The sequence below is a fragment of the Lynx canadensis genome, chromosome A1, assembly GCF_007474595.2.
Source record: "Lynx canadensis isolate LIC74 chromosome A1, mLynCan4.pri.v2, whole genome shotgun sequence".
NCBI classification, from domain to species: domain Eukaryota; kingdom Metazoa; phylum Chordata; class Mammalia; order Carnivora; family Felidae; genus Lynx; species Lynx canadensis.
Genome location: NC_044303.2, coordinates 10,363,852 through 10,435,940, shown reverse-complemented (window position 1 = coordinate 10,435,940; position 72,089 = coordinate 10,363,852). Strand labels below are relative to the sequence as shown.

The following is a 72,089-nucleotide window of genomic DNA, read 5'->3' as shown; positions in this document are numbered from 1 at the left end:
CTCTACACTTATTTTTTTATTTTACTTTTTTTTTTTCTTTTAGCAACTACCAAATGAAGTATGAGAGTTGTGCGTTCATCTTTGGTGACGGAGGAGAAAATCCAACACAGTAATACAATATGGAAATAAAATGTGAAATTTATTGTTTTATTGTATCTGAAATGTTTCTGAAGTAGAAAAAAGTTTCCAAAAGTGATTTTAAAAATAGTTGCAATGTAAGTTCAAGTATGCCATCAGTTTAAGGACTTTTTTTAAAAAAGGGAAATTTTAAACAGAAATAGGAAAATAAAAAGAAGGAAATATGAGAAGAAAGAAATGAAAACAGAATGATGGTAAACATGGTCGACTTATGGGTAATTTTAAATAAATATTCTAAAAATAATCATAATATTGATGAACAGGCATTACAAACAAGATGGAATTAAATCAGAGCATCAGTCATGTGAGAAAATATCTAAGCTAAAACAGTCAAGAGTGTTGCATTGTTTAGGGGAAGGGCAGAGGTGTTGAGCATTTCATAGAATCCCAGATGCAGAGGAAATAGAAACACCAATCATCTCTGAGAATGGGCGTCCAGAGGGAGCTAAGAGTGGAGATGATGATAAATCTGTATCTGGAGCAGTTAACTCCTCATATTTCCTTCTTTCTCTCCCACAGCTAGGTAACTACCCTTTTCTAGTCTGACAGAAGACTGGAGATTATTCTCTGAAGAGACTGAACCAGAGGTACACTAACCTTGGGGACATTAGACCCATTAAGTGCAGAAGTACTATGTGGCAGTAAGAAGAAAAGCAAAGTTTACATACTGACCAGAAAAGCCCTCAGTTCCCTCACCTTAAGCCCACTCTTGGGCAAGAAATTCAAGATCTACTTTCAGGGCAAACTGACCAAGAAAATAGACCTACCAATAACTGATACTTCAGATACTTGACCCAATGGTCCCCTAAGGAAAACCTTTAGTTCACCACTCTCAACGTCCCTGCCCATAAACAAGAAACAGGAAGCCACTTGGTGAGCAGTTTAACAGTTACTTAAAATGTTAAACATAAACTTTTCATATGATCCAGGAATTTCACTCCTAAATACCTACCTAAGACAAAAGAAAACCTGTGTCAAAGACTCAAATGCAAGTGTTCATACGGCATTAATATTCATAAGAGCCATGAACTGAAGACAATCCAAATGTCTATCAACTGATGAATGAAAAAACAAAATGCAGTGTATATCCATTCACTTAATGGAATACCATTAAGGAATAAAAAGGAATCAACTACTAGCTAAAACATGAATTAACCTCAAAAACACGCTGGTGAAAGAAACTTAATGCAAAAGACTACATATTAGATGATTCCATTATGTGAAATGCCTAGAAAATGCAAATCTTTAAGGACAGAAAGTAGATTAATCGGGAATGAGGATGAGAGCAGAGGTTGACTAAAAATGGGCACAAGAGACCTTTCTGAGGTGATGGTAATGTTCTAAAACTGGATTGCGGTGATTATACAACCCGATAAATTTGCTAAAAATCATTGAGTTGTACACTTAAATTGTACAGATTTTACAGTATGTGCATTTTGCCTTGATAAAGATGTTTAGAGAAAGAACATATGCCATTCATTAAATAAGAACAGGGCACTATGAGGTAGAAACAATAAAAAAGAACTCTTAGAAAGTAAACATGATTTTGAAAATAACTTTTTTAATGTAATAGATGTTTGAAATTGAAGTCCAGGTAATCTCCTAGAATACGGAACTTAAAGCCTGAGATATGAAAAGTGAAGAACCTAATCTAGGAATTACAACTTCTGACCAACAGGTGTTCTGGATACAGAACGAAAAACATAGGGAAAATTGTAAAATAAAGAAGCATGAAAGTTTTTCCAGGGCTGAAAAGAGGCATGAGTCCTTCACATTTTAAGAGTCTATGGAGACCCAAGAAGAAGGAATGAAAAAACAAACCACTCTCCCTAGACAAATTACCATGACATTTCAAAACATTAAGGAAAGGGTATTAAAATTTCCACAGTGCGAAACACAGAAAATGAGAAACAGATGGGCATTGGTTGTCTCATCAACACTAACTGCCATCAATGAAATAATGGCATATAAGTTCTGGGAGAAAATTATTTGAAACCTGGACTATTAGATCTCCCCAAGTTTCCAACAAGAGGACAAACAAAAGCCTTTTTAGCTATCAAGCGGCTCAGGACATTATCTCCCATACAACCTTTCTTTTTTTTTTTTTTTTTTTTTTTTATTTTTATTTTTTTTTATTTTTGGGACAGAGAGAGACAGAGCATGAATGGGGGAGGGGCAGAGAGAGAGGGAGACACAGAATCGGAAACAGGCTCCAGGCTCTGAGCCATCAGCCCAGAGCCCGACGCGGGGCTCGAACTCACGGACTGTGAGATAGTGACCTGGCTGAAGTCGGACGCTTAACCGACTGCGCCACTCAGGCGCCCCTCATACAACCTTTCTGAAAGGAAGGAAGGTAAAGAGTGAGAAAGTCATGGGATACGAGAAATCATCAACATGATTGAAGAGCTCAATGAACATGTTCCCCAGCATGACAGTTATACAGAATGTCTAATAAGCAAAGGATTCAAAGTAAAGAGGGAAGCCACTGGACTGAAAGAAGAAAATAATTCTTATTAAGAAACGATGAAAATAAACACAGAAATGTTTCTACTCTCAAGAGGTGAGTAAAATAATTAAAACAGCTAAGAAAGCTATAAAATATGTAAGGAAGGGGCGCCTGGGTGGCTCAGTCGGTTAAGCGTCCGACTTCGCTCAGGTCATGATCTCACTGTCCGTGGGTTCGAGCCCCGCGTCCGGCTCTGGGCCAACAGCTCGGAGCCTGGAGCCTGTTTCGGATTCTGTGTCTCCCTCTTTCTCTGACCCTCCCCTGCTCATGCTCTCTCTCTCTCTGTCTCAAAAATAAATAAATGTTAAAAAAAAATTTTTTTTTTTAAATATGTAAGGAAGACGTGTCAAAATACATTTCAAAGTAAGCTATGGCACGATTTTGAACAACAGAAGTGAAGGAAAGAAATTCCACTTAGCTTGGCTGCTTTGAATTGTTTCCTTCAAGTGACATCGCAGTCAGGACATTGTACCCACCGATATATAATATATAATGCTAGCCCTCTATTTTGCATATAGTTATAATTTTGCAAATAGTATTATTTTTTCAACCTTAAGAGAGAATTCATTGAAAAAAACTGCAAGTGTTTGACGTAGTTATGAAACAGTATAAACTTCATTAACCTTGACTATACAAAAAGAAAAGAGGAAAGGAGAAAGGAAGTAGATACTACTATCCTCATCTAACATTGTGGGAAGCTGAGATACTATATTTAAAGTTGGTGGAACAAGAAATGTAAGTTTAAACATGACATGTAAAGTTACAGAGAAAAGCAACAGGACTGAAATACTAAGTATCAAAAATTGCAACAAGGAGATAGAAACTTGGATGAGTAACGGAGGCAAATCCTCATCTTTCACAACGAGGAGTTATGTGTTGAATGTAAAATCATGCAATAGTGATTTATTATTTGGAATATAGGAAGATAACCCCCTTAAAATGTTAAAAGTGTTTCTCTTGATTATGCAATCCCAATTAAAATCCCAGAAAGTTATTTAGGGGATATTGAAAAACTTTGTCTAAGGTTTATACGGAGAGGCAAGAGACTCAGGATAGGCAACACAATATTGAAGCAGAACAAAGTTGCAGGACTGACCCTAGACAACATCAAGATTTACTATAAAGTGACAATAATCAAGACAGTATGGTATTTGCGAAAGAGACACACAGATCAATGAAACACAATAGAGAGCCCAGAAATAAACCCACATTAATATATTCAATTGATCTTTGACAAAAGGAGCAAAGACAATACAATGAAGCAAACATCTTTTAAACAAATGGCTGGACCAACTGACCATCCATTTGCGATAAAAAATAAATCTAGACACATACCTTACATCCTTCACAAAAATTAGCTCAAACTGGATCATAAATCTAAATGCAAAACACAAAAGTATTAGACTCGTAGAAAATAACATAGGAGAAAACCTAGACGATTTTGAGTACAGCAGTGATGTTTTTGACACAACCCCAAAGGTATAATCCATGAAAGTAATAACTGATGAGCTGGGTCCCATTAAAATTTAAAACCTCTGTTCTGTGAAAGACAATGTCAAGAGAACAAGAATAGAAGCCACCACCTGGCAGAAAATATTGCAAAAAGACACATCGACTAGAGCACTGTTTTCCAGAATATACAACGCACTCTTAAAACTCGACAGTAACAAAATAAACAACCCCATTTTAAAATGAGCCAAAGACCTTAACAGACACCTCACCAAAGTAGACATACAGGTGGCCAGTCGGCATAGGAAAAAGGCTTCACATCATATGTCATCAGAGAAATGCAAATTAAAGCAACAAAGAGATACAAATACACACCTCTTAAATGGCCAAATCCAGAAGACTGACAATGCCAGATCTTGGTGAGGATGTGGAACAACACGAACTCTCACCAGTTGCCAGTGGGAATACAAAAATGCGACAGCCACTTTGGAAGACGGTTGGTGGTTTCTCACAGAACTCATGGTCTTGCCATAAAATCCACCAATTGCAGTCCTTGAAATTACCTAAAGGAGTTGAAAACATATCCACATAAAAATCTGCACGTTGATGTTTATAGCAACTTTACTCATTATTGTGAAAACTTGGAAGCAACCATCATATTCTTCAGTAAGTGAACAGACAAACTGTGGGACATCCAGACGATGAAATATTAGCGCTAAAAGAAAATGAGATCGCAAACCATGAAAAGACATGAAGGAATCTGAAATGTATGTTACTAAATGAAAGAAACCAATCTGAAGAGGTCACGTACTTTCTGATTCCAACTACATGAATCAAGACAGTAAAAATAAATTAAATAAATAAAATTGAAATAAAATAAAATAAAATAAAATAAAATAAAATAAAATAAAATAAAATAAAATAAAAATCAGTGGCCACTAGGGATGTGGAGTGAGGAGTGGAAAGGGGAAGGAGAAAATAGTGGTGCACAGAGGATTTTTAAGGCAGTGAAAATATACTATATAATATCATAACGATGGACATATGTCATTCTACTTTATCCAAACCCATAGAATGTGCAACACAGAAAGTGAACTGTAATATAACTTATGAGCTTTGGGTGTTTATGGTATGTCAGTGTATTTTCATTAATTGTAATAAATGTATCATTCTGGTGGTAAGGCTATGCATGGGGGTATTGTGGGAAATCTCGGTGCCTTCTCAATTTTGCTGTGAACCTAAAACTTCTCACTGAAATTACGTCATAAAAAATAGATTTTTTTTTTAAAAAAGTGCATGTCTTTGACAACTAAAATTAGGACTAGGGCTAAGGAAGGGCTTCTAATTCTTTAATACATGGATTCAGGGGCGCCTGGGTGGCGCAGTCGGTTGGGCGTCCGACTTCAGCCAGGTCACGATCTCGCGGTCCGTGAGTTCGAGCCCCGCGTCGGGCTCTGGGCTGATGGCTCAGAGCCTGGAGCCTGTTTCCGATTCTGTGTCTCCCTCTCTCTCTGCCCCTCCCCCGTTCATGCTCTATCTCTCTCTGTCCCAAAAAAAAAAATAAAATTTGAAAAAAAAAAAAAATACATGGATTCATTCAACAGAACCTGATTGAGTACCAACTATGTGCTAAGCCTCATTTATTATTTTAGTTTAACATTGTGAATATATTACCTTAAGAAACATCAAAAATTGGAAAAGCTAAATAACATAAAAAATGAAAACAAGTGGCCAATGTAATTTAGCATTCATAGTATGAAAACCTCTTCTATAACTGGAAATGTTTTGAAGATCCATCTTTATGTCATTTCATAACGTATAACTTTGATTCTAGCTAAATTACTACTTAAATTGCTTTGTCTCTGACCAGAAAGATGCAAACTAGAGCATTCACGTTTAACCATACTTTGCACTCTTCGTCACTTTCTTTGTTCATTTAACACGTACACCTAATCAGGTGTTTCCGAAACCCAGAGCCTAGATCAAGAGCGGGAAGTCTTAAGGTCTAAGATTTGGATGGGGTATTTGTGGATTATTTACACAATCATTTACTTCTAAAAATAAGTGAAGGAATTTTATAACTATAGAATGAGATTGTTGACAGAGAGGAAAGAGGAAGTAGAAATTATCTAGAAGAGGCAGTTTTTAAAATACCCACCGAACAGCCCCCTGCGTGTTTGGCTTGCTGCAGTGCAGGTTCTGATAGGTCACAGGGCAAATCCAGCTTTTTGGACAATGGCTACTTGAAGAAAGGATCGATGCAACGTGCTCTCCGTATACATCCAGGAAGTGCACAGCCAGGAAGACATTTTCGATGGTATGCATTAAGAAAGACATCTGGGGAATTCTTCCACGAGGAACAAGATGGATTGGATCTTACCTCGGGCTTCCTCGTGTCCCACCTTTCCCAATTTCTTCCATGTTTATATCGCAAAATTCCAAGAAGGGCATGAGATACCATGACAATAAACAGTCTGCACAGCAGAATCCCTCCCCCGTAGCAGTGAATAAAATGAAATGTATCTCTATGAGGTCTGTTTATGCAGTTTTCCTCAGACGTTTTGTTGGCAGAACTGAAGTGTAGCTTGCCTTTTCATAACTTAGGCTCTCCTGTAAAAATTATCTTCAATACACTCTCCTTTGTATCTCTACTCCTTTGTATGTCTGTATGCGATACATCCTCCTTTGTATCTGTAAACCATGATTCACTAAAAAACCAAACCTCTCCCCCAAATCCCCACCATGGACTCTCCTCCCCAGTCACCTGAGCACTTCATGTTCACTTTATTCTTCTCTTTGTCTTGTAGCTGGAGAAAAAAAATAGGAAGTTCTATTTGTAGGAAGTTCAAAATGATGTAAAACATCAAAGTCCAAATAAGAAAACTTCGTCTAGGGCCGGAGATCGATGCATTGCATAGATAGTAATAAAGCAGGAGGAGCTCACTTTATGCAATAGAGTTGTATTATACCGTTTATTTCAATGGTTTTAGAGAAAATACGTTGCTCCATATCAGGTGCAGGGAATCTGCAATTACCTTACGGAAATAAAAGTCTAAATTAAGATTAGATGACGAAATGAATATTTGAGCCATTAAGCGAATAGATACAGTTACTAACTGTAGTAGAAAGAGATAGAGTAGAAATAGAAAGAGAAGCAAGTATTTTTTTTAAATCAATGGGTTGATTTTCTTATGTGTAATTGACACACAATATCCTATGACTTTCAGGTGTATATCCTAGTGATGCAATACTTAGATACATTATGATATGATCCTCATAAGTCTGTTGCCATCTGTCACCATACAAACCTATTATGATATTATTCATCTATATTTCTTACGCTGTATGTTACATCCCCATGGCTTCTTTGTTTTATAACTGGAAGTTTGTATCTCTTAATCCTTGTCACCTATTTTATCTGCTGTTGTCTAGTAATCAACATTTTGTTTCCTGTGACCATGAGTTTGTTTCTGTTTTGTTTGTTTTGTTTTAGATTCCACATATAAGTAAAAACATATGGTATTTTTCTTTCTTTGTCTGACCTGTTTCACTTAGCATAATACCCTTGAGGTCCACCTGTATTTCACAAATGGCTGAGTAATATTCCAGCATGTGTGTGGGGGGGGGGTGCGGGGGGTACACATATACCACAACTTCTTTATTCATCCATTCATCCCTCTTTGGATGCTTAAGTTGTTTCCATATCTTAGCTATTGTAAATCATTCTGCAGTGAATGCAGGGGTACATCTATTTCTTCAAACTGGTATTTTCATTTTCACTGGAGACATTCCCAAAAGTGGATATTCCCACCCACATGCTGGATCATATGGTAGTTCTATTTTTAATTTTTTGAAGAACCTCCGTCCCGTTTTCCACAGATGCTGCACCAGTTCACATTCCCAATCAGAATATATGAAGGTTCCCTTTTCTTCACATCCTCACCAACACGTTATTTCCTATCTGTTTTACACAAGTAGCCACTATGACAGCTGTGAGGTGAAATCTCATTGTGGTTTTGATTTGTACTTCTCTGATGATTAGTGATGTTGAACATCTTTTCATGTGTCTGTTGGCAATCTGTGTGTCTTCTTTGGGGAAAAAAAATCTCTATTGAATCTTCTGTCCATTTCTTTTTAAACAGGTTGTTTCTTTTTTTTCTTTTTTTTTTTTTTTGACATTAAGGGATGGAAGCTGTTTATATATTTAGATATTGACCCCTTATCAGATGTATAATTGGTAAATATTTTCCTTCATTCAGTAGGTGGCTTTTTCATTTTGTTAATGTTTTTCTCCACTGTGCAGAGGTTTTGGGGGTGTATATAATCCCATTTATTTATTTTAGCTTTTCTTATCCTTGCCCAAAGAGATTGGTTCAAAAAAATATTGCTGAGACTGATGTCAGAGAGCTTACTGTCTCTGTTTTCTTTCAGGAGTTTTATGGTTTCAGGTCTTACATTCAAGTCTTTAATCCATTTTGAATTTGTTTTTGTATATGATGTAAGATAGTAGCCCAGTTTCATTCTTTTACATGTCCAGTTTTCCCAAAACCATTTATTGAAGAGACTGTCTTTCCCCATTGTATAGTCTTACCTTTCTTATCATAGATTAACTAGTCATATATGTGTGGGCTTATTTGGGGGCTCTCTATTCTTATGCATTGATATATGTGTCTGTTTTCATGTCAGTACCACACTGTTTTGATTACTGTAGCTTTACAGCATAGTTTGAAATCAGGGAGTGTGAGAATTCCAGCTTTGTTCTTTATCAAGATTGCTTTGACTACTTGGGGCCTTTTGCAGTTCCATAAAAAATTTAGGATTCTTTGTTCTAGTTCTGTGAAAAAAAAAATGCCTTTGATATTTTGCTAGGGATTGCATTAAATCTATAGATGGCTTTGGCTGGTATGGAAAGTTTAACATTAGTCTTTTCAATCCATGAGCATAACATATCTTTCAATTTATTTGTGTTATCTTGTTTCTTTTATCAGTGTCTTATAGTTTTCAGAGTATGAGTCTTTCACCTTGGTTACGTTTCATTCCTGAGTATTTTATTCTCTTTGGTGCAATTATAAATGGAATGATTTTCTTAGTTCTTGTTTCTGATAAATCATTAGTAATGTACAGAAATGCAACTGATTTCTAGATGTTAATTTTGTATCCTACAACTTTACTGAATTCATTTATTACTTTTGATAGTTTTGGGTGGAGTCTTAAAGGGTTTACAGATATAGTACCATGTCATTTGCAAATAATGATTTTATTTTTTCCTTTCCAATTTGATTGCCTCTTTTTTTTCTTTTTGTTGTCTGATTGCTGTGGCTAGGACTTCCAGTACTATATAGAATAAAAGTGGTGAGAGTGAATATCCTTGTTTTGTTCCTGATATTAGAGAGAAAGCGTTTAGCTTTTCAACATTGGGTATGATGTTAGCTGTGGACTTGTCATGTATGGCCTTTATTATGTTGAGGTCCCTTGTATCCATACCCACTTTCTGAGAGTGTTTATCATATATGGATGTTGAATTTTTTCAAATAATTTTTCTGCATCTATTGAGATAATATTATTTCATCCTTTGATTTATTAATGTGGTATATCACATTGATTGATTTGTGAATGATGAAGCATCCTTGCATCCCTGGAATAAACCCCATTGGATCATGGTGTGTGATCCTATTGAAGTATTTTTGAGATCAGTTTTCTAATATTTTGTTGAGGGTATTTGCATCTATATTCATGAGGGGTCTTGGTCTGTAGTGTGTGTGTGTGTGTGTGTGTGTGTGTGTGTGTGTGTGGTGTCTTTGTCCAGTTTTGATATAAAACTCAAAAAATGCATTTGAAAGTATTCCATCCTCTTCAATTTTTTTGGAATGATGTGAGAAAAATAGGAACTAACTCTTCTTTAAATATTTGATTATTTGGTAGAACTCACCTATGAAGCTGGCTCATCCTAGATTTTTGTTTGGAGAGTTTTAGTCCTAGATTTTTGTTCTGGAGAATTTTTTAATTAGTAATTCCATTTCATTACTTGTAGCTGGTCTGTTTAGATTTTCTACTTCTTCATGATTCAGTCTTCAAAGGTTGTGTGTTTGTAGGAATTTAACCATTTCTTCCAGGTTGTCCAAATAGTTTGCATGTAATTGTTCATGATAGTTTTTTATGATCCTTTGTGTTTTTCTGGTGTCAGTTGTAACTTCTCTTTCATTTCTGATTTTATTTATTGGTCTCTCTGTCTTGATGAGTCTAACTAGAGGTTCAATGATTTTGTTTATCTTTTCAATGAACCAGCTTTTAGTTTTATTGATCTTTTCTACTGTTTTTGAGTATTTCAGTTATTTTCACTTTGGTCTTTATTATTTCCTTTATTCTACTCACTTGGGTTTTTGTAGTGTTTATTTATTTATTTAGAGAGAGAGAGAGAGAGAGCAGGGGAGGGGAGGGGCAGAGAGAGAGGAAGAGAGAGAATCCCAAGCAGACTCTGCACTGTCAGTGCAGAGCCCAACACAGGGCTCAATCTCATGAACCGTGAGATCATGACCTGAGCTGAAATCAAGAGTCAGAGTTGGACACTTAACTGCCTCAGCCACCCAGGCGCCCCTCCTTTCTTCTACTGATTTTGGGCTTTGTTCTTCTTTTGCTAGCTCATTTAGGTATACAATTATATTGTTTATTTGAGATTTTTTTTTTGTTTCTTGAGGTAGGTCTGTATTGCTATCATCTTTCCTCTTAGAACTGCTTTTGCAGTGTCCCATAGATTTTGGAAAATTGTGTTTTCATTTTTACTTGTCTCAAGGTATTTTTTGATTTCCTCTTTGATTTCTTCATTGACACATTGGTTGTTTATTGGTATGTTTAGTATCCACATGTTTGTGTTTTTTTCAGTTTTCTTCTCTTGATTTCTAGTTTCATAGTATTGTCAGAGAAGATGTTTGATATAACTTCAGTCTTCTTGAATTTATTAAGACAATCTGTTCTGGAGAATGTTCCATTTGCACTTGAAAAGAATATATATTCTGCAGTTTGGAAATGAAATGTTCTATATATAACTATTAAGTCCTTCTGGTCTAAGTGTCATTTAAGGCCAATGTTTCCATATTGATTTTCTTTCTGGATGATGTATCCATTGATGTTATGTGTTAAGGTGTTAAGTCATTTACTATTATTGTATCATTGTTAATTCCTCCCTTTAGGTCTGTTAATATTTGTTTTATATATTTAGGTACTTCTATGTTGGGTAAATAAATATTTACAAATGTTATGTCTTCTTCTTGGCTTAATCTGTTTGTCATTTTGTAGTGCCCTTTTTTTGTCTTTGTTACAGTCTTTGTTTTGAAATGTCTGATATAAGTATAGCTATCTCAGCTTTCTTTTCATTTCCATTTGCCTGGAATATCTTTTTCCATCCCTTCTCTTTCATTATGTCTGTCTTAAATCTGAAGTGAGTCTCCTGTAGGCAGCATAGAGATGAGTCTTGTTATATATTTATATACCTATATGTATTTACATATTTATATACTTGTATATATTGATTAATATATAATATATTTTTAATATATGCTTGTATATTTACTTGTATATGTGTGTAGATACATGTATATGTATAGATATATAGATATATATATATGTAGGTAGATAGATAGTGGTCTATTTGACTTGATAATCACTTATGTTTTATATGCATTCCAAAAGCAACACATTTTTACCTCCCCTCCAGTTTTGTATTTTTGACATGATATTTTGCATCTTTTTATTTTTTGTATCCCTTACGTACTTATTGTGTTTACAGCTGATTTGACTACTTTTGCTTTTTAATCTTTATGCCAGCTTTTTAAATGGCCGTCCACTGCCTTTACTATGTAAATGCTTTTACCAGTAAGATTTTTTTCATATATTTTATTTTTAGTTATGACCTTTTTTCCACTTAAAGAAGACCTTTAACATCTCTTGTAAGTCTGATTTGGTACTAATGTACTCTTTTCGTTTTATTTGTGTAGGAAAATCTTTACCTCTCCTTTAACTTTGACTGATAATCTTGCTGATTAGAGTATTCTTAGTTTTAATTTTTTTTTTCTTTTCATCTCTTCAAATGTATCCTGCCACTCTTTTCTGGCCTGTGAATTTTTTTTTTTTTTTTTTTTTTTTGAAAAATAAGCTGATAGCTTTCTGGGGTTTTCTTTGCATGTGACTCTATTTTTCTCTTGCTGCCTTTTAAGGCTTTTGTTTTTTACAGTTTATATACTATAACATTTATGTGTTTAAATTATACAGTTCAGTAGTTTTTAGTATAATTACAGAATTCTTTTTTTCTTTTGAGAGAGAGAGGGCATGCTGCACCGGGGCCATCTTGACAAGACGCCTGGAGCTTGGGCGTGGTGTGGACAGGGGGGCCCAGGGCACACTGCACCAGGGCTACAATGGCAGGGGGAGGGGGTGGTCAGCTGGAGCTGGTATGGACCAGGGACCCAGGGTGTGCTGAGGTAGTTCTAGTAGACTGGCTAGAGGGACTCTGCTCCTATCCCACTATCAAGTTAGAAAGGAACTAAAAAATGGCCACCACTAGTGTCTTTGACCCCAGAACAAGTTCCAGCAATTCCCTGACCTTTTGGTGAACACTCTAGGATTTGTAAATGGATTTCTTTCACTTATAGTCTAATTGCTCTTTAAACTGTTCTTTTTTTGCCGTGCTCCAGGGCAGGCAAGTCTATGCACAGGTTACCGTGTTGGGGTGACCTCCTTCTCTCCTACTCTTCTGTATGTGTACTGATGTTTATTGTTTGTTGTGCAGAAGCTGTTCAACCAGTCCTCAGCTCTTCAGGAGGAATTACTCTCTATATAGGTGTAGATTCATCGATACAGAGTGTCCAGAGGAGAACTTGCATTCAGAGTCTTCTTACACTGACATCTTGGCCATCTTGAAACCTCTCCAATGGGCTGATTTTTTTTCTCACTGTGTATCCCCTGCATTCATGGTGGTCCAACCCTAGAATACCACATAGCTATAACAATAGAAGGACTTATGTGAGAGTTAGGAGTAATCTTCACTTTCTCATATTGAAAAGGACTGATTTGGGGGATTGGGTATTGTGTTATATTATAATGATCTAATTTAATATGTCAAAGTAGAGGGTTAAAGTCAGCCTAAATCAGGAACCAACTATCAAATAGTCAAGAATTTCGCAAGCTGGTTGTTAAACTGTCCATAACTTGAAAGCAGCCATAGGGGTGGTATTTACACCACAGAGAACAGTAAGTGCTATAAAGTGGGTCCTTTTTTTTTTCTTCCCAGAAAGCCAATGTATCAGCACACGACTGAGCACCAATGTCATGTACAACACCGGAAGGAAATGAGGATGCTTCAAAGGTAGTGGCTTATTCTTCTTGAAGCGTTTCCACTCTATCTAAATAATCTATCCACCTATTGTATGACAGTGGTAGAGTGTTATTATTATTATTATCATTTCTGTTTTACATATTTGGAAACTGAAATAATGATGCATAGTAATTAATAATGCAAAGTAATCCCTATCAGGATAAAACCAGGCCTAAAGCCCAGGCTTTTGGATTTGCCACAATATTTGTGCTATTCTGGTTTTGAGATACAGCATCACAGGACTTTATTTTTTGCAATTTAGGACTTCCAGTTAATATTAAGAGATGCATGATATTTTCAAAATTAATAAAAGAAAGAAATCATCAGAATTAAATATGCCATATATCACTTAATGAGGGATGGTTGGAAATGAGAAAGTTTGAAGATACGGTAAATATTTCCTACAGATATATTTATTTGTCAACATTAGGTGAATCTTCTGCTGGTTGCTTTTGGGTATAGAAAAAAGATATCAAAGAAATGGAACACGTACATGTTTCCCTGAGAAAGATTATTTCATTATAATTAGGAATCCTGAACAGACATGAATTGCTTAAGAATGTTTACAAAGCAAAATAACAACAAAGGAAACGCATTTTGTTCAAACTGGAAACCTATGCACTGAGGGGTTGATCAAAGGAGGCCTCCTGGAGGGAAGGAATTTTGAGGTGTGTTTTTCAGGAAATGTCAGCTAAAGCCGAATTGATGAAGGGGACAGGAAAAGATATTGGCAACTGGTGTGCTAGAATAGCTAAGCAAGGACTTCCCTCCCCAAAGTATTTCCAGCCTTCTGGACATTGCCCTAGATAATGATACCTCTTCTAGGAATGAAGAAAGGAAGCTCAAACCAGACAATTTTATTACACCTTTTCCAGTCTGTTAAGAGAACAGAGGTTGAAAAATTAATAACAAAATTGATTAAAGCCTAGGATTTTCATTTTCCTTTCCACCACTTTCCTAAGTCATTCCAGTCATTCCTTAGTCACTTCCTTTTGACATTCCAGTAGATAAATCACTGTATCAGGTATAAAAATATCTGAGAAAAATTTCCTATTATTCTCTCTGAAGCTACATGACCATCTTGTGTTAACAAAATTAACAAAAACCTAGCAGGGGCTTCTGGGTGGCTCAGTCGGTTAAGCATCTGACTTCGGCTCAGGTCATGATCTCGTGATTCGTGGGTTTCGAGCCCCACGTCGGGCTCTGTGCTGACAGCTAGCTCAGTGTCTGGAGCCTGTCTTCAGATTCTGTGTCTCCCTCTCTCTGTCCCTCCCATGCTTGCTCGCTCCCTCTCTCTCTCTCTCTCTCTCTCTCTCTCTCTGTCTCTCTCTCAAAAATAAATAAAACAAAAAAAAAATTAAAAAAAAAAAACCTAGCAGACAAACATCTAAACTCATAAACCAAATGGATTAGGGGATGGTGATTTGCATTACAAAAAGAGCCTTTTGTTTTATAAAAAGATTCACCATTGTTTTATTAATTTATTTAAGAGCAGTCTATATTTCAGGCACTGTAGACACAAGGTGGTGTAACACAGGATCCACCGCCTCCCGGATCTCAGAGTGTACGAGAGGAGACCAGCGTGTTCTGACATAATGATAGTCACGTTCAATTGTTACAATAGAAGTTCAAATACCATAGGAATACAGTGATCAGGACAGTTAACTGTTACAGATGTTGGGCACGTTTATAAACAGAAAGTGTTGATTCAAGTGGAAATGAATGGGTTCACCAGACCACAAAAGGATAGCTCTCCTAAAGGATGACACAATAGAAAAGTAAGCAAGTATTTAAAAAAAAAAAAATCCATGTGTCGCCATGGTTTCCGCTGTGTTCATGGTGTTCCAACCAAGAAGACCACTTCGATATAATAACCAACGGGCTCGCGGGATATTAGGAATAATCCTCACTTTGTGTCACAGGAGGAAAAGGTGGTTGTTGTGGTTATAATCGGAGTGGAGAAACGGAAGTTTCTGGAGACAGATAGCTTAGGTAGAAGCGACGGGAAATCACTGAGCATTTTTAACAACAAGAATGGTGTGTTCTGCTTTCTGATGTTTTAAAAAGATCATTTCAGAGATGATAAAGAGGGTGGATTGAAAGATAGCATGCTTCAAATCAAAGCTTCCTTAATCACGTTTAAAATGTAATTTTATTTACAAGAGTCCTGTGCGCGAGGAGCAAATGCCCAACCCAGCCCCTGTAGCAAGTGGGCCACACCTCAGGTGTGTCAGGTGACATCCAATAAAGCACAAAAGTTTTAGTGCCACGAGCTTCTATTTTTCGGTGGCACAAAGCAGTTCTGCTTAGAGCAAGGGTCCCAACTTTAAGCCTGGTAAACTGTGATTTATCTTGTACCATCCACACCATAAATATTTTCAAAGTATCAACACACTGACTCCGAATAGTTCAGACGTATAACTTCCCACTTATTTATCTTCCATTTCCCGACCAAAAATATTAAGGTTTTTGAAACCTTAAGGTAACTTGTCTTTTCCTTTGCTTTGAGATATGGCCCTTGAACTATCGGCAAAGCTGGTGTAGAATTCAGTTCATCCTTGGAGATAAACAAAAGAAAACTTACAAGGGGATTTCTCACAATGAGGACAGCAACACATAGGGGTAGGCTCTACGTATTTTTCCGAGGAATTTCAAAGTTGAGCTTAGAGTCTGCCTCTGTTGGCTAGCGTCCTGCTGAATGAATGATTTTCAAATCTAGAAAAAAATAAAATAATTAAAGAAAACTGCTTCTGGGGGTACTGTAAAGGACTGAAGGAAGCCGCGATTGTTCAAGTTAATGTTCTGGTATAGCCAGAGATTGTGGCCAGGCGGTTGTTTTATCCTTGTGTTTTACATCATCTTAATTTAGAAATCATCTCTTGGCATTTATGACCCCAATTCTCCTGTATCAGTATAGCACATTACTATCCTCTTTTTCATTTTTTACTTTAAAAAAAAGGTGAAAGACTTCTTAAAACTCAGTCTCAAACTTCTTCAACCAAAGAATCCAGGAAAATGATGCCCTACCTGCCATTTATAAATAACCAGGTAGATCGTATTGTAAGTCAGAGAGCCTGAAAATCAATTAACTCTATTCCTTTCATATTTTTATCTGTTGTTAACAGATCTTTTGTACTTTCTTAGCCAAGGACGGGAGGAAGAATGTCTGGCTATGGCAATTTATCTAGTATTGACTCAGACTGTAGACTGCTGAAAATTTTTCAGCCATTGGCTTTTAGAAAAATAGATCTATCTGTAAGGCCGCTTGCATTTGTGAGTTCATTTCAGTCACAGTTTGATTTATCACAGCTCAATTGATGTCAGGCCATGACTAATTCCTTCAAGACCTTAAAGCTACTGAGCTTTTATTGCACAAGAATTTAGGAGACTGTCCAGACGCTAGGTGGGTAATTTGCAAATTGTCAATCAGTGGTGTTGAGGGTGATGGGAAAGTAGCCTGGTCTGCATAATTGTTCAAAGAATCATCTAAAAACACTATTTCAATGCTTCTTATTGGATCAAGACTAGATTCCATACCCTAGGATCCAATCCATTCAACTTACAGACCTCACTAGATCTCTCTGAGCTCCTCTCCTGCTCTTTCCTGGTGTCAACTCTCTCACTAGCTTGTACCCTGTGGTTTGCCTATTCCAATATTATTTCGTACCTTTGTCTTTGTGGTGCATATCCACCCTAGAATAGTCTCTCCATTAAATTAAATCCTTGAGGCGCCTGGGTGGCTCAGTCGGTTACACGTCCGACTTCGGCTCAGGTCATGATCTCACGATTCATGAGTTCGAGCCCCACATCGGTGCCAACAGCTCAGAGTCTGGAACCTGCTTCAGATTCTGTGTCTCCCTCTCTCTGTACCCCTCTCCCACTTATGTTCTATCTCCCGCTCTTTCAAAAATAAATAAACATTAAAAAATTTTTTAAATGAACTAAATGTTCAAATTTATTCAAGACCTGGAGTTTAAAAGTTCACCTTAGCAAACATATACCATACTTCAAAGATACTTTGGTACCCACAAAGGCAGAAAATATAATACCCTAAGTCCTTTGTTATGTATTTTTAGCTCTTTCATTCATACATCATAGGACTTTATTGCTGTAAAGGACTCTAGAGGTTGTTTACAGAAGGGGATGGTGAGAGCCAGAAAGATTGAAGGATTTTTTCAGTTACATAAAATGGTACAGTGATGACTGATACTTCTGAAGAGAGTCTGGAGACTCAGTGATACCATGAGATTAACTCATAGTCATCAAAAGATGGTTGACTTGTGTTCATTACAGCCTCACCGTTAAATCTGAGTCTCAGAAAACAAGCATTCCAGGTAATTCTGTGTGTCATCTCCCAGTCCTTCAGAATAGGTATTCTTCAGAGCATCATATTATGTTCTCACTCCACGAGCAAACAGAATCTGTTGTGTTTTGGAAAGTTTCCACAGTTGTTTTGTGTGGATTAAGGTTCCTCTTCCACTTTCCCATAGCAACCATTTCCTTTCTCAGAGCACATATCCACCATTTTTATCATTGAATTGAACTGGAGTTACCAATTATTATAATAATGATATTATAATTGGATTATAAAATCTTGAGGGCAAGGATGGGGATTGTTTTGTATCATTGTATCGCAATGTTTAGAACAATGTCTTGAATGCAGAAAGGACGGTAAAATATGTTGAATGAATGAATGAACGTTTATGCCTTTTTTTCCAAACTTAAATGCATAGGCTACAAGACAAGTTTTAGTTCTTGTTAGCTTAAAGCAGTCATTGAAAGCTTAATCAAGGCTTTTAAATAAAAATCTACTAGAGGAGCACCTAGGTGGCTCAGTCAGTTAAGCGTCCAACTTTGGCTCAGGTCATGATCTCACAGTTCATGGGTTCAGGCCCCGTGTTGGGCTCTGTGCTGACAGCTCAGAGCCTGGAGCCTACTTCGGATTCTGTGTCTCCCTCTCTCTCTTTGTCCCTCCCCTGCTCATGCTCATGCTCTGTCTCTGTCTCTGTCTCTCTCTCAAAAATAAATAAATATGTAAAAACATTAAAAATCTACTAGAACATGAGTCACACATTTAAATGCCTATCGATGCAAACAGGGAACACAAATGAACACAGCCAGGCTGGGTGTGAGAAATATAATACTACAGTATGAGCACAATGATTAGAAAATGATATTAATAATGATTAAAAATGATTGGCAAAGAACCTAAGTCTCAACTAACCTGGCTGATTCTTACCATGTCATGATGGAAACCCAATGATTTTTACAGAGAGACTAAGGTTGAGATTTGAATGTAAAATATCTCCAGGTTAAAATATTGCCAATCCATTCATTTTTCAAGAAAAACACTGTGTGGACAAAACAGATCTTTCTACGAGCAGCCCATTAGCCATCAGTCCTTAGGCTTCCAGTCTAGAATCAAAGAAATGCATCTAGAAGCTCTGTAGGGGTCATGGAACCCAGTACTCCCCATCTTCCTTGTTGGGAACGCCTGTGGTATGTGGACAGCATCGTGCTCCAAATGTGCTACCATGAGAATCAGAGGAACAGAGAGCCCTTTACTCCAATCCAGGCCCTACAACGGCCAAGAAAAGATAGCGCAGATGTAAACTGCTGGCAGGCTCTGCACCTTGACAAGCCAGTAATTGGCTTGACATTTTTAAAATAGGAAAGCAACGAGACTTACGCACTCTAAATTGACCATGAAATGCTCTCGAAGCAAAATTACCACCAAGCCTATCTGAAACATCTTCCCAGAAAAGTAGGAAGGGGGAGGACTCGGCTGGGGGAAGCCACTTTCTTAAGCTTACAGATGCTGCTTTGGCTACGTATTTACGCAAATTCTTCCAAGAGGGGTGTGTAATTTGATTGAGATCTTTTGTGTATCATACAGAGGAGCACGTGCGCAAGGAGGGGCTTTTTCAGAAGCATGGTATAGTTTCGAACATACGGTACACTACCTGTTATACAGCTTACGCGGCATGCCGTGCCTTCATAAGCCCAAACGGTTTTCAACTACCGAAAGTCAAATCTCCTACTTGCATGGGAACTCATATATTTTTTTAGATAAAGACAAACAAACAAAACCACTCAGGCAGCTAACGCACACACGCACACACGCACACACGACATCCTGAGCTAGGTAAATAGCATTGTTTCGTTAAAAACAGAACTGCGCCAAACTGCCTTGTGTGTGGATGGGCCTAAAAGGGCATTCAGTCAACTCCAAGTTTGTTGATCAGCCCAGCTTGAAATGGAGAACGCTGGCTGTCAGAAATAGCATCCCATTAAAGGGAACTTGGAAAGAATCTACCGGCCGTGGTCATGTTCGGCCAGCTAGCACAGCGTGCTGCCATCCCTCGCTCGACAGCCTTTTTGAGCTCCTGTGGTGTGCCAAGGCACTGTGTGGACGCCAACGCTCATCTCTCACCCTGTCCTGCTTCCATGTTGCTCCAGAGACATCCATTTTCAAGATTAGGTACTCCAGGTACACGGCTCCTCAAAGTGCAAAATATAATCATTTCGAAAATGTTGATGTTTTCTCTGAGCCCCCTGGGCGTTATTTGACAAGCAAAACAGAGGGTCTCAGCCCAAGCCCAGAGAACAGATTCTTTTCATGAAACAGCCGAGCTGGGACTCGAGTCTCAGTGACTGAGTTTCTGCTGACCATGTGCTTTCTGCTCTTCTACCAAGCGTCTCTTCCCTAGCCACCGACAGCAGTCATTTGTTTCCCAGCTGGCCCGTTTCCAGTTTTGGGGTTGGCTGGAGATACGAGAGCGTTACACTAAAAACAATTCTCAAAACTTGAGTCAAATATCCTAGTTTGACATTACCTTATGCAACTCACTTCACCTTTCCTGGACTTGGTTTCCCTTCTGTAAAACAATTAGATGATATCTGCCCTTCTAAGTGCAGAGGACTGTAATGAGAATCACAGCAATTTACACACGCGAAATCAGAATGCAGAATTTATCCACGTAGAAACAGACCTTCTTAAGTCAGAATTCCCTGTCAGTATTTACTTGGTTTTGCTCACTCCAAGATCTTAATGATTAATTGTAAGTTGGAAGACTCAAATCTAGCTATATAGAGCAGGGCATTCTTTAAGATGATAGAAACAACAACAACAACAACAACAACAAAACTCCTGTCATTGAAAACGATCAACTTCGCTCCGGAATTAGAGTATACCATTCACTTTCCATATTTATGTACAGAGAACTGGATTCTGGTATCATTCTCTAGTTTACTCCCACTGACGAATGGGTAGTAACCTTATCTAGTAGGGCTAAAAGATCACTCTAGTCTGCTCTAGTCTTCGTCTCTGGAGTTACAAACCTAGGCATCATCGCTTACTCCCATAACCCAGTGCCATCAATTCTGCCTCTCCTTTCTCTTCAATCAGTGGACCCTGCCTCAGCCCAGTCTGAATAGCCTTTCCTTATCTGGATTGTTTCCCTGACCTCCACACTGGTCTCCCTGCTCTAGGCTGCTTCTGTTCCACTCTTTCTATCACACGACTATTCTAGCTTTCCTCCTAATGCACGCATTTGACCAGGCCATAGCCCTGCTCAAAACCCTTCAGGGACCTTCCATTGCCTTTAGATGTTAAGACGAAGCTCCCTACCTGGCTTTCAAACCCCTCTAGCTCCCCTGCCTCCTTTCCTGTTTATCATCTTAAACATGCCACCATATCCCCTTTTGCTTTTAGGCCTTCCCATGTGCTATTTTTCTCTCAGCCTGTGATGCTATTTTTTTTCCCCAATCCTGGTGACAGCAACATGTAACTGAGCAAAATCTGATTCATCCACTTTATTTTATTTTATTTTATTTTTTATTTTACTTTATTTTATTTTTTACCATTTATTCATTGCCGAGAGACAGAGAGAGACATAGCACAAGCAGAGGAGGGTCAGGGAGAGAGGGAGACACAGAATCCAAAGCAGGCTCCAGGCTCTGAGCTGTCAGCACAGAGCCCGACGCGGGGCTCGAACCCACGAACTGTGAGATCATGACCTGAGCCGAAGTCGGACGCTTCACCAACCAGGCGCCCCACCCCACCCCCGGCAGTTTAAATTTCATCCAGTTTAAATTTCACTTCCCCACAGGACCCTGCTGAACCCCCAGAGTGGGTTAGAGCACCCTTCCCTTTCCCTCTAGTAGCAGTGCTTTATACATTATGGTGACATGTCTGTCCTCCCTGCTCGACTCTGAGAACCATCAGATGGGTGGGATCTACTTCATTGTAACACCCTGCCCAGCACGGTGGGGAACACATGCCAGGGTCTCAACATCTACTGACAGAGAAGTAAATGACGGAGTGAGTTAATACCTTTTGCCGTTATCTACCCCCGCCCCTTCCCTCCCTTAGTCTACCTCTTGCCTGCTTTAGTATTTGCTTCTTTTCCGGGGCTTTTATTTATAATCGCGTATAGTTTTTAATTTTGCTGATGTTTGATGGATAGTCTGTAAGTACTGATTTTGTTCGCTGGCTTCCCTTCATAACTATACTTCACCAGACCCTCCACTTCTCGAGGAGTGCTGTGAAATATTAGTCCTCACTTCTAAAACGAGAGGGGAGGGGGGGGGTGTATATCTACTCTTGTTCAAAACCTGTAAGGCATTTTGGTGAATGAAGCACGTTTTAAAGCATACTTCACTAAGTAATACAGTGCACTTCCACAGGGCTATATTAAGAAATTTATAGGCCCCAAACAGTCTTAAATCTTGAATGCACTGCTCCACCTAATTTGGGACAGACTTCTCAAATTAAATACAAAACTTTGTTGCAAAAGTTAGCAAGGATTTTTCTAATTTTGCTTTTGGAAAGATTTTCTAACAAGTGATTTATTTAATTCGCAATTAGCTATGGTTTTCAGCTAGTGATCGTTCATACTTGGGAATATTTGTGAAATGACGAAAACCGAATCTGCCTGTTGTTTTCAAATGCAAGGACTTGTTAATGAATCCTAAACTTGGCAATATTAAATTTGGTAGAGTTTTCATTATTTTTCCAATGTGTAGTTTTCATATTTCAGAGGCAGTAAAAAAATTGTAGGACTTAAATATTTTAAAGGCCCCTGAAAAGTGGGTAGGCATTAGTTATTATGCTTATAGTGCCCAATGGATCAAATGACCATATGGTTATAGATATAAATATAGATGAAAGTACACAGAGGAAATAAAAGGTCTGGGATTATATACAATGAACTGGCAACGGTCAATTCTAGGAAGGGAATCGGGATTGGAAGTGGAGGGTTGAGGAACACTAGCTTAATTCATAATGTCTGCATATTTCACAGAGAATATATTCCTCTATTTGTTTAAAAATACATTTTGAAAGATGACTTCGTATTTTTTAAATTAATTATAAAGAGAAGGCTGGAGTAAGAGATGTCATAGGCATGAAAGATTTTTAAGTAGGTATGGGTATTTTTAATGATGGAAATATTTTTTTAAATTTTTTGAGTTTATTTATTTATTCTGAGAGAGACAGAGACAGTGAGAGTAGGGGAGGGGCAGAGAGAGAGAGAGAGAGAGAGAGAGAGAGAGAGAGAGAGAGAATCGCAAGCAGGCTCCACAGTCAGTACAGAGACCGATGCGGGACTCGAACCCACGAAACTGCAAGATCATGAACTGAGCCGAAACCGAGAGCTGGATGCTTAACCAACGGAGCCACCCAGGTGGCCCTAATGATGGAAATCTTTTTAAGCTGTTTTTACCAGGCTGTAACATATTTAGGTAGATGAAATAGTGTTGATTTTATACAAAACAAGTAAAAAGCCTCCAAGATAACTGTCCAAGAACTTCGATATAGTATCTGACCATATCAGGTATTCTTGGAATGGATAATTCGACATATAACTTTTAAAGTAAATCTTCACATGGTTCATACCTGATTTTATAGCTTCTAGACATGCATATTGGAAAAAGAAATTGATTTGAAACTTCTAGTATTAAAATGATGATACTTCAGTGGTAAAAATAAATGGACCATGTTTCATGAATGTTGTTACTTAGCAGTAGTTTGTTATTTAGCATTTATTCTAAGACTGGAGTTAGTTGCAAAGCATTTCCTAAGGATACTAAACCAAGCATATGTTACCACGGAGGAAGGTGTGGAAATTCTATGTAACACGATCTCATTCTCTCAACATATATTTTATTTTTTTTTTAATTTATTTTGTTTGAGAGAGAGAGAGAGAGAGCATGAGCTGGGGAGAGGGGCAGAGGGAGAGACAGAGAGAATCTTAAGCAGACTCCACTGCCAGTGCGGAGCCCACCATGGGGACAGGGGGCTCCATCCCACGACCCGGGAATCATGACCTGAGCTGAAATCAAGAGTCAGACACTTAACTGACGGAGCCACCCAGGTGCCCCTCTCAACATCTATTTTAATGATTACTTTCGCTGACATTTGCAAGCAAACATGGGGCATTTAAATATCAGCAGAAAAAGTGCATTGTGTGTTTTTTTCTTTCAGTATTTTATTTTTGTAATTAAAATTAAGTTGACATATGTCGTATTAGTTTCAGGTGTGCAATGTTTGACAACTCTATACATTTCTAGCGCTCACCATGATAAGCGTGGTTACTCTCTGTTATCAGACAATGTTATTACAATACTATTAAGTTCCCTGTGCTGTGTTTTTCATCCTTATGACTCATTTATTTCGTAACTGGGATTTTGTACTTCTTAATTCCCTTCACGTATTTTGCCCCTACCCTCTGGCAGCCATCAATTCTCTGTGTTTATGAATCTGTTGGTTTTTGTTTACTCTGTTGTTTCGATTCCATATGTAAGTGAAATCACGTGGTACTTGTCATTTTCCACTGAGACCTCCTTCACTCAGCATGATATTTTCTGGGGCCATCCATGCTGCTGCAAATAGCAAGATTACATTCTTTTTTGCGGCCGAGTAGTATTCCATTATACATATATACCGCATCTTCTTTACCCATTCATTTCTCGATGAACACTTTAGGTTGCCTCCGTATCTTGGCTATTGTAAGTAATGCTGCAGTAAATATAGGGGTTCATTAGTGTCTTCATTTTCTTTGGGGAAATACTTAGCCGTGGAATTACTGGATTGTATGGTAGTTTTGTTTTTATTTTTTTTTGAGGAACCTCCGTACTGTTTTCCACAGTGGCTGTATAAAATATACGTTCCCACGAACAGCGCACGGTAGTTCCCTTTTCTGTAAATCCTCACCAAGACTTGTTATTTCTTGTCTGTTTGATTCTAGCCATTCTGTTTCGTATGAGGAGATAGCTCATTGTCGTTTTGATTTGCGTTTCCCTGATGATCAGTGATGTTGAGCATCTTTTCATGTCTGTTGGCCATTTGGATGTCTTCTTTGTGAAAATGTCTGTTCAGGTCCTCTGCCCATTTTAATTGGATTATTTGGCTTTTATGGTGTTGAGCTGTATGAGTTTTTTATATATCTTGGATATGAATCCCTTCTCAGATATATTATTTGCAAAAATCTTCTCTCATTCAGGAGGTTGCCTTTTTGTTTTGTTAATGGTTTCCTTCACTGTGGAAAAGCCTTTAGTTTGATATAATCCCAATAGTTAATTTTGCTTTTGTTTTTCTTGCCTGAGGAAACATATTCAGAAATATGTCACTAAGGCCAATGTCTAAGAGATTACTACCTATGTTTTTTTAAGAGGTTTTTTGTTACAAGTCTTACCTTTATGTATTTAATCCATTTTTAATTTACTTTTGTGTATGTATAAGGAAGTGGTCCAGTTTCATTCTTTTGCATGTAGCTGTCCAGTTTTGCTAACACTTTTTTATTGAAAAGACTGTCCTTTTTCCATTGTATATTCTTTCCTCTTTTATTGTACATTAATGGACCGTATACACATGGGTTTACTTCTACGCTGACTGTTCTGTTGGTCTATGTGTCTTTTTTTTTTTTTTAATTTTTTTTAATGTTTATTTATTTTTGAGACAGAGAGACAGAGCATGAACGGGGGAGGGGCAGAGAGAGAGGGAGACACAGAATCGGAAGCAGGCTCCAGGCTCTGAGCCATCAGCCCAGAGCCCGACGCGGGGCTCGAACTCACGGACCGCGAGATCGTGACCTGAGCTGAAGTCGGACGCTTAACCGACTGAGCCACCCAGGCGCCCCAGTCTATGTGTCTTTTTAACTGCCAATGCCATGCTGTTTTGTTTACTATAGCTTTATAGAATATCTTGAAATCTGGGATTGTAATACCTCCAGCTGTGTTCTTTCTCAAGATTGCCTTGACTATTTGGGTGGGGTCTTTTGTGGTTCCATACAAATTTTAGGATTATTTGTTCTGGTTCTGTGAAAAATGCTTTTGGCATTTTGACAGGGATTGCACTGAATCTGTAGGTTGCTTGGGGCAGTGTAGACATTTTGACAATTTCAATTCTTCCAATTCATGAGAATAGCGTATCTTTCGATTTATGTGTGTTGTCTTCCGTTTCTTTCATCAGTGTCTTTATACTTTGCAGAGTTTGGGTCTTTCACCTTCTTGGTTAAATTTATTTCAGGGTATTTTATTCTTTTTGATGTGATTGTAAATGGGATTGTTTCCTTAATTTCTTTTTCTGCTAAAAAGTGCGTGTTTTAATGCATCCAAGAACATTCTGTTTCACCCATTCAGACAAGATAGTATTATTTTAAATGTCATAGTTTTTATATAGTCTAACCCAGTAAAAAATATTTTTCTAATAATCTGGCAACCACCTGATGGTTTTCCTTTATTAGTTAACTAATTAAAATTTTTTTGAGGTTTTTTTTTTTTAATAGCCTTCTTTGGCCCTCAAATTTCCTTTGCGCTTGGAAATTATTTTCAAATCTAAAATCTGAACTGACCATGATGAACATGAGGACAATTTTGTGTTCCATTTTTTAGTGTGAGGAAAATTATTTATTATCCTTTTATTTCCAAGAAAAAGTCTAGAGAAAATGTTAATTGATTCCTTCTGGCAATATTTGAGAACTGGTAAAAGTATCATCCTAAAAACATGGAGGTAGCAAACAATGTTAAAGAAAAAAAAATGTTGGAAAATATTAAAGCCTAATTTTCCAAGCAGACATATTATGAAAGAAGAACATGGAGGATTTATTGTAAGGATAAGATACAAGAACAAAGAAATACATAAATCAGTGAGAACAAGATCATCAAAATGTAGGAATATTCAAAAAGTGGCAAGCAGTAAGAAATTAAGCAGTAAGAAAGTAAGCATTATTGGGGAAAAAAAAACAGGAGTGACAACAGTAGATGTAAATTGGAGCTGTGAAAAGGAAAATTGAAGAAATTAAGACAATTAACAAAATGCAGTTTTTAGTAGATTGTAGCACTTAGATAAGGAACAGTCGTTTCAAAAAGAAAGCTGTTTTTAAATTCTGATTCTGTTAACTTTGTGACTTGAACCAGATGCTCGGTAAAACCATTCAGCTCAAATGATCAAGTGGAAAATTACCTGCTTTCCAACAGGAAGCCTTGGTCATCCAACTTAGGAACTTGGTTCTATTTTGGCATTGTATCAGTATTTGAGGTAATGTAGAAAAAAGCGGTCAAATTTGAGATAAATTCTGAGCCATCCCAGGTGGGTGTTCTCGGCTGGGTTTAGCCAAAAGCACCTTGACGTTGCTCTGCTTTGGGGTTTGGATTTGGCAGAGCTAGGTATTTTGTGACCTCAGATCTGCCTCTCTGAACCCTAATGTTCATGCCGTTCCAATTTCCCTCTTCGTTTTAGACTGACTGAAATGGCCCTCTTTTATATTGAGTAGGTCTTAACTCGTTTTTAAATGTCCTGGAGAGAGACGTAAAACTGAACCCAAACATCGAAGTCATATGTACAGGGCCACCCAGACCCCTGATGGGTCTTATAGGCCTGTGCCCAGCTTGGCAACTGATACATGTTCCGGGCGTTTCTCCTTCAAAGCCCCAGAAAGCAGTAAACTCCCTCTAGATTTTCTAATTTTCAGTGTGGAGAAGATGAATTTTGGAGGAAATAAAAATGTTTTCCAGCTCCTGACGTGAATATATTAATGAAATCCCAACTTCAGCATCTTGCATTTGGAGGCCAAGGAAATTACTCCACATCTGGGAAGTCCTGGTACATAGCCCAGTACCTGGGGGGGTTGAGCAGGCTCAGTAAACACTCCCAGAATGAGATTCAGCAAAACTCGAAGCTTATTACCTTTCCTCTACCCTCCACCAGATCTAAGAGAACATTTAAAAACGGATCTCAACACTGCCTGATGCTGCTGAAATAAGGTGGCTATTCAAGTTATTTTAACTTACAGAAGTTTCAGTATGTCAAAAATATTATTGCTATGATAGCGAGGTTATGAAAAATTAGAGTGGCTGGTTGACTGTTTTCTTTAAATCCATCCTAAGTCTTGGACTATGTTCAAAGGCTTACTTTTTTTTCTGGGTTCACCCAAATGAACTTGACCAGGGGGCACTGAGCCATGTGTGGAGTTTTTTTCTTGTTTTACCTCCCCTATGGCCTTCTCATTTTAATCACCCAAACAGGCCAACGTTCAGTTTCCCTTTTCAGCTGTCTTTGTGGCTGTAAAACAGGGAAAAATAAATAAAACATACCTCTCATCGTGATTCCAATTTTATACTGCTGAGTTCACTCAGATAGGCTTTCTGAGCATGGCATCTGTTGGCCCTTTATTAGGAAGGAATAGCCCTCAAGCCTTTCTCCTGCCCAATGATTTGTTTGGCATCTACCCTGCTCTGGTGTCCACTCATCTTAGATTTTCCAGAAGAGTCTCAGTTTTAAACATTGTGTTCTTCTGTTGTTTTAAGACGCTGAATGTGAAGGGCCACCCCAGAACTCTTCCCGGACCCAAATATCTGCACAGGAGTTACGGCAGTGTGCGGTCAGGCACTACTTAACGGCAGTCTTCATGATGATCTTTTCCCATGGTGGTCTAGGTTTGGTATCCCAGGGAACCAAGCTTTTATCTTGGTAAAAGCTGAATTAGCCCAGCCATTTCTGCAGTGGGTCAAAGGATTGTCTGTTAGCAGATAGAATCCTATAGAGGGGTGCCTGGGTGGCTTAGTCAGTTGAGCATCCAACTTCGGCTCAGGTCATGATCTCACCATTCTTGAGTTTGAGCCCTGCGTCGGACTCTGTGCTGACAGCTCAGAGCCTAGAGCCTGCTTCCGATTCTGTGTCTCCCTCTCTCTGCCTTCTCCCCTGCTCATGCTCTCTCTCTCTCTCTCTCTCTCTCTCTCTCTCAAAAATACATAAGCATTAAAAATTAAAAAAAAAAGAAAGAACCCCATTGTACTCACAGCCAATCACAGATATTCTTGGAGTGGATAGAATGGTTTAAAATATCTCTTCACTGTTCCCAGATGAAGCAGAAGCTTTCTCATATGGGCCTCCAGAAGTCCCTTCTTTCTTGATATCCTTTCTTCCTTCCCTTCCTACCATCTGTCCACCCTCAATACCTCCTTTGTCACTGAACCTGTGTATGAGCTCTGGGAAATCCATCCCTACTTTCAAAGGTGGAATGGCGCATTCTCACTATCTTCCTAGCAGAGCCCTTTCAAAACCAACCTATCTCATGCATAACACAGATGTATTATTCTGCTAGAAAAATCCCTCCTTGGCAGAGGTGCGGATGCGCAGGAATAGAGGTGGTGAAAAGTTCCTTTTACCACAGAGGAATAACGAGAATTTAGGGAGGAGAAAACATTTTGCCTAGGAGACCCCACTAATATATTTTTTTAAATCATGGTGATTGAAGGTGGCACATTGCCTATCAAGATAATGGTAGCTAATATCACTGAGTGCTTTCCTTAAGATAGACACTGAGCCAAGTGCTTTACTTGGGTTATATTATTTAATCCCCAAAATGACTCTAAGCAGTAGGTGCTGTTTTTGTTACAATTTTGTTGATGGGGAAACAGATTAGGAAGATTAAATTGCTTCCTTAGAATTAGACAGCCCTGACTTTTGGTTCAGAAGATGCTGTGCACTGTCCACATGATAGTTACTTGAGTGTAAGAGTTAACCCTAGACCGAATTAAAAGGACCTGGAAGTTAAAGAGTTTTATAACCACCCACCACTTGTGTACACACACTCGCATAGAGATTAGAAGAGTGATCCGCACACATTAAGTACTAACAAATGTTTGTGAAGTGTGTAAAGGCATAGCAGGACTTGCCTAGGTGAGTGAAGGCATGTAACCACAATTTTAGAGCGATAGCCAAGTGTTCACTCTGTAAGGTTACACATATAGAAATAAGTGAAGTATAGCAATGACGGGGAACATATTTAAAAAGAGACATGAAAGACCTTAGCCAGAAATAAAAACAAGATAAATATCACCGTGGACCAGAAGTGAAATAGAAATGCAAAATTGTGAGCTGGCTGAACCCAGAAGCCCACCAGGCTCTGGGTCTGGACACGGGCAGTGGCTACCAGGAGGCAAAGATCTGCGGGGTAAAGGGAACTGGAAGTTCTCCATCACATACAGGGCAGGGGCCAGGCTCGCAGCATGAAGGCAGGGCCTGAGGTGGGGCTCTCCTTAATCAGAAAAAAGAGACTAAACAACAAAAGCAAGCTAATGTGGCAAATGTCCTTCCTCCTGGAGCTCTGGTCTTCAGAGAGCTGAGGATCTGAGAAAGCACCATGTTGGTTCATGGAAATTTGAGACAGCAAGCCAAGTTGCCTGCTGCCTGTTCAAGGGGATCTCCTATCCCCAATATCACAGCGGAACAGGCATCCAAACTACTCTTACTCCTCTTAATTTAGAGGCTCAGAGGGCCAGGATAAGGCACTTGAAAATCCATTAGCCTGAGAGAGAGAGACCAAAATACTCCGGAATCTAATATTTAAAAAGCCGACAAAATCGACCATATACACATTCTTACAGAATATTTTATAGACTCAATTTTATAGACTATTTAAAAAAATTTTTTTAACATTTATTTATTTTTGAGAGAGACAGAGACAGAGTGTGAGCAGGGGAAGGCCAGAGAGAGAGAGAGGCACAGGATCTGAAGCAGGCTCCGGGCTCCGAGCTGTCAGCACAGAGCCCGATGCGGGGCTCGAAGTCACGAACCGCGAGATCATGACCTGAGCTGAAGTCGGACGCCCAACCTATGGAGCCACCCAGGTGCCCCAATTTTATAGACTATTTTTGACAAAACGTTTAAATAAGTATGCTAAATGTGTTCAGGAAGAAATTGAGGCATTCCTTCTTTTAACAAGAAAAGGAAATAAACTCCATAAAACAAAAACAAGGAAAAATGAAACAGGTACAATAGTAAAGAAAAACAACCAACTCGGACATGAAAAATGTAATATCAAAATGAAACTTAAATAGGGTAAATGCCAGAAAGGACAGAGTTGAAGAGAGACTAGTTTATTTGGACAACAGTCGATAGAACACAATCCGTTTTTCGATTCACATCACAAAGAAAATACCTATTAGGTCTTGACCTTTACTTCCTAGAGGCAGCCTAACATCTATGATACATGGCTTTTAGTCTACTTCAGCCCTTCCAGTCTTAGTTTAGCAACTATCCCTGATGAGAGCTTTCCAAGAGTAAATGCATCCCGTTTTTGTATATTAAGGATATTCAGTCACTGTGAGTGTATGTAGCCCCCTTTGCTGCAATCCTAAAGCAATGAGAAGTGACTTGCCCCTTTCACTCTTCTCAAGTACATTTTGGTGACCAAAGATAGGAGTAGAAGATCCCTGAATGATTCAGTGACCACACCTCCCTGTTCTAACAGATCCCAGAGTGTAAGGGACCCAGCCTGGAAGCCCCATCAGCCCAACATGCAAAGGGACACATTCTTCAGTGAAAGAACGTCTATCTCTGTTGCCGGGAGTTGCAGAGGAAAGAGTTTGGGGATTCAAGGAGGTGTCGGTTACCTTGTCTGAAGAGAGAACTGGGGCTGATATGTTCTGTGCAGTCCAGGGCAAACTTAAGCTCCACAAGAAGGGTTGTATATGTGACTCTGAGGAAGTCCCATCCCTGGTTGAGTTTCTAGGTGCGTGGGGGATAAGATGCACCCCCCAAAAAGGTACCTCACCAGGCACTGTATTCTAGAGCTGTAGTCCCTGCTCAAGAAGCTACTACTTTCTGACTGGGAAGGCTTGCAGCTGAGGGTGGCACGCCTCACCTGGGACAGTAACTACCCTCAAAAGGAACCTTCTGCTGGAAGCATGGAAACTAGAAGTACACTGGGGACCTGAGGCCACAGAACACAACATGTGTGTTGAGTTTTCTTTCGGTTTATTCAGGCTTTTAAAAATACCGTGGACGGTCTACTTGCCGTCTGGAAGGTTGATGGTCGCCATTATTGAGGATTTGAGTAGAACTAATATTCCCTGGGGCCCTTAATGCGTGGACGTATTTTACACAATGCTACAAAAGTAGCGGTGACACCTTGAAAGCAGATGAAAGAGGCATTTGATTTGGAGCGTACTCTTAGTGGTGGTTACATCGAGGAGTGTTGCCTGCTCCTTGACTTTGTAGAGTCTCAGACTGAGCATCACCTCTTTCTGGCTCCCCTACAAGGCCACGATAGATCCAAGGTGTGCATGCTGGTCTCTGGAGGCATGTCTCCTGTCCCCGCCCACATCTGGTCTGCCCACTCATCTCCTCTGGTCAAGCTTTCCTTCTGCCCTTCAGCAATTCTCACCTCCAGAAAACTCTGCCGCCCCGCCTTCCTATCTGGTGTAACAATTCCTTTTCATTTTTTCCCCGTCTCCATCATTCATTTTCTTTCGTTTCCCTGGAAACACAGAACCGGAAGACACTGTAGGGATCATCTAGTTCAACATCCACATCTTACAGATGAGAAAACTGAGGACCAGAGAGAACGAGTTATTATTTTGTTTTAGTGAGCCCTGGGAAGAAAAGATCCTTGAAGAGGAGTCTGGCTCTTCTCAGACAGCTGGCAATATTTCTAGGACTTTACGTCAATAGGATTTCTCAGAGTGGCAGACTCTTCCTGCAGCCCTTGAGAACGCCCCAGAAGCCCAGCACTACAGGTCATTCTGAAAGTATCTGCTCTCTCTCAGGAATAGGCTGAGTCTGTCTCTGATCTTTCTGGACTCTTTGCATCGTCTGACCCCGTGTGCTTCTTCCTCAGCTTGCTGATAATCCTAACGTCATCCAGAATGTTCTGCCTCCAGCCTGACCCGGCTCTTCATCTCATTGCTTCTGTCAAATATCGATCTCTTTGCCATGGAATTTGCCTACTGATGCAGCAGCTGATTGCATCATTCTGCTCCTCATGAGTGTCTTTTGATGCCCCCTCGTGACCATGAGCAGGGAGCAGGGGCTAGGTTACACTGGGATCAACCCAGCCCCCAGCTTCACAGTGGTTGACACATCCATTGCACCTGCGTCCCGTGCCTGCCAAGACATAATATGCTGAGGAAGATGTTTGCAGATTTTAGGGCTGATGAGGATGAGACTCTCAGAGAGTTCTTGCTGGACATCTGTGACCCAAGGCTTCTCCTTAGGGGGAATAAAGTGAGACAAACTCAAATGGCCTTAGAACCATAGAATGTTAGTTCTGAACTTGTAAGTAAGAGTTAATCGAGACGGTGGGGCGCCTGGGTGGCTCAGCTGGTTAAGTGTCCGAATCTGGCTCAGGTCATGATCTCGCGGTCTGTGAGTTCGAGCCCCGCGTCGGGCTCTGTGCTGACAGCTCAGAGCCTGGAGCCTGCTTTGGATTCAGCGTCTCCCTCTCTCTGCCCCTCCCCCACTCATGCTCTGTCTCCCTCGAAAACAAACATTAACATTTTTAACGAGTCAATCTGGCCGAGAGCCCAGTGGGTATCAGATTTAAGAAGGATTAGCATCATTTTAGGAGATGATTAAAAACTCAGACTTGGGGGCCCTACCCACAGAGAATATTTACTTGGTCCACAGTAGAGCCCAGGAAAGTGGCTTTTTAATAAACGCAAATGATTTTAATTTGGAGCCCCTCAATATGCACACCTCCTGATGTTGCAAATAAGAAACTGAGGGCCAGGACCTGTTGGTCTCCTACCCAGGTGCAGCAGGCTGAGGCTCCCCAGCCGTGCAGAGAGGAGCTCTCAATCTTTGATCTCATGCCTCTGCATGGCCAAGACCCTTCCCCCGGTGGGCTGTTCTCCCAGAAAAAGTACCCGGAGGAAGGAGGAAACCTAAGGGCGTGAAGGAGAGTGGCACAGAAAAAGAATTGGAAAAGCAGTGGGGACGGCTACGAGGGCTTCGCCCTTTCACCCAAAGAAATTGCCAAGCCAAAGCACCCAGTCAACTCTGGGGAAGCAGCCATCAGCCACCTGCCAACCCATTAAATGCATGGTCAGTCACTCGCCCAATGAAACACGACACAAGTGTCTACTGAAGCCTTTCTGCGTCCCAGCCTTGCCTTCCTCCTTCTCCATCGCCCTGTTCCCGCTCTTCTTCCTTATTTCACTTCCCTAAGTGTAGCGTGAAATACGACGTTGGAGAGAGAAATTAATTCAAAAGTTGCATTGTGTACACGATGTCCACCTTATCTGACTGTTTTTCCCCAAGAGTTTTAAAAGGTGACATCATGCAAATGCAAATATGTCAGGGTGTCCTCTAGTCCCCGGAGGCCACCAGGAGTGATCCAGCAGCACAGTCCCGCCTTCTGGGCATGCCTCACACTTCCTTTTCTCAAAGTGATGCCAGGGGTGGGTTGTTGCACCTGCAGAGAGTGTCAAGGAGGAGGCGGTAACGGTTTTCTGGCAGAAACGCTTTTGTGAAAACGATTTTGTCTTTCAATCTGAGTTCCTCTTTAAAATTAAAACAGCCATTCAGCTCATTTGCACCTAGTGTGCAATTTCAAATTACACCCTCTTGCAGCTTTCCCAGTGCTTGCCAAGACCTCACAGATGAGAGGATGTTTTATACCTTCAGTATCAGTTTTGTTCCACGCACACACATTAATCACCAAATGCCAAGAAGCGGCAAATATACGGGCCAAAACAGGCAGCATAAATTACATTTTAAGGTGCCCAGATAAGAGCAAAGTCAACATCTCCGTGTACCACCTCAAATCTCTTCTGGCATTAGACGGTGGTATAAATTTGAAGCTATAAATAAAAGACATTTCTGCACTCGTGTTATACTAACATCATAAACACAAACCACCTTTTCCCCCCTTTGGAATGTGCCTGAATTTGAACCAGAAGTCAAAATGGTTTTGGAGAGACACAGAAATGTGCAAAATAAAAGCACATTTAAGCCAGGATTTTTTTTTTTTTTTTAATCGCTAAAGGAAAGCCATCATCACACATTGCAGCTGCTTGAGAGTTCCAGTCACACTGTGACAAAAATTCCTGGGTAAATGATCGTCTCCACTGTGTTGAATAATGTTCCACATGTGGGTTTACTTAACATGTTACAGTTACAGTGGTGATCATTCCTGTAATGAGATATCTGGCTACGAGAAAACAGTGGTGGGAGCTCTAATGATAAAATACGAAGAGTGGCCCTGCGTGGGTTTGGAAAACCCCACATGTATGTGTGTTACAAGTGTCAGTTCTCAACATGTGCCAGATGAGATCTGGACCTCGCTGCTTTTGAAAGGGAGGTGTCTCTCCTGGGAGATCCCCACCAGATACTAAGTGAATGTTCAACAGATGATGGTAAAGGAAGAAGCATTCATCTCTGTACAAACCGAGCAGACACTTAGGAGACATGGCTAATGACTAGAAACCTCTGGATTTTATGGAAACTTTCAGTGGAAATTAAGTACTACTTAGCGTGCCTTACTTACGTATTGAAAGTGATTTTATTTTGGTTTTGTAGGAGAAACGTTATTTTATTCATAAAAATATCATGCATCATTTCGGGGCACCTGGGTGGCTCAGTCGGTTAAGCGTCCGACTTCGGCTCAGGTCATGATCTCACAGCCTGTGAGTTCGAGCCCCACGTCGGGCTCTGTGCTGACAGCTCGGAGCCTGGATCCTGCTTCGGATTCTGTGCCTCCCTCTCTCTCTCTGCCCCATCCCCGCTTGCACTCTGTCTCTCTGGCTCTTAAAAATAAATAAACATTAAAGGAATTTTAAAAAGATATCATACATCATTTATTAGAACCAACCCCCAAATCATAATCTGTGCATGCAGCAATATTCCAACAATTCTGGGCAAAAGGTATACAACCATATGACTAAAAATAAGTATATTGACATCACTAAATATAAAATGCAATAAATTTGCTGATGAATAAAGTTCTATACCTTTCCTGTCATACTGTAAGTGCAAATAGCAATTTTGCCTTCCAAAGAAGGCTGGCGCCTGAAAAGCCAGCCATAATATAAAATATATGTGAATGAATTTGCATATAGGACTCTGGACAAAGTGAATACATCACACAGAATTCAAAAAGGTGGCAAGACACAATAAATTAATCGAAAATAATTAATGGATACAGAGCCAAAGTACACATAAATAATAATAATAACTGATTGAAAGCTTTAAATTCCATAATGAATTTGAAAGAATTCCCAATGTCACATATATGCATGCAACAAAACCAAATAGTTCCCTGACTCTGAGTAAATAATAGGAAACAAGGGAAAACATGAATCCTACTAGAGATTACCTTGAACTTTTTATTATAATGATTCGATTGGCTTTAAGATCTAGTTTATTTTGAGGCAAATAGATGTCTCGAATGTTAGCAAAATAACACCGTATCTACTTCTTATCAGTTATGTGGCTTCAGGTTTGCTATTTTTTGTTTAACAAACACCTCCCCTGCACGCCAGGTCCCACCCTGAGGAGTAGTATGTCACTACTGTCCTGATGTCCACCCGCGAATCTCGGGCGTCTGGCCCGGACAGTTGGCCAGGAGCTCATTGGATATGGGAAAAACTTGCTGTGTTGGGGGGAGGTTGAGGGATGTGTGACCGCAAAAAATCCAATATATTTGGATAACTGTAGTAATGGCTGATAGATTGCCGTGTTTTTATTTGAATTTTCTCTTGGGCAAAAAGGCAACAGCTGTCAACGTTTTCCGTTTTGGGGTGAAATACCTGTAAATGTTACTAATCCAGGACCATCAGTTGATTGACTTGGCCAGAGGACTAGGGGTCGTGACTGTTAGTGCTGTTTTGCGCCCCAAAGCAAAACACCCCGGCAGAACTAACATTAAAGAGGCAAGATAAGTAACGTTAAGACAGAAGGGGAGGCCGGTGCTGACGAGGCACCTGTGGTCCAGGACATAACGGTGGCAGGGAACAAATTGAAACAAATTGAGTAATGAAGGCTACATATATGCCCGAGGATTAATTATATTGAAATTGTACATCCACTTAATCTCTGTCTCATAAAACAAGGAATTGCACATTTTAGAAAATTTTCCATTAAAAATGAATTATAAGGCTTAAAAGGTTTAAAGGTATCTGAACACACTCAGCCGTCCAGAAATTCTTAATTCCCTAAACACTCTGGATTGTGGAACACTTTAAATAAAATACTGTGTAGATTGAGTTGGATTATATGTCAACAATGTCTCCTTTTTAAAAGTCACTTCTCCTTTTTCACCTCCTCACCTCCTGTCTATACACCGTGAGCGGTTGTTTGACAAACATAGTTTTTCAACTTAGCATAAATTTCCCTTTTTTTTTTTTTTTTAATCACAAACTCTTTTGTTTCAGTCTCCCTTCTGTCTTTCTCTCTCTCTTTCCTTTGGGAAGCCATATTCACAGTGCAGACAAAATGTCTGCCTATTGAACGTTCTTTATTACAAATTACAAAGTATGTGCGGGACACATTGTCTCTCTGAGAAGGAAAAGAAGAGATTCCTACACTCCGGCTCTCTGCTGCCCTCTCAACACTAATCCTCAAATTTGAGCTTGAAGACACCCTACACCAGATGAGGTGGCCTTCTCTGGCCTTCTGGCCTTCTCTTCTTTGCTGGCTGGAGGCAATAATGGTGTTGTGTTATTTTCTCCTAGTTCCAGCCCAGGGCTTGTCCCACTACAAAAAGAAATTCCCCACCCTGCCCCAACTTCCTTTTCTTATTGATCGTAATGTGTCCAGAAAGTTCTGCTTCCTCCTTTGGGGACAGGGAAGTGAAGTGGGTGCTAGGAGGGGAGCTGGATGGATCTTGCTTGTTCACAACATAATGAGGATGCATGAATATTTCAAATACAATAATTGTACTTCCTCAAGGGGAAAGCCCCTAAAATAAACATAAAGCATTAATAAGAATCAGATCCCGTTTGCTTAACCACAATATGGTTAACAATCCAGATGTGAAATATGGAATTTAGAAACACATGTATTCAGAATTAATCTCTTTTCCTTCCTGAACATTCAGATTGGCAAGCTACAGAATTTAAACACCTTCTTCAGTCTCCCCGTGGCTATGATTATGAAATTTCCAACAGTGCTATAAATATGTAAACAGAATGCTGTGAAAAAATGACTTCTTTTGCATACAAGTGCATTCAAGATGTCTACCATAGAATTTTCTTCAAACCCAAAACAACGCATAGCAGTGTGCAGGCTATTCTTTTTCCTATTTTAGGAGCCGTGACGCCAGCACGCTGACCTGGTCAACCAGAACTCAAGGACTCCACCTCACCTTTCTGAAATTTCCTTCAGTGTTCCCTGGTGGCCCCTGGGAGCTGGTCACCTCCTGGGAAGAATACACTGGCAGCCTGTGCAAAACTTTGTACCAAAGACCTTCTGAACTTTGCACAGAGCACCCTCACTGAAACACACCTACTTGGGTAGCAACCTCCCTGTAATTGACATGTAATTCCAGTCAGAGCCAGCTGTAGCCAAAATTGTGACCAGGCACAAGTTGCTTCTAAAACATTCTGTACGCTCTGCCCTTTGGTGACCTTCAGTACTCCCATTATGACAAAGGAAGTTTCGAAGAGTCAGTGAAGTTGATTTATTTATTACAAATAAAAAAATCAGTGGTCCAGCTCAAAGCATGCTTATGGAGAAGTGCTAAAGAGCAGTTTGGATGTAGAAATAAATTAAAGAACGATTTACATCCAAGCCAAAATCCATATACAGACCTCTGCCTAAATGTAGAGAAACTTTAGGGCTTACGAAAAAACTGAGGTGGGGGAAAACAACACTTGTCATGAGAAAGCTACTTCAGTTGTTTTTCAAAAGGCCATGTGGTTGAGTTAAAAACCCATCAAGTCGATGAACTATCACTTTCTGAGTTCAAAAAATGACACTTTTATTTGCTTAGTTTTCCTTACATTTTAGTGCTTTTAAACTGGAAATCTGTCCTTCATTTTTTTCACACTTAAAAAATCCACCCCATTTTCCAAATCTTTGCCTCTCCTCTTCATCCCATCTACCTGCACTTAATTCTTCCCCCTTTCACAACAGCCTTAGGAAAGGGAAGAAGAAGAAAAAGGATTTAGAGCCGTAAGTAAAATTTTGATAACAGTTTCATCAGGCTTCTGCAGCCAGAAATGACAACAAATTGAGGGTTTTCAGATACTCTAAACAGCATCTGACACTCTGAGAAAGAGGAGTGCTGACTAATCTACCACTCATTGACCTGGATTGCGCACTTAATGGGAACTAGAGGAAGAGGTGACCCAGTTATCAAATGTTCCAGAAGCATTCTGATGTTAGGGTTCTGGTGTTGGGACTCCTGCACTTGTCCTGCCTCTGACCTTCCCATTAGCCCTCTCTAAGCTCCTCACTCTGAGCAAGCCCTTCCCCACTTTTTCACAAATATTTATTGAGCAACTGTTATATGCCGGGTACTGTTCTAGGTCCCTGCCTTCATGGAATGTATATTCTAATAGGGAGAGAAAGAGGGAGAGAATAGCATCTTATTATCCCAACAGTTAAGTGATATCAAAAAAAAAAAAAAAAAAAAAAGATGTTATGAAAGACTGAGTGACTTCAAGTATCAGAAGGGCACTCAGAGAAGGCCCGGAAGGCCATTTAATATTACATGTCAGCTACCTTCCCTCTGAAGTGCTACAGCTCAGAAGCTGTGTCTTCATTTCTGTCTGAAGAGATGAAAAACTTTTTAAAAGAAGAGTCAAATATGCAATAATATGCAAGTATTTGCACTTGGAATATAAACGCTAAGAGAACATAAGGAAGCTGAGAAATAAGAATATTCTAGACAGAACTATTTGGTGAAGTTTTGTAAATGGCCTCCATTCTAAAAATATAACATCCTTGACCCTGCCCCCTTTTGCCCCATGGACTGAGAAGTTTGCTGCAAACTTACCAGGGGAGACGTGGTGTCTTTGCAGAATCCCCGGGAAATGCTGCCACACCAACTTCTGCCCCTAAGAGACATGGTGCCCTATGAAGGGATGAGATGGGCTGTAGTCCAAGGGCGATGAGTGACAGAAAGGCTGTCAGAGACTTGGTGAGATCTAGTCATAACCTTGCATGGAGACCAAATGGCCTGAGTGTTCCCCTTACTTGAGAGTAATATCGTTCCCCTTCGGTTATTGAACTCTGATGATGGAAATGTGGTTCCAATTTGTTTCAACTATGCTGTGTTTCCAGTCTTATATTATACTTGACATTAGTTTTTTCTAACCTTTTTTTCTTCTTTTTGATCCTGAGCAGCTCAAAAAGTGAAACATGGCTGCAATCATACAAGCTTAATATGCTGATCCCACTCTCTATGGCATCTCCTTTCTAAAAGTCTAAAATCTGGGCAGAGTGGGGGAAGGGCAGTATAGGGGGTATTTAGTGAGCAGCATTACAAGCCCACCATGCCCTTTCCCTCAGTACAGTGCATTTCACAGACCCTCCCAGACCTTGTCATACATCACGACCCTGATTTAGGACAGAGTTGCTAAAAAGAAAGGGTTTCTGTTTTCATTTCATCATTTGTGTTGATACATCCTTTTGGCTTTTAACAGAAAAAAAAAAAAAAAGAACAGGCAAGATTAAACTTCTATCTGGACCTTTATTCTTAAATAGCTTTTGGATTTTCAAGGTAACTGTTTTGATGCCTAATTTTCATTTTTTTTTTTCCTTGAGAACCTTAAACATTTTTTTCCTTAACTGAAAAATCTTAAAATAAATGCAAAGTACTTTATTTAACATGTTGCAGAGGGAAAGTCTACATAAAATATTATAATTGTTTATCAGTTTGCAGGATGACCCTACATCAGCAGTTTTCACTTTTTAATGGTGGTGGAAACCATTTTTAACACTGAATCTTACATGAAGTACCAACATATACACTTGATCTTAGCCAAAAGGCCGAGAAGCGATTGAAGTACCAACATATAAAGTCAATAAAACTTGATTGTTCTCATTAAAATGGGGGTGGAAGGACCTAAATGCTCTCTTCTTTCACACATGCACATCGCACAAACGAGACACACACACATACCACGCACTGAGGAGGTTCCTGATGTGTGTCCCCAGAGTGAAAACCACAGTTTTTGGTGGGCCTCACTCCTTCTAGCCTCACAGTACCACACTTTATAGGTGGCCATATTGGTTACCCTGAATATGATTATTTTTTTTGATGTGTCCAGCATTTGATTTTTGCTTGTTCATCTCCAAACACTACCCAGAAAATTTAAAAGGCACCATATTCAACTCATTTTCCACTTCTCTTTTTATGCCCTTTTATGAAAATAGAAACAAATTACTGTAATAAAGTTGTTTCGAAAAGACCCTAGAAATTTTACCTGGATCTGCTCTTAGACTTCAGTTGTTTTTTTTCTTTGTCTCCTAATGTGTTAAACATTTACTCCTTCTACATTCGAGGTAGTTAATTGTCTAAACCAACCGGATTAAGACAGCATGGCTAAACGAAAAGGACATGGGCTTTGGGGTTCTCCCAATTCAACCAATTATTATGTTAGCCCACTGTGCCTCAGTTCCTTCATCTGTCAGTTGGGGATAATGCCTAACTTGCAGTGTGGTTGTGCAGTGTGAGGCTCAATGGGATGACTCATATGAAAATGCCTATCCTAGCCCTTGGCCCCAGACACCTCGAAGTGGGAAGTAGAGGGGGGAGGGGTGTGGCTAATAAGTTTTCTGTGGCTTAACCATAGAGTGCAGGGTAAAAGCCTGACATCTAGTGGTGAGAGTGATAGTTGCACCTCATCTTTTAAGATTGAGTCTCCGAAGTTCCCAACCGGGACCTGCATCAGAATCGCCTGGAGAACCAGACCCTCCTCCCGAAGATCCTGACACTGCAGGTCGAAGCCAAGATCAGGAAAGATATAGTTTTAAGAGCTCCCCAAAATGATTCTCATACCACCTGCTAGCCATTAGTTTGAGGTCACTAACCTGAAGGTTCAGAGAAGAGAGGCTGGTAGGTGAGAAAGGTCTTTATTTTAAACTTTTCATAAAAAGAGATCTTATGCCTGCAGGGGTGCAAAGTACTTTACTAACGAGTGGATTTCCAGGTGTGCAAAGTCAAGCAAACCTAAATCAAACTGAGAATGATCTCATAGAGAAAGAGCACTAACCATCGCTCCTTCCATATACATACATACATTTAAATTATGTATTTAAATTATATATTACACATATAATTATATATTACACATATATTATATAATTGTATATTATATATGATATAATATACATATTATATGTTATACATATATATTATACACATAATATATAATTTATATATAATATATAACATATATATACGTATAATATATAATTTACACACACACACACACACACACACACACACACACGATTGAGGCAAACCTACCAAAAAGCATTACTCTTAACATCTTGTTACAATTTATTGAGAAACACAGAAAATTAATTGTGGAATTTCTACACATTTGACAAGCATTTATCCAACAAATAGTAATTTACCATCAGCTCTGTTCCAAGAACCATGTTGGCCCTTAAGGATATACGTTGAATAATAGTGATCCAGTATATTTTCCTAGAGATCTCATGGGCTACTAGGGAGATGAACAAGTAATCAGGCTATTAAAATGGCATCTTAAGAGTGTTAAAACATAGAAAGGAAAGAAAGGTATGGAAGTACGTAAAGAGCCATCTGTATTAGTTTTCTATTGCTGCTTTAACAGATTACCACGACCTTAGTGGTTGAAAACAATACAAATTTATTACCTTACATTCTGGAGTTCAGACATTCAAAATGAGTCTTATGGGGCTAAACCATGGTGTCTACAGAGCTGTGTTCCTTGGCAAAGAACCTGCCTCCTTGCCTTTTCCAGTTTCTAGGAGCTCCCTGTGTTTCCTGGCTCGTGACTACATCACTCTGACTTTGGCTTCCATTGTCACATCTTCTTTTCTGATTCTCACTCTCCTGATTCTCTCTTACAAAGACCCTTATGATTACATTGGGCTCATCTGAGTAATCCAAGATCATCTCCTCACCCCAGCGTCCTTAAGTTAATCACATCTTGCAAAGTCCCTTTTGCTATGCAGGTAACATAGTCACAGGTTTTGGCATTAAGACATGGGCATCTTCGGGGAGTCATTATCCTGCCTACCGTATCATTTCACCCAGACTTGGGGAATTAGGGTGAGGGGGCCTTCCTAGAAGAGTTGATATCTGAACTAAAACTTAAATTACAAAATACTGTATTTCTAGGAAGAAAAAAAAAAATGGTGAGATGTGTGAAGAAGGGGATCAGTCATAGAGAGAATGAGATTTCCCAAACAGGAGACATGTGAGAAGATCCAGAGGTGAAAAGAAGTACCCTGTGAAACCAAAGATGGTGCTTTAGGGCTGTGTGGTGGGTGGAGACAGAGGGGATTAGAAGGCCCTAAAAATAACCAGAGGCCAGAGTATGGAGAATAGTGGTTTGACTGGAAAGCTGGACTTTTCAGAATTTATCCTATGGGTAAGACAGAGCTAAACTAAAGAATTGTAAGTGGAAATATTTCACTCTGGTGCGAAGTGAAGCTTGGAAAAGGGTATGGTTGGAGGCTGACATACATAGAAATCCAGAGGAGAGATGATATAGCTGCCTCAATTTAGGGTTCAGTGGTTAATGACATGGTTCATGCTACAAGGCTCCTTCACCTACCATCTATGTGACCTTCTGTGAAATGCTTAACCTCTTTATTCCTCATTTTCCTTATCTCTAGAAATGAGAATAACACTAGAGCTCCCTGGAGCTAACCCAGTTGTATCATTCTGAGGAATAAATGCAGTAATATAGTTAAAGTACTTACTGCACAACCTGGTACCTAACAAAGGTCCAATAAACGTTAACAGTTGTTATTTAATGACAATTTCAGTAGCAATGGAGACAACTGAGCAGTATCAAGAGATATTTAAAAGAAATAATGCATAGAACTAATGGTAGGTTGCTAAAGTGAGTGAGGTAGACCAGGAAGCCAAGGCTAATGCTCTGGTGTCTAGGTGGACAGTTGATTCAATGGTCCTGCAGATGTCCTGTGCTCCAGGACACAGGGAAAGAAATGAGTTGTGAGTATATATGCATGTAGGGGATGAGAGAGGTGATTAGTTCAGTTTTAGACATGTGGAGTTTGAAGATGATTGTGAGAGTCTTAAGAGGAGAGATCCAATAGACATTTGTTGGATATGTTTAGAAAGATTTGAGCTGGACGTCTATATTCGTGAGTCATTAATTGAATCCAAGAGAGTAAATGAGATCACCTGGGAGCACATATAAAGTAAAGAAAGGAAGACCTAGGATAGAAGACGTGTTTATGAAGAGGCCTCTGTACCTTCCTTCTCATGGCATTTGTAACTCTGTGTTGTAATTGCCTGTGTATAATGTCTCTGCCACATAACCCCTTTAGACTGTCAACTCCCTGAGGACCCTGGTCACGTCTAACTTGCTCACCATTGTATCTCCAAAGGGTAATCTCTGGCTGGCATGCAACCATACTCAATAATATCTCCAGTTGAATGATTAAATTGTAGGATACTTCAAAAAAAAATATAAGTGTAATATAGAGCAGGAAGAGGCCACAAAGGTCTTTGGAAGTCTCAGCATGAAGACAGTTAATATTGTAGCAATTAGCATATGGTAGTTTTAATAATGAGGTATATGAGAAGTTGGTAAGTAAAGGTAGAACACTCACTCTAAAATGAACTGTGGAGGAAGAATTGACAGAATGGTTATTGGATGATGATGATGATGATGATGGTGATGGTGATATGCAAAAGTGAGCCTTATGGAATGAGAAGGCTATTAAAAATGGGATAAGTGGCCATTTATGTCCCTGGGTGATTCAAGTATAATCTTGTCTAGTGACAGATCTTTTTCTGGTCCAGAAGTTCTGGGGTGATATCCTAGGTCAAAGCCTGAAATATTCCTTTTCATATATTTACATATTCCACAAACATTCATTGAGTACCTACTGTATATCAGGACACAAAAATAAGTGAGACCACCTAAGCAGGAGTGATATGCTTGCTATATCACTGGTATAGAAGGAAATATAAGTAAATTAATAAGCTGCAATATTGATTTTATAATCTAGATATAGGACACTCTACCAAAATTGCTTTGTCAACGTCAATAATGACCTCCATGTTGCCAAGCTAAACAGTCAATTCTATGTCCTCATATTATTTGACCTGTCAATAACATCTGAGACAGTTGATCACTCCCTATTCACTTTATTCCCTTGACTCCCTCATTTGATTTTACTACCTAGTCCTAGTCCTCTTTAATCTCCTTTGATGATTCTTCCTCTCTTCCATGATCTCTAAGCATTGGAGTGCCTCAGAGCTTAGTATTTGGATCTCTTCACTATCTATACTCATCTCCTTGGTCTCATCTAATGTCTTGGCTTTATGCTGAAGAATTTTATATGTTTACTTCAAGCTTGAATTTTTTCCTTTATTTCTAGGTCATGTTATCAAATATCAAACTGACGTCTCCTCTTGGATATCTAGTTGGCATCTCAGACTTACAGTGTCCAAAATCCACTTCCTAACTATCCTTTCAAAACCCGCTCTTCACATAGTCTTCCCCCTTAGTCATGGCAACTTGATCCTTCTAGTTGTTCGGGCCAAAATGCATAGACTCATCTATGAGTGAGTGAGTCCATGTCGGATTATCCTCCACTCAAACCCTGCTTTTCATCTCAAAGAAAAAGCCAGAATCATGATTACCTCTCAGACCTCAGATCCTCCCCTTGCTCACTATTCTTGAGTCCTACCAGCTTCCTTGATATTTCTCAGACATGCCAGATCTTTGTTTTTCTGCGTGGAACAGTTTCTTCTCAGATAGCTGAATGGCTCATCCCCTTACCTCCTTTCAGATCTTCGCCCAAATTCAAAGTTGGGAAAAGAGGCACAATTGGCTCTTGTGAACTGGTATTGGCAGACTACAGTGCACCACTGGAAATCTAACTTGCGTTTGGTCGTTCAGTTTGTTACCTCTGTGAGACTTAGGGATCTATCCCTTCAAACGCTTGAAAGATTGTGATAGCACTAAAAGATCCACCTTGAGAATACCAAATTATGTCTCATTGCTCATATAGACCTCTTCTCAACAAAGCACAGAGAAGGTGGCCTGATTGGCCTTTGGTTTAGGATGTGAAAGTTGGACCAGAGGGAAAGGGGAGAGAATGGTTACCCAGTGAACTTCACCTGTGCTCTGCTTTTGAAGATCTGCTCATTCTGGGAACATACCTAGATAACAAGACAGTCCTTTATGCCAGAGCCTCATAAAGTGTTTCATTCAAAAGCCCTGGTGGGCAAGAATCAGTCCCCAGTCAAAGCAGCAAATAGACCCGCAAAGCTGAAACCAAAAATGAGAACAAGTTTAGATGGGCAGATTTATCTAACCCTCTATAAAATTTAAAATTCTAGGGCAACTCTTTTCCCTTATTAAGGGTTAGAAAGAGAGCACTTGCTTCTTGGAGAAGGCTCTAAGATGATTTGAGTAGGGATTAAATATATATCCCCAGACCCAAGTAACCTGCCAGTATGAACCCAGAAATAGGAGTAAAGTTTGAAGGCACTTTTTTAAAGTGCTTAAATTGTGCTAGATATGGTGCACGCTGTTTTACATAAATTAGTTCACTTAACCTCCGCATAAACTCTCAAATTAGGTATATTCTCCCTATCATGTAAATGGGGAGACTGACACCCAGGGAGTTCAAGTATATACTGGCCCAGGTCGGTGATAAATGATAGGATCAGGTCTCTTCACTCCCAAATCCCTGAGCCTTCCACTGTACCAGTACTGAAGACAGGTAAAAGGGATGGGAACAATATTTCCTACGGAGGAGGAGGTTGAGGGCAAGGCTGATTTCCCTGTTGAACAGTTCTTTATCCACCCCAACCAGCCTCCTTGTTTCTCTCTGGTCACACCTTCCATAAAAACGACTGTGGATCATGGCCACTAGAGGGCAGACATGCCTGAAAAGTTAATCAGAGCTACAAGGAACATTATCCCATCCGTTTCTCTCTTGGTCTCATTGGGACCAGGACCAGAAGAGACACTCTTGGGTCTGGATGAGAATTACCATTTCCATTTCCAGTGTACAAATCCCTTCCAGAGAGTATTCCATTTCATCCTTGGCACAGCCTCATCAACTAGTGCTTTTCATCATTTTCATTTTACAGAAACACTTAAAAAGGAATGACACAGACACCTATGATTTCACTATAACATTTTTCTAGATTCTAAAGTCTTGCTAGAACTGTGAAAAACACTTATCTCTCAAGACAAATTTGTCTGATGGGAGAAGCAGCCCGAAGCAGAGAGTGTAGGCACTTAGAGGAAATTACCCCTATCTTCTTCAGTCCTAGGTTTCTCACAAACAAGAAATGTTAACTAATTGAAGGGGAAAAAAACTGAAAAACTTATTGTGTAGCGTTCACTACCTTCAAGATTTTGCAAATTGGGCTCATTGACATTATTATCCCATTGTATAAGCAAGGTGTCTGAAATTCAGAGAGACTCACATTCTACCATAAAGTTTTTCAGTGAAAAAAAGGTATGACTTGGCCTGAATGTTTGTTTTCACACAAACATTTTTTGCCACACCTCATGATAATCACTAGAACCAGGGCCCCAGAAAAATCAAGGTCACAAGAGATATAACCTGATAATCAGATTCTAGGAGGTAGGGTAAGTTCAGACTGTCACTGACAGGAAAAGTCATCTATGTTATGTTCACCTTACTCAGTCTGACCCTAGTTAGAGAAAGCTGCTAACCTCCCCCTGTTTTCAGGCTTTTCGAATGTTATAGATAATAATAGCGCATTGGGAGCACGCTTTTGAAGGCTTACGTTAAAGGAAGGAAATTAAAGGAAAATTTAAGAAAAACAGATTCTAACTAGATGATTAAGATGACCCACCACGGAATAGCTGGTGACAACTTGTATCAAGCCACATTGATGACATCTGAACTAAGACAAGGGCAAACACGGGTTTGAAATCTCACCGGATGGTGGTGTTTGAGTGGCTCAGTTGGTGGGACTCACTCAGTTGAGTGGCTCAGTCTGACTCGTGATTTCGGATCAGATCATGATCTCGTGGTTCATGACATGGATCCCTCTCGCAGGCTCTGCTCTGACAGTGCAGAGCCTGCTTAGGATTCTCTGTCTCCCTCTCTCTCTCTCTGCCTCTCCCCCACTCGTGTTCATATTCTCTCTATTAAAATAAATAAATTACTTAAGAAATACAATTTGAAATCTCACTGGATGAGACAATAAAGGGGTGAAGTGTCACAGAGAGTTTATTCCACTTAATTCTTTAACCAGATTCCAATATTCTTACTCCAGTGGCCTCGAGAAGATTCTTTTAATTGTACTTGCTGGTCGTTTCTCTGCCCAACCGGTGTAGTCCATGCTGGTGGACTCTTGGTCGCTGTGTCTTTGGTTGATACTCCTTTTGAACCATTTCATTCTCAAATCTGGCTTCACCCTATGACACTATCTTGTGAGCCCCCTTAGCACCATATTCTGCATTCTGAGAACCAAGTCCATCCTAACCCCACTTCAAATCCAGCCCCAAGAATCCCAGGCTGTATGAAACTCTGGTCCTACTTCTCAGTACAGGAGTTCTCCAGAAAAGGAACCATTGTTATAGCATCAACTCAATGTCATTCAGAAAGTATTGCTTTCGTTTCATTCAAGAAATATTTGGTAAGCACATTCTGTGTGTAAGAGTTGTGCTAGGTAAGGTATAGGCAAGGGTCCGAAGAAAAAACAAAAATCTAGATACTCATAAATTTTGATAATATATTGCAACTGAGGATTGTTTAGGGAAGATAACCCTAATATGGGATGAAATGGGTTGAATTCATCATAGGTAGAAAATGCTATAGGTGTCTGCATAGGTGTCCTGTCCAGAGCAGGAAGCGATTCAAATCAAAGTGGAATGATCAGAGGATATTTTAAAAGTAGTTGGCATTTAATGAGCATTCAAAAGGATCAAAGAGAAAGGTGTTGTGTTTCAAGAGGTAAAATAGCACCCTCTAGAGCAGGTGCAGAGAAAACACTGGAAGTACATCTAGATTTATGGACTGGCCCAGTGTAGCTGAGGAATGGAAAACTAGGGTCCTGCAAAGGGGGAAGTGTCAACCATGAGGCTTCCTGAAATTCAGGAAAGGGGACACACACGAACTGGCTTTCTTAAACAAAGGGTACAATATGTTCTAACACATCTAGTATTGAGCAATATTTAAAGATAATATTTCTACTGGGTGAGCTTGTGCTGGATGGAGCTCCTTAGTCCTGAGAGATTCACTTCATTAATGTTTGCCTGGAAAATGTCTTCATGCCTCCCGCCACAGTTATTAAACTTTTCCCCGTCGCTCCAACAAGTTATACAACTTCCACCTCTTCTTCCAGACCTTGACTCATTTCCTAGAAGAGGAGTAATAATTTCACCTTTTAACTAAATATATCATCCAAGGCTGTGTCTCAGAGTTCACCTCCTACTCGCCCCAAAGCTTCCAGGCCTCCCATCCTCGACCCCATCAGGCATTTTGTTCATTACTTACATTAAACTGTGATCGTTAAAAGTAGCTTATGCCCATTTCCATGCCCATGGTGCTGCCTGTCTCAGGTGGTGTGGTCTGTGTACTGTGGTTTTCCACATAGCAGGGATCACTGTCATTGTGTGGCTGGAAACAGAGCTCAGGAACATCTCCAAGGCCCAGCCCGGTACTCTATTAAGTGCATGAGATATGCTTTTATTTTTGAGAGAAAGCATGAGTGTGAGCGGGGGAGGGGCAGAGGGAGAGAGAGAATCTTAAGCAGGTTCCACACTCAGCACAGAGCCTAATGCAGGGCTCGATCTCACAACCGTGAGATCATGACCTGAGCCGAGATCAAGAGCCGGACACTTCACTGACTGAGCCACCCAGGCGCTCTGAAAGATGCTTTTTATGGTTCAAATCTAACATACCGATAGAAATCTAAACCTCAGTTCATAAACTCTTTTGAGAAGTAGCTCAGGAGTGATCTGAGATGCGGTGCCCAGAGATGTATTCATTCATTGGTCATTTGCTGTTAATTCCCTGGCCGTTTTCAAGTGACAATATTTTGGGTACTGTAAGAATTTGCTACTTCTTTCAGTGAGACATTTAGAAATGGCTTTTTCCCACGTTGGGAATATATACAGTGTCCCCAGAGCAAGGATGGGACATGGCCCTTCTAATTGTGTGTTCATTTCCATAGAATGTCTTGTCCATAATAGCCAGGAAATCTTAATGTTTAAAGTTCAAATAATTTTCAAAAAATCTTCATTGACTTAACAATCAGACATTTTTGGACAGCCACAGAACTGACATGTACTTTTATGTCATGTGTGGTGCAGAAAAGGCTTTACTAAATAAACAACTTCAGTCAGTGTCCTCCCCCCCACTCCACCTCAGCTTTCCCATCTCAATGAACTATCTTTTTCCAATTTTACATGTATTTTGTTCTCTCATTTAATTGATCTGATTATTAGCTGAAGACTTCAGGATTAATTAAAAGATATGCTGACTTTGGTGCTTCAAGTAATAGAAAAACAAAGAGAGATTGCAAACATTCTGATAGTATGTAGAAGTGGGGTGGGATTCTAAGACTTTTGTTCCAGATGCATAATTGTCACTGTTGTTTAGAAGTCAGAATACCAGGAAGGACATGACCACAACAGGAATAAGGAGAGATGGTGACAACATAATGACTGTATGGAATTTAAGAAGCATATATAAGAACTCTCTGTTTATTCTTTTTTCCTATAATGAACTTTACGGATTAAACTGTCCACACCTCAAATGGGAATTTTATTTTATTTTCACCAAACATTCCTTTGCTCCTCGGATGGTTTAACTTTATTCGTGTGGTCCAATGTAAGGCCAAGCATTAGCCGGTTATCGAGTGTGTGTTTCAACACACAAATGCGCGCGACAATTCCTTATCTCTACAGCCACGTGCTCATGAATGCACCCGGACGCACAAAAAGGAAGGAGTTCATCATTCTCAGTTTGGGTTAACATATTGCTGTGGTCTCATGATGAGCTTGAGGCCAGACACAGTAGGCTTGCCTGTCCTCAAGCCACACGGACTCACAAAGACCAGATCTGTTGAAACATACCCAGTCCACCCACGCGTGTTGAAATCATTCGGCCGTCGGCACATTCCCTGTTCTGTTTCTTCTTGTGGATCCCTAAACTCCACGCTTTGCACACTGCATTTTTTTCCTTCTCAGTCTATTCCGAAACCAGTTGGTTAACATTTGAAAACAAACACATCTAGGTTAGGCATGCCTCTGAATGTGCTTTTTTTCTTCCTGTATCCCCACCCACGAAAGACAGCAGTTGCCAAGAACTACCACACTCTGGCCTTGAAAAGCATAGTGCCTGGTCCCAAATCAAAGATTTTTTTTTTTTTTTTTTTTTTTTTTTTTTTGGTTGTTGGTGGGCATCCTGGAGCTAATCACATGGAATTGTTTTACAGAACAATATTCTAAGGAGAAAGCTTACAGAGAGCAGAGTGAAGACTCATACCCTCCTGGCTTCTCACTGCCCACAGGATATATCCTGCCTCTTTAGCTCTTCATCCCAGCATTCAAGGCCATCCTCACTCAGGCCTTGCTGCCTCTCTAGTCCTTTTCCACAACTGCTCCAACACGAGCCTTCTGCTACCTGCTCTCTTAATTTTGCTCATGACTCGCTCAGTGCTTGAAGTGCAGTTTTCCTTGACGTGCCCAAATGCTGTTTCACTTCCTGTGCCAACTGTTCTCGTCCCCTCTCAAACCTTCCCATACCACTTGGCTCTACTTCCTTTCTCTGAATTCAGATACCTATGTATCCACAGACTTTATTTCCCAAATGCCATATACTTAATTATGACTTTGTTTTGTCTTATCGACATTTCATATTATTTGATTTGTCATGACCTTTCTTCTCAACTAGACTCTCAGTCTCTCGAGCGCAAGGGCCCTGTTGTTCACGTCTTTGTCTCCCAGGGGCACCGAACAGCACGAGTAAGAACTCAAGACATATTTGTAGATACCAAGTAGCTCAAGAACCTCCAGAAGCCTTATTCCTCATGAAAACCTGAAAATAAATATATATATTCAGGGATGCCAACTGTCTGAAGAAATAGGGGGAAAAAAAATGCCTCTACTCATGGCCTGAGTGCCGTTGGCAGGCTCCAGCCCTTCCTCTCCATTCTGCCTCCAACCACCCCTGAAAGAGGACCAGGTAGAGACTCTCTAAGCTGCCCCTGCTCTGCCCTCTGCCCTCTTTCCACTCCCCGCACCTGGACTTCTTCTCTGGGCCATGATTCATCTTTCACTGTCCTTTGTTTTTCCTCTAGAGAGAGCCCATCAACCCCTAGCAATGATCAAGTCTAAATGCCCTGTACCCCAAGTCTGCTTCCTCCCCCCCCCATTATTACATAAGGCATGGGACACGTCCCACTGGTTATTCATCCTTTCCCCACTCCCACTCAGCCCCCTTCCTCTGAAGTCCTTATATTCTGCCCTCTTGCACTCCCCTTTACCTACAAATTCCCCTGTGTCCTCAGACAGCTCTGGGAACCTCCTCCTCCTTTCCACACCTTAACTGTGACAAGCTCTTTCCTGGTGGCACCAATTCTCCTGCAGTGCCAGGAAGCTGCTCATTTTCTCACACCCTTGTTCAGTGAGATAGGATAGATCACAGCTTGGTACTGCGTAAGGGCTCCAGAAATGGTAGTTATTAGTATTCCGTCATTACAATTATCATGTTGTTATTCCTCAGATCAAGAAATGAGGTCATGCTTCTCCCTACTCCCTACTCCCTACTTCTCCACCTTCCAGTAAAGACCCTGCCCTGTGAAGTGCATGCTACCTGGGCGTATCACCCTTGACTCACTCTTGGAACTATCAGTGCGGCCTCTGGCTCATAAATGTGGTCTTCCCCGCTGCCTCCAGGAGCCCCACCTCTTTTCACTTCCCTCCCTCCGCATTGTAAATTTGATGGTATAGCGTCTCCATCCCACTCTAAACTCTAACTCTAAACTCTCTTCTCCAGATCTTCCTTTTTTTCTGACCTTCCCAAACAAATCTCATCCCTGGATGGTATCAGATCTGCTTTCTCTGTGCCAGCACCTGGGCAAGTAAGACCTGGACTCAACTTATTAATGTTCACATAGGAGGTTTTTTCATGTATTTTATAGGATAGAGTATTTTGTAGTTTTCTTTCTACAATATATCGTTTAAAGCAACAGTTAATTCCAGAGACCCTGACACCAGTGAAGACAGGGACCTGGCCCCAGCCTTCTTAATGCCTGATAACGTGGCTGCACAGTATTAAATTGGGATGAGTTTTATCTTTTTTGTTCTGTTGAAGAGTTTTAACAGGACAGGAATTCACCTGCCCCTTAAAAGTTTGATAATGATGATTGTTGATTGATTGTCATGTGGAGTTTTCACCTTTGAAAGTAAGAATCATTAAGAAATGGAAGTTATTTAAATGGACACAGATTCAGTAATAGAACCAGGAAGGAATAAGTGACTCTAAGCACTTCTTTGAGTTCTAGATTGTTCTTCAACTACTTACTGCTCATCGAGAGCATCTTCTGGGCCTTTGTTATGGGATTGCCTGGTTCCTGACCATAAATGGAGACAATTATTTAAGAGATGGCTAAGTGGCTTACTTGGGCACAAAATTCCATTCCTCTTACCTCAAGACTATCTCAAGATAGTCTTGTAACTTACAAACCCTGCCTGAGTTTGCAGCCTGCCGGTGGCCTGCCCTACAGATTTCAGACTTGCCAGCCTTACCCCCAATCACATGAGCCAATTTCTTGAAATAAATCATGCATATATATGATACACACACACACACACACACACACACACACTTAGGAGTACAAGTACCTAAACCCTCAGGTGCTTTCAGACAATAAGCTCATGCAGTTTTGGGCGGGGGGGGGGATCTTTTTTTAAAAAGTAGTAAGACTTGGGAAAGGGCTCAAAAAATCTTATAAAATGTTTTAAATCTATAGAAATGTATCTATTATAAATCTATAATGTAGAAAATCTATAAATACTTGGTGCATTATGCTTAGTGCCCTAGTTCCTTTTTGGTTCTGATTTTTCTTAAACTTCATTCCAATTAGGTATGATCTCAATTTGGATTTTTTTAAGTTATAAACAAAACTGGGGGGGAAATGTGGGCACTGTTAATCTCATTGAGGTGAAATTATATATGGAATGTTTGACTCTTTTTGTAATGAACGTATGTTGCCCTTATAATAGGAAAAAAGATGCTGAGATACAGAAATACTTGCTTTTATAGCATACGACTAAAGCAAAGTTGGAAAATTTGAATACTGCGGATGAAATTAAAGAAATACTGAAAAAAAAATAAGAAATTAAGAACGGAAGGGCGTAGGAATATAAGCTGATTTCTTTAACACCAACAACAAATGTACTCGCAGGGTGGACGGAGGGACAGAAGTACAGATAATAGGATTAACCATCACACAATGGAAGGAAACAGATTTAACTTTCTGGGAGAGCCAAGCCTCAAAGGTCTGAACAGCAGTTAATAGAATATGAGACTCTTATTAAAAAGTCAGGCTGTTAATTGGTGCCCAAGGTCCTGGAGTATTAGCACTATGTCAGCTCATAAGCCCTAGTGGGAATACCCCAAATGAAATGGAAGGATGAAGGTAGAAATGGCTGCACAAGAAGGAAAGATTTAGGAACAAAATGCTATCCAGAGACACTGAACGATAAAGGGACTGAGAAAAATGACTGCTCTTAACGCTGCTTTTTTTCTTTAAAAAAAGGAATAGGCATCCATAATAAGTAAAATTGAAATGTGTTGAATATTGAAATGTGTTGAATCTGACAACACCACCACAGAAGATGAGAAGGAGATTCAGAAATATATGTAAACTTTGAGAAACTTTACCAATCAAATGCCACGCAAGGAAAGAAACCCTTCTGGGATAAAAATCCTTCTACCGAATTGTGTAAAGGCTTTATGAGTTTTTGAGAAGAAAGGCACCCTGGAAATTTTAGGTTATTTTTATCACTTTTATTGAAAAGGCCACTTCTCTGCTCTAAGGCTGAATTTTTTGATGCAAGTTCAGTGGCTTTGGGGTGAATCTGAATGAAGTTTTCAGAGCAGCGAGAAAAATCATGCAGTGTTAAGATGCCAAGCTTCCTCCGATAAATCTTTTGAAAATAACTGATAAAGATGCTTAGGGTTTCTCTGAATTCCCATGAGGTATAGCATTCAGAGAAGCTGGTAGTTTGGAACAGTGCTTTCCTTTGATTACAAACAGTTGAATTCTAAAATGCCACATAGCAATATAAGAGCAAAATACATTCGTTTTTAACTCATAGTGGACAAAATACACCCAGTCTTCAATTTGAAACTCAGGAAGTAGATGTGGATGTATCGGTCAGGTTATCTTATTGGCTGTTCTTAGTGATCAATACCAATGCCATGGTCCTCAGTTATTAGGGAGAGAAGTGATTGCATAAGCCATTTGGCAAGGGTGTATCAAATACCAGGAGGAAGAAATGGGATAGAGAAGAAATAAATACAACAAAAGTCTTCCTAAATCAAGAGACAAGAGATCCAGTCTGGCCTATGACCTACATAATAGCACACAGTAATTAATAGCATACCATTCTAATACAGGAAGAAAAAACCGGAGTTTCTGGAGTTTGGGCAGTTTGTGAATTGTTGGGTTTTGAGGATTTTAATGCTGCTTTGTAACACAGTTTGAATTTTAATTTTTTAAAAAATATTTAAGCAATCTCTGTACCCAACATGGGCCTCAGACTCATGACCCGGAGATCAAGGGTTGCATGTTCCACTGACTGAGTCAGCCAGGCACCCCACTCTGGACCTTTTCTCACAATTTGAACTTTAAAACTTCTCCTATGTACTAAAAGTCATTCACTTAATAATAATAATAGTCAGCATATACCATGCTTTTTATAGAATAGACATTATAGCTTACAAATACCCCGCCACAACCTTTTAAGATAGAGGATTGTTTCCATCACCATTTTTCAGAAGAAAAAACTGAATCACGGGGAGGTTAACTTGCCCACGGCCATACAACTATTTAGTGACAGACCTAGGATTCAAACCCAGTTAATCCAGCTCTAAAGTCAAGGCCTTCATACTACTCCATGACACACTTCAGTTCATATTTTTATTGATCATTCATGAAGTACATGGCGCTTTGCTTATTTATGTAGATGATGTGAAGTATGAGACAGGATTTTTTTCATCTTTTAATTAAGTAACATTCAGCATCTTTCTCCTTTCCAAAACCCCGTGTGTGTATACATAGCATTACTTAGCATTTTGCCCCCATCTTTGGTGCTGTCTGTACCGAAAACCCCCAATATAGTGAAAATAGCCTACTGGCGGAGAAGAGCTCATAATATGACACCTAATACTCATCTATCCCCACTGTAATATCTGGGTCAGCTAGAGCAAACAAATGGCTCAGTGAGGACACTCTGGGCTGGAGACTTAAGCTGCAAACTGCCTGTTGTGATGTCAATAATGAGAGAGCACACCCAGCCTCCATGCTTAGCCCATCTCCCCATTTCTCCAAGAAACCAACACCAACCCCAGGAAAGTATTAAGGCCAAGATCTGGATCTTTTGCTACAACTAAAAGTCTAAGAATAGCAACATGAATTATACACATATGTTGTTGAGCACTGCCCTATATAGCACAGAAATATTTTTATTAAAAATAGAGACTCGGGGCGCCTGGGTGGCGCAGTCGGTTAAGCGTCCGACTTCAGCCAGGTCACGATCTCGCGGTCCGTGAGTTCGAGCCCCGCGTCGGGCTCTGGGCTGATGGCTCAGAGCCTGGAGCCTGTGTCCGATTCTGTGTCTCCCTCTCTCTCTGCCCCTCCCCCGTTCATGCTCTGTCTCTCTCTGTCCCAAAAATAAATAAACGTTGAAAAAAAAAAATAGAGACTCTATAAATCCATTATAGCAAGTCAGAGTATAATTATACGGTGAAACATATGCAATTGCCAACATTCAACCTTTTTGACCTACAAAAAACCTGTTTCCTTATGTACAATGAGTACAAGTACATAGAGTATCATGTATAGGACATAGAGTATTCTTAGCCAGTGAACCAGCTTCCCAGAAGGCGCTTTGCTCAGTCTGAATAAGGTTTAACTCTTTGGTCTCTCTCCCATTATTGTATATTCTTGTGGTTCAACTCTGACAAAACTAAACAGGGTACGCAGGTGACAGTGCCTCGGCTGCTGCAAAGCCTCACGGAACAGCTTCAGGGTGATGTGAAGTGCAGGCTGAGTGGCTAGTGGCCTTCCCAGGAGAATGTCAGAGAAGCAAGAGTGAAAATCAGCTGCCACGTAGAGGGCCACGCAAGACCTAAGACGTTATGGAGCTCATCACGTCGTTGCGCTGGAAAAATGGAACAGAGACATGTCACAACTTCAGGAAGTATGACAAGAATGAGTAACTGTCAGGATCGCCTTTTCATAGGGATGACCCCCAGCAGCCCATGTTTCTAGAAAGCATTCCCTATATTAAACATATATGCAGAAAATCATAATGATAGGTCTATGCTTTGTGGGGACTGTGATGAACAAGGCACCGTGCTAACTGCTTTGCACAAATGCATTAGGGTTGTCCAGAGCGACGGAACCAGTGGGATATGTATACAATTGAGATCTACTTTAAGGAATTGCCTTACACAGTGGTGAGGCTGGCAAATTCAAAGTCTCTGTGGCAGGCCAGCAGGCCAGAGACTCTCAGGCGGGAGCTGATGCAGCCATCTTGAAGCAGAATTTCTTTCTTCTCAGGAAATCTCAGTGTTTCTCTTAAGGCTTTTCAACCGATTGGATGCCACCAATTCAGGTTGTAGAGGATAATCTCCTTTACTTGATGTCATTGGATTGCAGATGTTGACCACATCTATGAAATACCTTCACAGCAACCCTTAGATGTAGTATTTAATTGAATAGCTGTGTATTCAATTATGGCGTAACCAAGGTGACAGCTTAAACCTATCATCACAACACGTATACCATTTTTGTCCTCATGAAAAATCTGTGAGGATGATACCCTTTTATCCTCATTTTACAGATAAAGAAACAAGTTCAAGAGGGTCAAGAACTTGCTCAGGATAACACAGTTTGTAAAGGATGGAGTCATATTTTGAAACTAGGGAATGTAATTTCAGAGCCTCTGGACTTAACCACCGGGTCCTGCTGTCTCACCAAGCAGCGAGAATTTTATGCTAAGGATTCAGGAGTCGAGAAAGCAAAAGCCAGCAAAACGTAAAGCCAAGAAGAGGTCAGTATGAGTGAATCACAAGCTTTCCAGCATCATTGGCTCCCTGGCCATCTCACCATGCTGTGTACACATGCATGTGACCTATTAAGTGAGCCACAGTCTACATAGAAGGAAGATTATACTATAGGGCATACAGAGGTACCAGCTTGTGTGAAAAAAAAAAAAGGCAGATCAAATCGAATTACACATAAGACAGAAATCAGGGGGATGAATGAAAAAGTCCTTCTTTCTGCCATTCCACATAAACTCCTTCCAGGGTTTTATTCCAACTGGAACGACAGCATTAGCACTATCTGGGAAAGCGATCCCTCAGAGCTGCGACAATGTGGACCTAGAAGGACGTAGGACTTGGGGACTCCCTGGAAAATCAAGTAGACAGCTAGTTGGGGCGGGATTTTATGGTTGCCCAGAGGACTGTTCCTCACTTCCCAAACACCTCTCTCTCTCACTGTCACTCTCTCGTTTCCATAGACCATAGTGGCACTGGCAGAACCTTTCCATGTCCCCAAACCTCTTAGCTCTGTTTGCAGATATTTTAGCAGACCTTGTTCCCACCTTGTGAGAAAAATAGAGGCCAACAAAGACAATCTTCCTAAACATCTTTTTATACCACCCCCAAACATAGATCTGTACCAATCCTCCCCGGCTTCCTCTATAAGACCACCCCTTGTCTTATGTTCTCGACTCCAAATATCATTGCCGTCCATCCACTCTAGAACACAACCCATCAGTCATCATTTTCTTCTCCCTCTCTTATATTTTCAACCTTTTTAGTTTTTTATTTCCCCTCTGCCTGCAAGTAGAACAAATGCTGCCACCACCTTAAAAAATACCTTGCATCTAGATCATTGTAATAAGCATAAACAGATGCAAATACTTTACAAATGGGAAAATTTGATCCAAGGAGTTGGGATCAAAAAAAAAAAACTATATTCTGATTATAATAAACACATCTTACATATAAGAATATAAAGATACTGTAACATAGGGGCGCCTGGGTGGCTCGGTTGGTTAAGCGTCTGACTTCAGCTCAGGTGATGATCTCACGGTTTGCGAGTTCAAGTCCTGCATCAGGCTTTGTGTTGACAGCTCGGAGCCTGCTTCAGATTCTGTGTCTCCCTCTCTCTCTGCCCCTCTCCCCGACTTACACTCTGTCACTCTATCGCTCTCTCTTTCAAAAATAAATAAACAAAAAAAATCTTGTAAGATATTATTAATAAAAAGATAGAAAAAATAGATTCCTTCCAAACCCTAAGCAAAATATATCAAAGAAAACTTTGAGATGAGAAGTATTACAAGAAATAAGAAAAGGAAGTTTTATAGAGAGAAAAAGTTCAATTTACCAAGAAGATATAAAGTAGTCTAAATCTGTATATGCTTAAAGAGACTATTCTAAGTTTGCATATTCTTCTAAATGTAGACAACAAAAATTAGCAAAAGAGGAAACACGTATCAATAATGTACTGTGGGTTTTGATATACCACTACCAGTAATTTTTAGAGCAAGCAGACACACATACACAGTGAGATTTCAGATGGTTTGATTAACATGATCTGACTGAAATATCAATAAACTGTGCTACCAATGAATGTAGAAATGCGTTATCACTATGCCTACAGATACGTTCAGCCGAAACAGGCACGCGCATGTTCCCAAAGACATTTACAAGAATATTTATAGCAGCACTATTCCTAATTGTCAACAACTGGGAACAACCCAATGATATCAGGATGGGTGAAATAAATGAATAAATAAATGGTATTTAAAATATATACATACCTCGCATCAACCCTGCTTCTCCTCGAGCTACCATAACTTTCCTTCGTTTGCTTCTCTGACAATCGTTAAGTAAAAAATACTTTCGGAAAAAAAAAAAAATACCAGCTGTTTCCTCACTTCCGTTGCACGGTGCTCAGTCCTTAGCAATATTCCCAGCCCCCATCATGCCACAGAAATTGCTCTGGTCTCCATTATGTTGTTTCTTATTCCTGTTCTACTGGGCTGGTTTCTTGGCATCCCCTGAAACTGATGGTCACTCCCTTCAACGTGCAACTTTCGTTTTCCTTCATTTTTTTATGTAACAATTTTTTTAATGTATTTAATTTTTAATTTTATTTTAATTCCAGTATAGTTAACATACAGTGTTATATTAGCCGCAGGTGAACCATACAGTGACTCGACAATTCTATACATCACCCACGGCTCATCACAAGTATGTTCCTCAATTTCTTGATTTCTCTCTTGGTTCTCTGTTGCTAAAGCCTTTTCTTTTTTCTTGGGTTTCCAGTGTCTTCTGCGGCCTCTGGTTCTGTCACTGCAGGTGCACTGAGACATGAGGCCTCATCTCTGCGCATGCTGGCCGATGATAGTGCCCCAGTGTTGGTGCACAGCTGTGCCGGGGCAGTAGGCACAGTTACGTGATTGAGCGTGGACTCTGAAGTCAGGTGACAAGCTAACTCTGCAAATCAAGGCCTCTAAACCCAACCCTGCTCCTGAGCTTTAACCAGAGGGGCCCTAAAAATAAACTTAAGCCGGGTCAGATCTGTGCAGTGAGCCACTGTTGCATTCCCTTTGCGTTCATACGCTGTTGAAAGGCCGTATCCTGTTCTCGTAATACCAGACCCAATTTATGCACCTCTCAGATTTGCTTGGCTATGTCGCCTGCTTGGGGAAACAGATGACCCTCCAGGAAGATCGCTTGGCGCCAATGGCACTCTTGTCAGGGCGGAGAGGTGATGTGAATCTACTGAAGAGAAGCTGCCCGACCTCTGTCCTTGCCCTCCTGATGGAGGCTGACTTCTCATTGCACCAGGCTCCCCAGCACTTGGCCCTGCTTCAGCAAGCAGCTGCTTTGGGTTTCCCATGTTGCTAGAAACAGGACCAAACCCGCCTCATCTCATACCTCTGACCTGACACTACGGGGCTCTCTTTTCTTGCCCTTGTGCTTTGCCGTCACTGCTGAAGTACAGATGCCAGAAGCTTCCTAAGCTCCCCCCACCCCATCCCACTGGCTTTCCAGGATGGGTCTTTCAGAAGGCAGTGTGCAGAAAGGCAGGCATAAAATATTGCTGGCTCGTGCCCTTTCACTAGCTAAATGCCACTGCTCTTGTGGAAAAAATAACCCAGAAATGTTAGAGAGTTCCACCCCAGTGGTAGAGAGAGGGGGAGACTTTGTTCAGTGAGCAAGAGGAGATAGCAGCAACAGATTCTTCTTCCTCTCTCCTCCCTAAGAGACTGTTCCGGGATCTAGTGGTTCCATTTTCCCCTCTCTGGAGTTGTCTGAGCAACCAGTTAAGTTTCCAGGTAATCTGACAGCTTGGAATGCACTCCTTTGCCCTTGCTTTCTCCCATCCCCTACCTCACTTACCTGGTTCCTTCACTCTTGCTTCCCTGTATCGCACCCCCTCAGCAAAACTTTGGCACTTAAGTTTTGACTCAGGCTCCATACTCTAGGGAAACCACACTAAAATATTCACAATACAAAGGAAAAGGGAGCATAATCCTCTTGATTCTTTACTAAGTGCCTGTGTTTCTCGCTAAGAGATCTACACTTCTCTCTCTGAATCCTCACAGAATCTCCGCAATAGGTAGTATTTTTCCCCTATTACAGTGAGGAATGGAGGCTCACTGAGGCTTAAGAAACTTACCCAAGGTGGCACAGCTAGGTGTGACAGAGCTAAGGTGCCAACACCCACGTGTCTGGCTTCCGAGACAGTATCCCTCTCCCTGTTCTTTACTGTTCCTAGTATCAGGACATTGCATTCTGGGGATTCTGTGAAGGTTCCATGTGGTAACTCATTGTTGGACTTTCCAGAAGCTTTGAGAATGATTCAGTGAAGAACATTTTAAATATCCAAGCACAGCACCATAAGAGAGTCCCAAAATGACAGGGTGAACGATCAAATCAATAAAAGCATATGGTTAAAACACCCTTATTATTGGACATTTAGATATCGCTTATATTTTCATTTCTAAATGGAATCCCATTAATGAGCCAACGAAAGGTCGTAAAAGGAGCTGTTGAAGGAGGGGACACAGACATCCAAAGGGAGAAACAAAGGAGAAAGTTCCACCCCACCCAAGCCTAGCTCTGTGCTCCATCCATGTGTGAAATCACTTGGTCAAGCTCATCTAGGCCATCCAGATCTGCCTGTTCTCCTCATAAAGATCTCTGAGAACGAGGAGTACAAAGATTTAGCCAGAAAATTAATCTTGAAATGAAGCAGAGGGGTCCTGACTGCCAGAGACTGACAAAGGAAGGATTTCCTCATCCTGCACAGACTGTTACTGGCAGAGTTCTCTGTGTGTCCAGAGGTTCGGGCCAGGATTGTGCTTTGGAAATTGGAGAAAGACCGAATTTGGACCCTAGTATAGCACTCAGCCCCTCTCCAGGTTGTGAATTACAAACTGGACCTTCCCACCCTGTGTCCCTGCTGCAGGAAGGAGATGTTTTTTTGTGTGATTACAAAATCAGACTGTTTACAGATAATTATTTTCTCTTGGTCTGAGAAAGTGCTGGAAGATTGACCTCTTGTACATGCTTATTAATTCATAAATGCATACTTATAAAAACAGGTGGATTTGTCTAAACATGAGGAAAGCATTAATACCACTTGCCTGATACCGAAACTCTTGCGTTAGAACTTGATAAGCGTTCTGAGGACCTCCAGGAACTCTGCTGTGCCATAGGAGGTTAGTTTTCTGAGCGTCATTGCCAGGAGAGGCCTTTTCTGTATTGTCCCTGCATGCTGTTCAGTCACATAGCTGCCGTGCCAAAACCCTCACCTAAAGAATCAGCACTCGTCTCTTAAAATATGTAAACCTTTCGTCTCCCAGCAAAACCTGTTCCAAGAGCTTAAAACACATTGTCTCGAGTTGTAATATCACCTGGGAGTCTTGATGAAATGACAGGACATTCTGATTCAATAGAGCATAGTGGTGGCGGGGGGGGGGGGGGGGGGCGGGGGGCGGGGCGGGGTGTTGGGGCTGAGATACTGTATTTCCAGCATAGCTTCTGGATATGTCAGTACTTCCGATCCACGAACAAAACTTAGAATACCAAGAGCTTAGAAGACCACCTTGATTTTCTCTTGAGTGTTTTGAAGATCATTTGGTCTCTAGAAAAATGTGCCCCTTGAAACTGCCTCATTGTTATCAACAAGCTGTTCTGGGCACCACTGCAGGAATGTTCAGACAGATGGGGATAAAGTTAGAAACTGAAAACATCACACAAGAGCCGTTCTCATTGGCCACATTGTTTTAGCTCTCGGCACACGCACAAACTCAACGCTGACCTAAAGGCTTATTCTCAAAATTACACGCAAAAATGGATTTTGCCAACACTACTTGACTAATATGCTTGTTCCCGAGACCACCAGCCTCGTTTTATTCAGCCTCAAATTGGTTATTTTTCTTTGGGCAGTTTCAATTATTGTGTAGGATAAGATTTAAATGTTAAAACACATAAACAGAAGTAGTTCAATTGTGTATTTAAATTCTGTATTTGTTTTAACAGAAGTAATACTTGTTATTCTGTCTCTATTTTAGGGTTTTCATTTTCTGCCTGGAGAATTCAGCCATTTTAATGTCAAAAAAAAAAGTATTGTGGAAATTCGGCTAGTCCAAAACATGTTTAACTGTCTAGAACAGATGAGGGAAAGGGTATTGAATTAGGCAGCTTTTTCCAGATGCTTTAGAAGTGCTTAGTTAATATGTATTGCCTTTTACCCAAAAAGCATAGCTATGTGTTATCTTATATAGAAAAATACCTTACTTAGAGAAAAATTAAAACAAACATGTGGTTGTATATAAACTATACCAGTTTTTAGATTTATCCCTTACATTCATTGTTGAAAACTGCCTGCCTAGATCAAATCTTTACCACCACATTTCTGTCACGTCCCCCTGGTCATTATCCCTGTTTTTAGAGGCTATCTATTCTAAGTAGATACCAATTCAAAAACAATTTGCCAAAAACTCCTTACTTTAAGGAGATTAAGACCTTAGGAACCGTTTATCATATCACTCTCCTATTTCAAGACATTTGCTCAAAACCTGTCGTTCTCAACTCACTACTCAACACCCTTCATCAAATAAGTTAACAACCAAAATCTTAGATTTGAGAGACCGGTATATTCATTCCTCAGCAGAGGGAAGTTAAGGAGCCTACATCAGTTAGTCTTGATTATTTTTCTCTTGTCCATACTGATCTGTGCTACCTAACTATGAATTCAATTTCCTTAAAAAACATAGAACTGGGGCTCCTGGGTGGCTCAGTCGGTTAAGCGTCCGACTTCGGCTCAGGTCATGGTCTCACGGTCCGTGAGTTCGAGCCCCGCGTCAGGCTCTGTGCTGGCAGCTCAGAGCCTGGAGCCTGCTTTGGATTCTGTGTCTCCCTCTCTCTCTGGCACTCCCCCGTTCATGCTCTGTCTCTCTCTGTCTCAAAAATAAATAAACATTAAAAAAAACCATAGAACTATTCACATTATTTCTTCTTCGGTGAGTTTTGGTAGTTTGTGTATTCAGAGGAATTTCTATTTCATTGAAGTTGCTAAATGTATGTGCATAGAGTTCTTTTTTTTTTAATATTATTGTCAAATAGGTTTCCATACAATACCCAGTGCTCATCCCAGCAAGTGCCCTCCTCAATGCCCATCACCTACTTTCCCCTCTCTCCCACCCCCCCCCCATCAAACCCTCAGTTTTTTCTCTATATTTAAGAGTCTCTTATGGTAGAGTTCTTTATAATATTCCCTTAGTACACTTTTAACATATGTTGGGTCTGTAATGATACCATCTTTTCCCCTCCTGATATTTATAATTTTTTCTCTCTCCCTCTCTCTCCCTCTCTCTTTCCCTCTCTCTCTCTCTCTCTCCTTCTCTGGTTAATCTGTACAAAGTTTTACCATTCTTATTGAACATTTGAAAAAGTCAATTTCTGGTATTTATTTCTTTTCTGTTTTCAATTTTACGGATTTATGTTGTTTTTATGACCCAGTATATGTTCTGTCTTGATAAGCATTTCCTGTGCACTTGAAAAAAAATGTATATTCTGCTATTCTTTGGTGGGATGGTGTTGTTCAGGTCTTCTATGGTCTTGGTAATGTTTTTGTCTACTTGTCCTGTTACTGAAAGACAAAACTGAAAGCCTCCAACTATAATTGTGGGTTTGTTTATTTCTCCTTGCAGTTCTTCCAATTGTATTTTAATACCATTTTTTGGGTTTTGTTTTGGTTTTCTGTGTGTGCATACATATAAAAGATTGTATGTCTTCTTAGTGAATTGACCCTCTTATTACATAACGATGCCTCTTGGTAATTTTCCTTGTTCTAAAGTCTACTTTGTTTAACATTAATAGAGACAATCCAGCTTTCTTTTAAGTGTTTGCACATTACATATTTTTCTTTTCACTTTTAACCTATCTATATCAAGATGTTTTCAGTGGGTTGGTTTCCCAACAACACATATTTGAGTCTTAGTTTTTTGTCCAACTTAATGATTGCTGTCTTTTGTGTGCTTAGACCATTTATATTTAATGTAATTATTGATAAGTTGGTGTTTTAGTCTGCCATTATTTTGTTTTTCCCCCTCTATTTTGTATTCCTCTTTTCCCCTTTTGTGAAAATGTTTGAAATATTTAACTTTATATTCCATCTTAATTTATCTACTCTCTTTTTGTCTTTATCCCTTTGTGTGGTCGGTCTAGTCATTGCTACATACATATGTCCCTTTTTATAGTTGACTAAAATTAATATTTTACCTCTTTGGGTTAAATGTAGAAAATGTATCCTCCCCCTTTTATGTTGTATTTGTAGTTGTCATATGTATTACATCTACATACAGTAAAACCTACCCAGGCAATAGTATAATTTTGGCTTTGTATCATCATATGTATTCCAGAGAACACATGTACATACGTATTCCATATGTAGAGGAGAAAATAATCTGTCATATGTACCTAGTCGTTTACCAGTTATGTTGCTTTTCCTTCATGCCTAAAGTTCCAAGTTTCCCTATGGTACAATTTCCTTTTTTCCTGAAGTTCTTCCTTTAACATTTGTTTTAGAGAAGAAATGCTTTTGACTAAAATTCTCTTCATTTTCTTTCAACTCAGACTGTTGTTATTATTCCTTCATTCTTCAAAGGTACTCTTATTGGATAGAGAATCCTGGGTTGACAGTTCATTTCTTCTACTACTTTTAAAGTGTTGTGTCCCTTTATTCTGTCCTTTATTGTTTCTCATGAAAAATCCACAGTTTTGGAAATTCCAAAATTTCCAAAATTTTGGAAGTTTTCAGCCATTATTTCTTCAAATATTTATTCTGCATCATCTTCTCCTTTCATAGGTTTCAACTGGCATGAATTTTGTATCTTTTTATACTATTCCACAGGTCCCTGAGACTCTGTTAGCTTTTTTTCCAATAAATTTTTCTCTGGTATTCAAATTGGATGTTTTCTATTGCTCTATTCAAGTTTACACATTCTTTTCTGTGTCATAATTACTTTACTTTTTTTAGTTCTAAAATGTCCATTTTATTTTTTACAGCTTCTCTTTCCCTGCTGAGAACTATTATCTTTCCATTTGTTTCAAGATTGTTCAACCTTATTTCATGAAACATAGTTATTATAGTTGCTTTGAAGTTTGTTAGAGGATTTAGAACACCAGGATTCACATCACTACAGGGTGGGCAGCTGTTGAGTGTTTTTTTCCTTATGAGTTATTGAGATTTTCTCTTTTTTGCATATCAAATGTGTTTAAATTGTATCCTAGACATTTTGAATATAATCTTATAAAACTCTGAGTCCTTTTGAAGTCCTTTTACATCTGGGATGTAAGACTTCCAGTTCTAGCCAAGTTGAAGTAAGAAACTAGTTTCACCATCTCTTGGAAACAAACCCACCACTAAAAGGGCAAAATATATGCAACAGGGGTTTTCAAGACACTGGATATCAGGCCATTGAGGACAGCAATCTGTAAGGGACGGGAAACAAATGAGGGGAGCTCTAAAATTGCCCCTTTTAATTCTGTAAGAGAGTTCTTAGACCATGATGCAGGGGGTGGAAACCAAAGCACCCTGAGTTTCCCTGAGTTGAGTAGATTAAGCTGAGCATCCATGGAGACCATATTGGCTAGCATTTGCAGTACAAATAACAGAGATGGGAGAGATCTGCAGGGGACCCCCTTTGAGTATTCTCAAGAGTACTGCTCAGTGCATATGTGTGACGAAAATGCTTGATGTTAGCAAATAACCGCCCCAGAAGGATCAGAGGAAACAGTCTTTGGAGTTCACACAGGACCAGAAATATGACCTCTTTTCACCAGCCAGAATGGGAAACCTCATATCCCATGAAACATCTAGTAAAATACTCAGAAGTATCTTATTTCAGTAGTGAGCAATAATTAGCCTTAGGTTAAATGCTGCTCTTATTCTACCTAAACAAATCTTAAAAGCAAGACACAAAAAGGCCAACCTGTTTCTTAATTGCATCCCAGGAAAAACGATTAAGAATATTTATAGGAAAACAAAAATGTCCGGCACCTAACAAGGTAAAATTCACAATACCTGGAATCCAGTTTAAAAGTCACCAGCCATGCAAAGAAGCAGAAAAATATAACCAATAATGAGAGTAAAAATCAATCCAGAATTGATATAGATGTTAGAGTGAGCAGAGACATTAAAAGTTATTATAACCATATCATACATGTTCAGAAATTTAAGTAGAGACATAAGATATTTTTTAAATCCAAATCAAATTTCTAGAGATGAAAACTACAATGTCTAAGATGAAAACTACATTGGATGGTATTAACAGCAGATTAGATATTATTAGAAATAAAGATTAATGAACCTGAAGACAGCAATAGTAACTATCCAAACCAAAATCAAGAGTCAGACACCTAACCACTTAATTGACTGAGCCACCTAGGTGCCCCAAACTCTTCCTTATTTCGAGGATATTATAAAACAGAAGTAATCAAGACAGTTTGGAATTGGCATGAAGATAAATCAATAGAAAAGAAGATTCTAAATATATATGAGCATATCAACAAGTATAGACAACTGATTTTTGACCAAGGTACAAAGGCAGGTGAGTGGTAAATTGGATATCCTATGGGAGAGAGAGAGAGAGAGAGAGAGAGAGAGAGAGAGAGAGAACTTCAATCTATACATCATACCATTTATAAAAATCAACTCAAAATAAATCATAGATTTAAGTGTAAAATCTAAAACTATTAAACTTCTGGAAGAAAACAAGAAAATGAAAAAGATAAGCTACAGACTAAGAAAAAATACTTTGTCCATTTTTAATATTGAGTTCGTTATTTCCTTATTGAGTTTCAAGAATATTATAGATAAAAGTCTTGTACAAGATGTGCATTTTGGAAATATTTTATTTCATTTTGTTGTTTGTCTTCTTATTCCTTAAACAGTCTCTTTTTTTGTCTCTGAATTTTTATTTAAATTCTGTTTAGCTTGGGCATCTGTGTTGGTTAAGCATCTGACTCTTGGTTTCGGCTCAGGTCATGATCTCATGGTTTGTGGGTTCGAGCCCTGCATCGACAGTGTAGGGCCTGCTTGGGATTCTCTCTCTCCCTCTCTCTCTGTCCCTCCCCTTCTTGCTCTCTACCTCTCTCTCTCTCTGTCTCTCTCAAAATAAATAAATAAACATTTTTGAAAAATGAAATTTCCATTTGTTTAACATACAGTTTAATATTAGTTAAAGGTGTAGAATTTCACGATTCATAGAATTTCATGATTTGTAGAATTTCATGATTCATCACTTACATACAACATCCAGTGCTTATCACAAGTGCCCTCCTTAATCTCTGTCACCTATTTAACCCATCTCCCCATCCATCTCTCCTTCAGTAACCATCAGTTTAAACAGAGTCTTTTAAAGAGCAGACATCTTTAATTTTCATAAGGTCTATTTTATCAATTTGTTCATTCATGGTTCATGCTTTTGGTGTCATATTGAAGAAATCTTGCCTAACCCAAGGTCACAGATGTCCACTCCTTGTTTTCCTCTAGAAGTTTTATAACTGTAGGTTTTACATCAGAACTATAATATACTTTATTACATTGTGCAAAACATAAAGTCAAAATTTTTTTAAGTTTGAAAATATTTATAAATTAATAAAGAAATTTATATCCAGAATGTATAAAAATACTCAAAACTCAGTAATAAGAAAATGTACAACCCAGCGAAATAAGCAAAAACAACGAATAGATGCTCCACCAAAGAAGATATACAGATAGTAAGTGAGCATATGACAAGATGCTCAATATTATCAGTTATTAGGAAAATGCAAACTAAAAGCACAGTGAAATACCACTAGTCACCTAATAGCATGGCTAAAATTGAACAGACCGGTCAAACCAAATATTGGCAAGGATGTGGAGGAAATAGAACTCTCATGGGCTGCCTTTCATAGGTCAGATTTTTAAATGGTACAGTCGCTTTGGAAATGAGTTTGGTAGTTACTTGGAAAAGTTAAGCACGTAATTACTATGGGATCCATCCTTCCTCTCTCAGATACTTACCCAAGAGAAATGAAAACACATGTCCACACAAAGCTGCCATTTGGGCTTTTGTTAATAGCCCCAAACTGGAAACAACCCCAAATGTCTATTAGTAGAGACAAACAGACACATTTTGTATATCCGTGTGTGTTAGTCTAGATCCACATGTATTAGTGTATATCCAGATGTATTAGTTTCTTAGGGCTGCCATAACAAGTGGCCTGAACAACGGGTATTTATTATTTCACAGTTCTAGAGGCTAGAAATCCAAAACCAAGGTGTCCTTCTACGTGCTCGGAAAGAGATCAGTTCCGGCCCTCTCTCCTAGCCTCTGGCAGCCTCAGAAATTTCTCGACTTGTAGTTGATGTTCTCCCTGTGTGCTTACATCATTTTTCCTCTGTGCATTTCTCTGTGTCCAAAGTTTCTTATTTTATAAGGAAACCAGTCACATTGGATGAGGGACCACCCTAATAACCTCATTTTAACTTGGTTGTCTCCGTACTGATCCTATTTCCAAAGAAAGCTGCATTCTAAAATACTAGAAGTCAGGACTTCAACATATCTTTCATGGGGAGGGGTGGGGGGAGACCCATTCTACCCATAACACTATGCAATGGGTTACTATTCTGCAATTAAAAGGGAGAACATGATTCTGAAAACATTTATGAATGAAAGAAGCCAGATTTTAAAAAATAGTGCATACTATATGATTCCATTTATGTAAAATTCTACAAAATGTAAACAAGCCATAAACTATTCACTTTTGTTAAAGAAGGCAGATCGGTGATTACCTGAAGCATGGGATATGTAGAAACTTTTATCGGTGATGAATGTTTGCTATTTTTATTGTGATAATTGTGGTCACGCAGACAAAATGACTTAGAGGCAAAACAATCAAATTCAGTCAGTGGAATGAAACAACAGGGAAAAGTACTCCAAAGATCGGCACTGTTGGGTGTCATTATCCAGGACAAAGGAACCAGTGGTTCTCCCCGCTAGCTTCACCATCGTGTCACTTATGCTCTTTGTACAGCATACCTCAGAGATATTGTGAGTTTGGTTCCAGACCACCGCAGTAAAGTGACCATGACAAGTCCAAAGATCTTTCTGTCTTCCTAGTGCATGTAAAAATGACGTTTACCCTGCTATAGTCTATTAAGTATACAGTAGCATTGTGTCTGAAAAATGCACCTACCTTAATTTTAAAATACTGCTCAAAAATACTAATCATCTGAGCTTCCAACGAGTTGTAATCTTTTTGCTTATGGACGGCTTTGTCTCAATGCTGATGGCTGTTGCCTGTTTCTCTGGGGCAGTATTCTACGTAAATGGATATGAGTATCAGTTTCGCCAATGACTGGGTTCTCGGCCAAGATGTTTTCTTTCTCTGGGTCTTAGTTTCTTTGACTGAAAGACAGATAATCATGTCTGTTGCAATTCAGCTAGATTTGATAATTCATACAGTTGTTCCCTGTTAACACAAAGAAGAGATTTTTTAAAATTTATTTAATAAACTGGCATAGTACTCTTTGTCAACCATTGTTCTAAGCGGTATTCAAATACGAATTCATTCAATTTTAATACTAATCGTATAATGTAGGTGTTATTCTCCTCATCTTTAAAGTTTGAAAAACCTACCCAATGTTACAAAGCCATAACGTGGCAGAGTCGGGACTGGAGCCAGAGAGCAGTCTGGCTACAGTCTGTGTTCTTAACCACTGTGCATTACTGCCTTATATTTGGGGTTAAATATACACTTTTAACAGGAAAAAAAAATCCATGTCGCTCACTAAAAATGATAGCCGTTGTGTTGAAGCGACGGTTTTCATTATCCAGCATTAAATAACACGTCTTCTTAGTTACTGTTACTATCTACCAAAGTTTCTAACACACAGTAGGCACACAGAAATATCGATTAGCTGACTTGTCACATAGTCAGTTCTCAGTTAGCCAAAACTGACAAAACAGAGATCAAACAAGTACTAGCAAATCGTTTCTATTTGGTCTGTGAATATCTAATATGCTAGGGCGAGACAGAGAGGGTTTTTGTCTACAATTCCCCTTCCTAAATGTACTTCCCTGGCTCATTTACTAACTTGTCTCTCAGACATTCTGCAAGCTGTCAGTAGATTTTCTCTAACTTTATCTCATTAAAAATATCATTTTCTATTATTTCTGAAGTCCTTTTACTCCCTCAGCCACTATGAGTCTGTAACTCATCCCTTTGTTAGCCCAGGGATGGCCAGTGGGTTTCATCGGGAGGGTCAACTCTGGGCAGTTGTGTCTCCCTTGGAACAATGTCTGGGGCCGTGCTAAGGCTGTCTCCTGGCATAATCATATGTAGCCGCATTCACAGGGGACTAAGGGAGCCATGGACATAGGGCCACACTT

At 39.7% G+C, this 72,089-nt stretch overlaps 1 long non-coding RNA gene across 1 annotated transcript; it reads right to left on the bottom strand.

Moving 5' to 3' along the window:
• Positions 1-56,808: 56,808 nt before the first annotated feature.
• LOC115525720 lies at positions 56,809-71,156 on the bottom strand. The gene is made up of 2 exons (XR_003972448.1): positions 70,894-71,156; positions 56,809-57,278 (listed from the first exon to the last, which is right to left on the bottom strand). It is a non-coding gene; the product is annotated as an uncharacterized LOC115525720 (long non-coding RNA).
• Positions 71,157-72,089: the final 933 nt, after the last annotated feature.